Source organism: Humulus lupulus, chromosome 6 (genome assembly GCF_963169125.1).
Source record: "Humulus lupulus chromosome 6, drHumLupu1.1, whole genome shotgun sequence".
Classification (NCBI taxonomy): Eukaryota; Viridiplantae; Streptophyta; class Magnoliopsida; order Rosales; family Cannabaceae; genus Humulus; species Humulus lupulus.
The window spans coordinates 123,201,987-123,274,075 of NC_084798.1; positions in this window are offsets into that span (position 1 = coordinate 123,201,987).

The window sequence follows — 72,089 nt, forward strand, 5'->3', positions numbered from 1 at the left end:
GCACTCGCCTTTGTAGGCTTGGGGTTGTTGTTTTGTCCACCTTTCCTCTTGTTTCCAGCTTTCGAAGACGAAACTTGGTAAGCTTCAGCCTTAGCTAGATCAGAATCAACATCAGATGTCTTATTTTCACCTCCTTTACTAGGTTCAATAATCTAAAGCTCATTCAAGGGATGCGCGCAGACCATAGTTGAGTTCAACGTGCAGAAACGATGCCATTCGAGCATTTATGGTGTCTTCACGTATGTACGGAGATGGTATTATCCAAGCATTTACAATACCATTACGAGCGTGCGGACAAAGTGCTCATTCTGGGGATTCCTCAATCATGAAGAACTTGGATTTGTCACCAATCAACTTTATGTTGATATTCTGATTCTAATTAAGGAAGTTTTTTCTAGTAAGTTTCTCCATCGAAAGTTGAGAAAGGATGGGAGTATACACAGACACTACTTAACTTAAAACTACAAATTATCAATAAAATAGAAATCAATCACATTTTCCCAATAAAACTTCTATTCACACAAATTTCAAGAAATAGCACAACATATACCAAAAATATGTAAGATATGAGACAAAATACTGAAAACAATCATATCTCTATTTCTTTAGGTTTTTAACTAATCTATAATATCCTTGTCCCGGTTGATGAGAGTAAAAAATACCACTAATTAAATAGAGTTGTAAACTCATTTAATAATGGACACCACTATTAACAACCTACTATTCGATCAAAATAAGAAAAAAAATATCTTATTTTATGAGCTAGACCCATGGTTTCAATAATCATAGATTTAGTCCTAGTAGTCACCGTATGGGTGAGTCTAGTAGAATTTGACCTATAATTATCTATCTTTCGAAATCTAACATTGTTAAAATAACTAATGAACACCTTCCGTAGGGAGACGAATCAAAGCGCCTCGAGGCCCCATTAAGCTATTGACTATGATAAACCAATGGTGGAGATCGAATAAAATTCTTAAAATAAGCTCATTATAAAATTAAAAATAGTATTTTTATTATTTATTTTTAGAAAATTAATTACTATGGTTTTCCAAAAAAATAAACAAATTAAAACTTTTTAAAACCAAAGTCCTATAATTTCTTATTAATTCTAAAGTGTCACATTGAAACAAATTCAATTAATTTAGAATTAATTTGTTGCTAATCAATATTTAGATTTAACTAATATAATGAACCTATACAATTAAGTCCAACTCAGGTAAATGGGCCTTAACAATTGGGTTTGTATGGAGGAGGGCTGGGTCCAGTATGTCGTTCCCACTACAAAGGCCCCCTATCTTCCATACAAGGTCCAAAAGACGGAATTTAAACCTTCGTTTTATTAATTGTTATTGATTGATTAGGCCCACTATAGTCATGCAAAGAAAATGGGCCTTCACAAGTGGAATCACCCACAAGAGAGGAATTTAAACTTTACATTTTCTAATGGGCCCAAATAAAACCTATCATTTTATGAATATTTTATTTTACAAAATACCATATATCTAACAAACATATGGGTCACTATATGCATCTAAGCCCAATTGCAAAAATACCACATATAGTCCAAACAGACATGTTATAATTGGATGGGCCTATTCATGTTACTATATGAGCAATTCTATGAATTTATGCAAAAATACCACAATTAATTTCATTTGCAAAAATACCACAATTAATTATCTAGAATTTATCAAAAAATTCAAATTAATTAAATTTGTACAAAAAATAAGTCAATTTAAATTAAATTTATCAACAATAGTTAATTTAAATTTCATTTATCAACAATCAACTTAGTTTTAGGTTAATTTGAAAAAAAAATATTAATTTAATTTAAATAGGATTTATCAACAATTAACCAAAGTTAATTTAAATCCCATTTATTAAAAAAAATATTTTATTAATTGGCTGAAAAGATGATATTATTCAAAATTTAACCAATTTTAAAATCAATATCTTAACTATTTTCCAAAAATATCTTATGTTGTTACACCTATTAGCTAATATTTTAACCATTTTAAAAAAATAAAATATAAATAGTTATAACAACCCTAAATTATCTCAAAATAGTTAAACAAATTCAAATATCCATAAAAGTATCTAACTAACAATATTCAAATTTCAAATAATTTAAATATTAAAAACTATAGAATAAAAAGATATTTATATTTTCAAAAAAAGATTTAATAAAAAAAATCAAGAATTTAAATGAAAATATCTTAAATATCTGATATCATAATTATAATATTTTAATATATTAAAAGATTTAAAATTAAGTTGTTAGTTTATTTTTAAATTTGAATTTGAATATTTGTAGAAAATATCTAATTATTTAAATCTCAACTAACAAAAATATCTTATTTTTAAAAAAAAAAATTAAATACATAACAAATCTAATATTTTTGGCTATTTTAAAAAAAAAAATTGGATGAACAGTACCCATGGGTACTGTTCACTGAGGCTGGTGCGTGCGAGCGCTTGCGGGTGGCGCACGGGCGTGCGCTCACGCATGGGGAGCCAAGCCAAATTTTTTCCAAAAATTTTTTTTGAGCAATTTTTCAAACCAAAACTATTTTCTAATTAATTTTTAACATGTTTTACACAAAATAATTCATATATAAAAATTAATAGCATAGAAAACACAACAAAATAACCTAAAAATAGCTAAAATTCACATAAAATCAATATGCTTCATAAAAAACATGAAAACCATCCAATTATTCAAACATATCAAACAATCCAATTTTAAACATATTCATGCATCAAAATAAAGATTACTAATGGCTCTGAGGCCATTTATTGGATTAGCTCATACATGATCTTTATTTATTTTCACATATATCTAATATTAAACAAATTAATACAAGATAGCCTAAAACATGTTTCTAAAATTGAATTCAAAGAGAAACAAAGAATAGAATACTTACAGTATACGCAGCAGAATGAAACAGTCATTCCTTCAGTTTCTCTAACTCTTGTATCCTCTCTGTCACAGAGTATTATCAAGAAAATGAACCGATCCTCTATTTTCTTCACAATCTTTCATTGTATCCTTAGAACCACCTAAACTAGTGTGGGAAATTCTCAACACATGAGATAGATATAGAGAGACGAAGAGAAAATAACAAAGAGGCTTATAAAATGACTTGTGTTTAGAGAGAATCTAAAACTATTAGAAAACCAGTGATTAAACTTATGTGTCGTTTCATAAATCTTAACTTGTGACTTCTCTCTAAGCACTCTTTTTATATAATCAATTAGGTCCTTTTATTTAATTAAAAAATCAATAAAATAATAGCCATTTTAAAGCCCTAGGTCGAAATTATCATGGGCTTTTGGCCCGTGAAATTTCCCATTTGATTATAAGCCCATTGGACTTAAAATCAAGGCCTGTATTATTTTCTATTGATTTAATTAATTAAATAATTATTTAAATCCTTTATCAAATTAATTATTTATAATTTGAACCTTGATTTAAACTTATTTATTAATTTCGATACCAATTTATCTTAATTAATAAACTGCCATAATTTCTCTTTTCTTCTCAAAATTACACAACTCTGTGAAACTATCCAAAATTGACCTGGTCAACTTTGATAATTCTAATTGATGATTAAATAAATTAATTGAGACTATGTAGATGATTTTATCCAAGGTACAATGGGGACCATGGGCCTATGAAATAAAGCTCCAATAAGTTATCATAAATCTAACAAATAAATTTACTAACTTAATAATTCATCGTGGCTCCACTATAGACTCGGAATTGCACTCTTGAATTCATAGAATGCTCTATAACAAATATAGATATGCTATTAATTATCCATTGTTACAACCATAATTGTCACTCAATCCTCTATAGACAGTCTACAATGAGATAGGACTAAAATACCGTTTTACCCCTCATTGTATTTTATCCTTAAAACACTTAGTTCCTTGTAAATGATATTTCAGTAAACTAATTTAATTAATGAAATGAGATATCTATCATTTAACACCTTGAACCAAACTAAAAGGAAACCATCGTTTCACTTCTTCATCAAAAGCTATAGATGTTCATATCTATGATTAACACTCCTACTCAATTATACTACCGAGTTCCCAATATGTAACTATGGGCTAGTCCGTAGGGTAAGCTGGTACCGAACAAGTCAAAGAACTCAAATAATACAATCAGTTAGAATACTGACCACTCAGAATTGAGATTGAATTGACCTATGGTCTACTATATGATAAGACTAGAATAGATAATAACAGTATGTTTACTTATCTTATCAACTATCAATATCGGTCTTGTTCGATGTAACAAATACATCCGATCTTATCTACTTTGCTAATGTTCTGGAAAGAACATAACACTGTAATGTGTAAGTAGATCATATCATAGATTGGCAAGTCAGTGTAAATCCTGTGCACTGACTAATCTTAGGACTAACTTATTTTGAACATATAATCATATTTATATTCCACTGTGATTACGTCACTATAAATAAGATTAGCTATATGCTCGGGATGTAAGAGAAGTTTATATTAAACAATTAATCATGAAAATAAAATATGTGAGCAAAGTGATTGACCAAGTCAAAAAATGATTTCTATTCTTTTATTGATAATAAAATGAGATTACAAAGAATTTGTGTTTTAATTAGGGCATAAAACCCCAACATGCTGTTCCTGCTGTGACTGGGAGTGTGATCGACCCTATTGGTGCTAACTCTTCAATAAAAGAACCATAAATGGTTTGGTTGCTTAACTCTAAATCTTAGACTGAATTTTTCATTTCTAGTGAAGACTTGTACAAAATGTTTATCGAGCTTCCTGTATCCACCAACACTCATTTTACCATCACGTTGGCGATCTGAACATCCACGACTAGAGGATTTGAGTGGGGAAATTGAACATGTTGTGCGTCCAGCTCAGAGAAAGTTAGTAATTCCTCCTCTGTTTGAGCTATTTTGGGAGGTCACTCCTCGATGTTTAGCATTTCGATGTCCTGATCATGACATAAGGTTCTGGCATATCTCTCCCTCACCTTACCACTATCACCTGATATATGTGGTCCTCCGTAGATAGTAAACAATGTACGAGCAATAGGAGCTGGCTGTAGAGGAGGTGAGCATTGGCGTACAGGTGCCTACTCGTTGCCTCCATGAGCCTCCTGCTAAGAACTTCCTCATGCTCGTACATATCTCCTCAAATTTCCTTGTTGAATAAGGAACCCGATCTCATCCTTGAGCTGGTTACACTCCTTGGCATCATGGCCATAGTCGTTGTGAAAATGACAAAACTTAGTCGTATCCCTTTTGGATATGTCTTTCCTGATCGGGGCTGGTCACCTAAAAGGAACGGTGGTATGACTGGCCTGATACACTTCAACTCGGCTATCGACTAGAGCAGTGTAATTTGTGAACCTTGCTTCGTATCTGTTTTGTTTGGGGTGCTTGCTATCATACATCGCTTGTTCAGTGTTCACCCTTTTCCTCTCATTCTTATTGTTACCTTTGTTGTTGTCTTTGGGCTTACCAGACCCACTGGCGGCTTTGGTCAGGTCTTCCTTCTTATCCTAGTCATGTTCTGGGGACTTTCCTTCATTGGCAATGACCTCCTCGAGTTTAATATATTTGTCTGCTCGATCCAGAAATTCTTGAGTGCTTTTTACTCCATTCTTCTACAGACTACTCCAAAGGGGAGAATGGCGTCGCACTCCAGTTATGATTGCCATCATCTTTCCCTCGTATCCAAGAGTTTTGGCCCAAGCAACCACTCGCATAAACTTCTTTAAATACTCCTTGAGTGTTTCTCCTTCCTTCTATCGAATGTCGACTAGCTGATTAGCCTCTGTTGGATGTATTCGACCAGCATAAAACTGTTCGTAAAACTCCTTCACGAACATCTCCCGGGAAACTATACTGGCCGGAGGGAAATTGAAATACCATTCTTGAGCAGATTTAAACAAAGTGGCAGGAAAAATCCTACACCGAGCATCTTCAAACACTTTCTGGATGTCCATTTGTATCTTAAACTTGTTCACGTGAGATATTGGATCTTCTCCCGTGAAGTTAGGCAGAATTGGCATTTTGAATTTGCTTGGGATTTCTGCCACCACAATTCTATTAATAAATGGGATACCCCTTCTTCAATCATACTCTATGTGGGACATTTTATTTCCGACTAGCCGCTGCACGACCTAATTCAAGGCATCTATCTGAGCTTGAAAAACATCTGGTATTACTATAGCGACTGGGGCCGGGGGAAGTACTTGTCTTCTCTTTCCCTTCAGTTATTGAGTATATCCCTCAGATCGTCATCCCTACGTCTCTGCTCTCTTGCACCTAGTCGGTCAAAGACATTGGGTTGTTTAGGCTATCCCCCAAAATTTTGGTTCATTGGTCAGTTCTCTGTTGGCGGAGGATTTTGCTATCCGTCTCTCTCCTCCTGCTGCCAACCATTGTTCCTCCAACTAGAGTCTGCCTCATTGTAGTCATGGCCATCTTTGAATTATGACCTATGAGTGTGCAACCTGCTATACGCACTATTCCCTTCTCTTCTTCCTAGTCCATCTCGATAAACATGTGGGGGCCTGCGTTGATCGTTAGGTCCTCTGACATTACTATGTCGTTAAGGACCCCAAACCGTAGAGCCTGAGTCCAGTCTGATTTCTGAGGGACGTTGTCCTCTGCCAGGAAGGTTCTGTTTCCCAGCTATTTGTCGTCTAGGGCTTTTGGGACGTTGCTCGTCCCTATTCTGCCTGTGTTTTTGGGCGTTATCCCGACCAAAGCGAGAGGGTGGTTGCGGCTCATTGTTTATGTCAAGATTTTGGGTTGGTCTTTTCTGCAGAGTAGCAGGAGGTTGCTCTAGTCTTTGCAGACTCCTTCGGTGTGGTGGATTATGATGATACTGGGGATGGTCTGACTGCGGATTTTGGTGAGGGTGAGAGCTTGGTGGTTGATCTGGTTGAGAGGTTGGTGCAGGTTGTCCTCGAGCCAACTAAATGGCTGCTTCTAAAGTTATTGTGGCATCTCTCTACCAGCGATCCATGTCAGCCTGCAGCTCATTCAGTTCTCGGTGCTTCTGGTCAATCTCCATTGCTGCAGCACCACCATTTCAGCCACATTCTCTTGATTATCTTTCAGAGTAGCTAATTTCTCTTACAATACTATCAAAGTTATTCGCAAGGTTTCAACATCCATCTCTTCCTCTTCTAGCTGCACTTGCGGCTCGTCCTCCACTACATCTTGTGGATAAGGTTGATTTGGCATACTTTCAGATGTCTGCCCCGTCTGACCCACTTTTCTGGAGGTTTTTGCTATTGTTTATCCTAAAGTTCTTGAGTTTAACTTTTAATGAAAGCACTAAAATGTTGATTGGTTATTTGGCCAATGACACGAAGTCACTAAAAATGATAAGAATTAATAATTTGAATGCAAGAACTAAATGACACAAAGATTTTATAGTGGTTCGGCTCCAGAGATTGGTAATAACCTACGTCCACTTAGTGATTTTATTGATGTAAACTTTGAAACTTGCGATCAGAAAACTAGGGTTCACTAAGTTTTACAAGCTCTAAAGTGGAATACAAAAGTCGTGTATAAAAGCACTTGTTCTCTCTGAATATAAATTATCGCATATCCTTTAAATGAATCTCATGAGTCCTCTTTATAGGCTCAAGGATGTTCATATGGGTCGATGGGCCGTGTTCAATCTTTGTTACAAGCATATTTGAATAATAACAGAAATAATAATTGTTACACATGAAGAGGATCAAATATCTTTGAAATATCCTACTTATAATTGTGTTTAAATTCTTGCTTCGTTCCTATGATCAGACCTCATTGCATATGTCAGCACATCTTCTTCCTTAGTGTTCAACATATTTTTTGTGCCCATCGAGCAACTTACTGTTTCCTGGTCGTTGGTCGACCAGACTGTCATCAATAAATAGTCACGTGCTATCCTCGTGCCTCTCGATCATGCCACATCATCAAGCAAATATTTTTTGGGTGAACAGTTGTAATACCAAACATAGATGTTGCTTGTGCTCTTTCTCTGACTGAGAGTACACCAGTATGTCGTCAATAAATATGATCACAAACTTGTCCAAATAATCCTTAAAGACCATATTCATCAAGTCAATGAAGGCTGCTAGGGTGTTGGTTAATCCAAAGGAAATAACCAGGAATTCATAGTGTCCATACCTCGTGCGGAATGAAATCTTTGGTATGTCCTCTTTAATCCTTTAACTAGTGGTAACCTTACCGAAGATCGATCTTGGAGAACACTGTCTTCCCCTGTAACTTGTCAAACAAGTCGTCGATCCTAGGTAGTGGGTACTTGTTCCTAATGGTGAACTTGTTCAACTCTCTGTATTTAATACACATCCTTAAGGATCCACCCTTCTTCTTGACAAACAACACTGGAGCACCCCACGGTGAAAAACTCAGTCTGATGAATCCCAAATCTAGTAACTCCTGCAACTGAATCTTCTGTTCTTTCAACTCTGTCGGAGACATTCTATAAGGTGTCCTAGATACTGGCTCTGCTCTGGCACCAATTCTATGATGAACTCAATCTCTTGGTGTGGTGGCAACCCTAACAAATCAGTGGGGAACAAATCAGGAAACTCGTATACCAGTCTAGTCTCATCTGGTCCAACCAAAAAAACTCTGGAGGTATCCATAATGTTTGTTAGGAATCCTATGAAACCCTCTTACATTAGGTCCCTAGCCTTCACTGCCGAAAGCATAGGTACTCATGGTCCACTCGCCGTCCCCACGTATACAACGGGTACCTCCCCTTCCGACTCAAAGGTCACCATCCTACGCTTGCAGTCAATCGTCGTCCCATACCTCGATAACCAATCCATCCCTAGGATAATATCAAATTCATCCATTGTAAACTCAATCAGATCCATAGACAATTCTCTACTGTCTTTCTCTACTGACAATGCTCTAACTCATCTCCTAGAGACTACCAACTCCCCAATTGGCAACAAAGTCTGAAATCCCCTAGCATACAAATCACTAGGTCCACACATCTGATCAATCACTCTAGCAAACACAAATGAATGAGAAGCTCCTGAGTCAATCAATGCAATAAAAGTATAACCAACACTAGAAATCTAACCTGTCACGACCGAGGGGCTAGCCTCAGCCTCAGTCTGGGTCAAGGTAAATACTCTGGCAAGAGTGAGACTATCACTTTATTTCGGCTCTTCCTTCTTGGCCTGTGGGCAATCCTTCCTCAAATGACTGATGCTTCCACAAGTAAAGCAAGCCTTGATCCTACACTATCCCTGATGTCATTGTCTGCACCGAGGACACACTGGGGAGCTCCTCCAGTTGTCTCCCCCGCCCTGATGACCATTGAAATCACCCCGTGCCCTCCTATCCAAGCTAGGAGGAACAAAAGAGTATGGGGCCTTTCTCTTCTATTCACTAGGGCCACTACCCCGACTAGATCAAGTAAAAGGAGGGACCATCCTCTAAGCATTGCGTCTAGCAGCTCCCCATCTATAAGGGCCTTCTCCACTACCTGTGCATAAGTGGTAGTTCTCGGATCTAGATTTATCTTAACGTCACGGGCATACATAACATTCAATCCCTACACGAACCGATCTCTTCATGCGATGTCAGTTGGCACCTAATCCTGCGGGAACTTCCCTAATTGGTCAAACTTCAATGCATACTCAGTAACCGTCGTCCGGTTATGAGTCAGGTTTGTAAACTCATCCACCTTCGCAGCTTGGACTATGACACTATAACACTTCTCATTGAATATACTTATGAACTCTTCCCAAGTCATCACTGCAATATTCCTTCTCTGTGACATAACATCCCACCAGATGTTGACATCTTCTCTAAATATGTAGCAAGTGCAAGCTACTCTCTTATTCCCTTCAACTGTCATGAAATCTAGGATGGAATAAATCATGTTCATCCACTGCTTTGCCCGCAGTGGGTCTGGGCCACCCTCAAAGGTGGGAGGATGCTGCAACCTGAAACTCTCGTACAAAGGTTCCCACCTATTCTCCATAATAGGTTGGGTCGACACTGGTGCCATAGCCTGTGGAACCTATAACACAATGCCATGAGGAGGGACTTATTCCCTCAACTGTCGAAGCACTTCTTTTGTTCGATGAATTCTAGCTTCCAACTCGGCAAATAATTGTTGCCAATTCGGTGGGGCAAGTGGAGGGTCCTAACACTGGTTGTCATCCAAGGCCTTATAGTCGTGGAGTCTGATTGATCGCCGATGCATTACTGCAATATGCCTGCAATTACTGACGTCGCACATCAGGCATGATAACAACATCCAAAACCACCTCCCAATCTCATGAATCAACCACAACTAGCAAGTCCACAAGTCACACACATCATACAATAATCAAGGGGGGGCCATGCCCTAGCATCATGCATATATCAGCACATTCATCATGCTCTATCTACATATTCAAGAAAACAAGGCAACTTAAGCAAGCAATTAAACATATATTTCATTAAATACCAACCAACCCTGAGTCGAGCTTGTCACTGGCAACAAGCGTACATGTTCGGTCGATCTCCAAGAACCATAAACCTTGGCACGCTCTAATACCAAGTTGTAACGCTCTACTTCCTTAGAGTCGTTATTATGAGAGTAAAATGTGCAATTAGCTCGCTAATCGATGATTTAGGTTAAAAGTGTGACTAAACCAAAGTTAAACTCATTTAATGACAAAAATTATAAAATTTGGGCATTCATTGAAATTATAGAAAGTTATAGAGTTGGGATCCCAAAAGTACTGTTTAGAAAATTGTATTACAACTCAAAATATACACACGGTCGACCTAGGCGACAAAATATTCATTACAGTACAATTTCTTAAAAATAACTTTGGTTGTGGCAGCAAGGTAGGTCGAACATGTACCCGTCGCTTGACGCTCTCCGTACTCATGGTTGGTCGACCTTTCCATTACCCTTACCTGCACCATAGAGCACCCGTGAGCCGAAGCCCAGCAAGAAAACTCAACACAAAACATATAACATATGCATAACAATCCATAGTATACAGCAAAACAACCAACGGGTTAACCACATAGAGGCCAACGCCGTCCCAGGCGCTTTTTCAGGCCCTAGGTTTGCGGTCTTCAATAAGAGGGTGGCTCCAGCACTCTGGGAGGGTCTCGCCCTAGCGGCCTGCACTTCACATGCTCAATGTCAATCTCGGCCCCTTGTCGTACCCGGCTTCTTGCCGTTCTTAGCCTTCGCCATTCCCAGCCTTTGTCGTTTACTGAGAAACATGCATCACATAGATAATATTCACATATATTTAAACACATATTAAACATAAGCATTAGGGTCGCGCCCTGCAATACAAATAGTAGGGCCACACCCTGCTCTACGAGTACAACAGTTTTCTTACCTATGTCCTGAGCTATCCGAATACTGCGATCTCGGTCATAGTCCTCTAACCCAAGCCTCAATGAAAACCTAGTCACAACGCATTAATAATCACCATCCATCAAGTTCTAAATGAATAAATAACTTCAGAATTTTAATTTAGCCTCTGGGACCTTGGATTCTACTAAACCGGGTAGTAGAACCCTTTCCAAGTTTAAACATTTGGGTTCCCGAGCTTAAAACCCTCAAATATCCTTTATTTACATTTGAGTCGCAGCCCAGCCCCTTAAGGGTCGCGGGGCGCTCAACTCAGAGGCAAAATGCCTTTTTGCTGAGGGACACGGGCCGTGCGCTACACCTTGCGCTGCGGCACCTGGACAATTTTCTAAGGCCCCCTAGCCTAAATGTTTGTAATGACCCGACTAACTTAATGCCCTCTGACCATTAAAACTATCATGAAATAACTATTATTTTGAAATACATACATAAAATAATATAACTTTATTAGAAAATCCAAAATACGGGATCCCATTGTTATTACATAAAATCATAAGGTAAACAAAACCTTTAATTAATTGTTCAAATACTAAATGCGAAAAAACATAGATACATAATTAAAAAGACTTGAAACAAAACATCATCCTCGATCTATCCCATTAGTTCATTCATTTAGTCCTCTCCCAATACAAATGCCAAAGCTGCCACGAATCTGTCCCACCTTCCAAGTTCATTTTCCTGCACCATCTAAAATAAAAAAGAATAAGCCTAATGCCTAGTAAGGAAAAACTACTAAAACATTTCATAAATCATAAGACGTAAAACGTAAAATCATAAAACATAGGACTACAATATTAATGGCCATTAACTCATTACCGTAGTATGTGATAAAAACCTTCTAGGTCCTCTTGCTACTATTTAGAGGTAGGTTTAAGCACAAATATAGTATATGATAAACCATCTAGGTCCCTTTCTACTATTCGAGGTAGGTTTAGACATAACTCTAGTCTACGATAATGATAAAAATCTTGGGATTTTCTTATTTGCTATCTAAGCAACCATATTTACCAAGCAACTACAACATAAAACATACACATACATACATACATACATACATACATACATACATACATACATACATACACATAGCATATAAACATAATCATAACACATAAAATCTAACCTATTTTCCTTACCAAAACTAGGATATTGGAGACAAGAGCGGGATTGGAAAGTCCTAAAACCAAACAGTAAAAATCATAAGTTTCCTAAAGAAAATAAGATGAAGAGAAGTTCTAAACCATCAAGATGAGAACTTACCGAAAACCTTTACTTTCAAAGGAATCAAATACCTAACCAAAAGCCATTATAAAAAGTTAGGATTTTGAAGAAAATGAAAAGAATAAGAGGAACTATAATGAACTAAGCCTGAGGATAAGAGTACCTTAGATAGATTAGAACTTCAATCTACACCTCAATACCAAAATAACACTCTATCTTACTTCCCAAGTGTTTAGAAAAGCTTGGGTTTGAAAGTTTTTAACCCCAAAACCCTAGTGTTTTCTCTAGAACGAACTTAGCAGCTTGGAGGCTCTGAAAAGTGCTTGAATGATGAAGCAAATGGCTGAGTGAAGGGTCCTGTTTATAGAGTTCAGGGAGTGAAGCTAACTCCTTTTAAAATGAATTAAAATTGAAATTTCTACTCAACAGATGCCCAGAACTCGGTAAAAAATGTTCAAGAGCAAGTCCAAGTTGTTGAGGGCTTTTTCTAGCTCAAATTCCATGGATTTTCAAAAATGCCAAAGGGAGCCAATATATCGCCCCCTATAAGCGATATATCGCCTGCCCCATAGTCTCGAACCTCCGTGGTTTCATTTGTACGAAGTCGACGTGTTTTCCGTATCAATCATAGGCAATACATCGGCTCATATAGCTGCGATATATCTGCATACGCTGATATATCAAACACGTTTTTGCACACTTTCAGCACACTTGAATTTGTTTAAACCACTTTGGCTGAGTAAAACGTGAACCTAACAGCTGAGGGAAGGTTCTAGACTTCCTAGGTTTATCCTTGATTAATTTATTAATCTAAAATCCTTAAATCCTTAATAAACATACATGTGACAAGTGTCATGTTCCTAATTATTCTATCTAAACCTTAGGTTATAATAAATATCATTTCTAGGACCAACTATATTAATCAAACCTTATGTTAAAATTAATATTTCTAAACTATAGGCTAAACTTATAAAATCCATAACTTTCTCTATTTCCAACTAAATCTCGGCTTGAACCAATAACCACTAAAACTAAAATACTACAGCACAAGCTACTACTATCTACCTAAGTAAAATTTCAAGACGCTACAATTTTCCCTTACTTAAAAGAATTTCGTCCCCAAAATTTACTTACCAAACAATTCCGGATACCGTGCTCGGATGTCGCCCTCTAACTCCCACGTTGCCTCTCGTTCTGTACTATTACACCATAAGACCTTGACTATTGGAATACTCTTAGACCGTAATTCCTTCACCCCTTCTCTAGGATGCTAATTGGTCGTTCCTCATAACTCAGGTCTTTCTGAGGTGCTAACGTATCATACGTGAGAACGTGGTATGGGTCTGACACATATCTATGCAGCATCAAGATGTGAAACACATTGTGACTATCTCCTGGAACAGGCGGTAGGGCTAATCTGTAACGACCCAAATTTACTAACAAGGCTTAAGGGCCTTGATTAGTGTGTTGGGAGGGCATAACTAGAATATATGTGACTTAATGACTTAAATTATGTTATATGATTACTTGAATATTTGAGATGCATGACTATGCGTATTAGTATGCATGTAGGCCCTGATTAGGTTAAAAGGGCATAATCGTAATTTTGGCCCGTTGAGGGCATAAATGTACATATATGTGATAAATTGTTGAGACCACATTATTATGTGGATATATATTTGTGATCTATGATTCGAGACGATCCTAGTGAGCAGGTTAGCGAAAAAGTCACGGTGGGGATACCCGGCTCGGGGCGAGCCTAGGGATATAAATGGGAATTTTTGAGAGTATATTGGGGTCCATTTTGATAATGAGGAATATAATTGGTGATTAATTAGGTATCGGGAAGTAATCGAAAAATATTAGAGACACTCGAGGAATTAGCGGGAATTGGGTGAAATGACCAAAATGCCCTTAAGTGGATTAAAGGATTTAGAATTAAAGGGGAGGGTATTGTGATCATTTGGCTTATGAAGATAGGCATAACTGAGGCTTTATGCTTAGTCGATTTTGTAGAATGAAGTAGAAGTCTTAGAAAAGAAAGAAAAGGAAAGAAAGAAAAGAAGGGAAAGAAGAGCAAGCCATTTGGTAAAGGTCGGTCTAGGTTTTCTCCATCAATTCTTGAGGTATTTTGGAGCAGAAACCCAGGGGAAGCCAGGGTAAGCTTGAGGCAAGATTTCTTGGTCTGGCTTGAAGATTTGGTTGGGTTTAGCAAGAATAAGCCATTTAGTTGAGGTAAGACTTCAAAGTTTCTTCAGTTTTGGTTTTGGTATTGAACTATGGTGTCTAAGCAGTATTTGGTGGGAACTCTAGGGAATTCAAGCCAGGGGTTTAAGGAGGATTAAACCAAGGAGGTGTAGAAGCTGACTTAAGGTCGAATTCCCATTGAAGGTATGAAATTCTAAGCTTTAAATTCTAGGGTTTTGACTGTTGTGCTGAAGTTTCTGAGTTTGAGGTTCAACCATGGTGAATTTTGAGATTAGGGGTGCATGTGATTGGGTTTTATGTATTTGGGATGCTTGGGATGAGTGGAGTGTGTTGATAAGCTTGTTTTTTAGTTTAGTTGAAAATTGGAAAAGTTTTGACAAGGGTTGGTTCGGGGAAATTGCAGGAAGGGAAAATGTAGGGGTGCTGGTTCTATGACTAGCGCTACAGCGCTAGCCTTTGGGCGTTGTAGCGCTAGGCTTGGTTGTCTGGGGGATTTTGGTTCTGCTTGTAGCGTTGTAGCACCCTTCAAAGAGCGATGTAGCGCTACCCTGTCTCCAGAAGAGGGTTTTTGAGTTAATTTCAAGGGTTTTTTCCTGGGGATTCGGGGTTCGTTTGGTGGAATTGATGCTTCCCAAGGGCTCAGGATTAGTCCTGAGGTTAGGTTTTGGATTTGAGGTTTGGTGATGACTTTGATCTATGGTTGTGACTAGGTGTGCGCTAGGGCTCAAAGGGGATCGTGCTCGAGGATCAAAGTGGACAAAGCTAGTAAATCTAAAGGTAAGAAAACTGCACCCGGTTATATGTTTGTGATGGGACTAAGTGCTCCCGATATCTATATAATGTCAATGATGGTATTATGCCATGGGACATGTGGTAGACAGTCTAAGGGTGCCATACACAATAATTACGCACAGGGCGCGGCTTGGCCACTGGTAGCCAAGGACATCTTTATATTCACTGAGTTCTGTTTAAGCGGGCCGAAGTCAGTGGGATAACCAGAGGGTGCGGCATAAGGGTATTAACCCTACTTATCATTTTTAAATTGGTGATTGACTTGAGTTGACATGATTGGTATGTTGAATACTTGGTTATCGTGAATGCTTATATGGTTGAAATCATGCTTATGTGATATGAGATATTGGATTGCCTGTTGATTGCTTATGCTCAGTTATTATGTTTTCTTGCTGGGCCTTGGCTCACGGGTGCTACGTGGTGCAGGTAAAGGCAAAGGCAAGTTGGACCAACCCTGAGTTGGAGGGCTGCGGAGCAGAATGTACATAGTCAGTTGTTCGGTTGCCATGGCCGAGGAGTGGACAGGACATGGATTGTTTAACTGTTCATTTTGCCTTAGTATGGCTAATACTGTATTTAAATCTCGAATCTTTTGTAAATGGTTTTAATCCTATTATTTTTGGGATTCTGTGTAAATAAGAAATGTGACTTTTAAGACCAAAATCTTTTAACCCTAGTTCCATTATAGTTTTAGTAACACGTTTTTAATTAAATGACTTGATTAGCAAATCTAGCACTTTAATAAAGACACAGTGTAACGGTCTTGGCTATCCAGGGCGTTACAACTTGGTATCAGAGCATCCTAGGTTTATGGGTTCTTGAAGACTGGCTGGATATGTACATTCGCCACGAAAGCCAAGCTCGACTCAGGGTTTGGTAAATTTTATATACATGATTATGTGCTTAAATGATCTGAATGAGATATGATTGTTAATATCTGTTTGATTAATAGGGAGCATGAGATACTGATAGGGCCTGGCCCTTGACTATTGTATGATGTTATTGAGGCATGCTTATCAGCACTGCTATGCATGTGGATGAATACTTGGATAAATTGTCATAAATTGATTTCCTGTGAATGATTGGAGTTCTAGTGATGGATCATGAAAGGATTATTACCCTGTCATCATAGTCTGATTGCTGAGTCGTTGATTGCAGATTGACTTGGATAATTATGCGTCCAAGAAAATCTACGCGACTAGCCGGCAGGTCTGGGGCTAGAGATGATGATCAGGGCCAGACCCCTCTGCCAGTCCCTGAGAACTGGCAGCAGCTGATGGCAGATATGCAGGCTCGGCTACAGAGCCAAGAGGAACATATTCGAATTCTGCAGTAGCAGGCTCCGTCTGGGAGTGTTGCCCCTATTGTGCCACCTGTAGTGGTACCTGTTGTGCAGCCAGTTGAGGTTGGAAATAAGTGGGAACCGTTGTATGAGCGGTTCAGGAAGTAGCACCCCCCAATCTTTGAGGGTGGACCTGACCAACTGAAGGCTGAACAGTGGATGACTATGATTACTACCATTCTTGATTTTATGAGGGTAGAGGGGCATGACAGAGTGGCCTGTGCCACATATATGCTGAGAGAGGATGCCCAAATCTGGTGGGAAGTGGCATCATAGACCAGGGATGTTACTGCTTTGACTTGGGAAGGATTTAAGGACTTGTTCAGTCAGAAGTATTATAATGTTACCATCAAGGCAGCGAAGATAAATGAGTTCGTGGGGCTGGTTCAGGGCAGCATGACAGTTACAGAGTATGCCCTAAAGTTTGACAAACTTATGAAATTTGCACCAGATCTTGTGCCTACTGATGCAGCTAGGAAGGACAGATTCATTAGAGGGCTTAATGCCATGATTGCCCGTGATGTGAGGATTACAATAGTTCCTGGAGGGATAACTTATGCCCAGGCTGTAGAGAAGGCTCTTACTGCTGAGGAAGCAGAGAATAAGATATGGAGAGAGAGTTTAGTGAGGAGGGAGGGTCGTAGGGTGGTGCCTCCATATTCTGGTTCTGGTAGGGGCAGAGGCCCCAGTAATTTGAAGAGGAAGACTCCTGATGCTTCGATCGTCCTGGTCCTGATAGGAGAGGTCGGGGTACTCAGGGAGGCCGTCAGGGAGGCGAGGATACATGGAGGACTTATCTTGAGTGCACGAGGTGCAGAAGACGCCATCCAGGAAAATGTCGTGCTAAGGCCTGTTATGTATGTGGGGTGGTGGGACACCTCAAGAAAGATTGCCCGACAGTGAAGAAGGGAGATGTGGGGAAGGTGGACAGCTTGACAACAGCTCGAGTGTTCTCCCTGATGCAGGAGGAGGCTGAGGCTAGTCCCTCGGTAATGACAGGTCAGCTTTCTAGTGCTGGCACTCCTTTTACTGTATTGATTGACTCTGGTGCTACACACTCATTTGTTTCTAGTAAGGTGATTGATAGACTGTGTAGGCCTAGTGAGTATTGTGTTTCAGGGTTTGGGACTATTTTTCCTACAGGGGAACTGGTAGTATCTAGGAGGTGGGTTAGAGCACTGCCAGTGATAGTTGATGGTAGAGAGTTATCAGTAGACTTGATTGAATTGAGTATGGAGGACTTTGATATGATTCTAGGTATGGATTGGTTGGTTAGATATGGAGCTACCATTGACTGCAGGAAGAAGATGGTGACTTTTGAGCCAGAGGGTGAGGATCCCTTTATTTTTGTGGGAGCGATGCATGGACCCTGTGTGCCCAGGATATCGGCGTTGAGAGCCAGAGACTTGTTACGGGGTGGATGCATAGGCTTTCTAGCTAGTGTGGTGGATATCACCAGGGTTTCACCAGTAGGACCGGAGAAGACCAGACTGGTTTGCAAGTTCTTGGATTTGTTTCCTGAGGATGTGCCAGGGTTGCCGCCGCGTAGAGAGATTATGTTTGTTATTGAGTTGGCGCCAGGGACAGAGCCAGTGTCGAGGGCACCATATAGGATGGCACCGGCGGAGCTGAAAGAATCGAAGATACAGTTGCAGGAACTTCTGGATTTGGGGTTTATCAGGCTTATTTACTCACCATGGGGTGCTCCAGTTTTTTTTGTGAAGAAGAAGGACGTGAATTTGAGAATGTGCATAGACTACAGAGAATTGAACAAGTTGACTATCAAGAATAAGTATCCCCTACCGAGGATTGATGACTTGTTCGATCAGCTGCAGGGTAAGACGGTGTTCTCAAAGATTGATCTTCAATCTGGTTATAACCAGCTGAGGATCAAGGATGAGGACATATCGAAGACACCCTTTTGAATGAGGTATGGGCACTATGAGTTTCTAGTCATGTCATTTGGTTTGACCAATGCCCCGGGAGCTTTTATGGATTTAATGAACAGGGTGTTCAAGGATTTTCTGGATCAGTTCGTTATTTTCTTCATCGACGACATCTTAGTGTACTCCAGTTCAGTTGTAGAGCACGAGCTTCATCTTCGACAGGTTCTTCAGAGATTGAGGGAGCATTAGTTGTATGCCAAGTTTAAGAAGTGTGAATTTTGGTTACCAGAAGTAACATTCCTCGAACATATAGTGGGTGCAGATGGGATTAAGGTGGATCCATCTAAGGTAAAGGTAGTTAGGGATTGGCCAAGGCCAAGGAATGCCTCGGAGGTGCGGAGTTTTCTTGGTTTGGCAGGTTACTACAGACGGTTTGTAGAGGGTTTCTCGAAGATAGCAACACCGATGACAGAATTGACACGGAAGAATTTGAAGTTTATCTGGTCAGATAAGTGTGAAGACAGTTTTCAAGAGCTGAAGCGACGACTTATTACAGCGCCAGTGTTGAGTCTTCCTTCAGGGGAAGGGAAGTTTTTTGTTTACTGCGATGCATCGAGGTTGGGATTAGGCTGTGTGTTGATGCAGAATGAGAAGGTTATAGCATATGCATCACGACAGCTGAAGGAGTATGAGCAGCGGTATCCTACGCATGACTTGGAGTTAGCGGTAGTGGTATTCACACTGAAGATTTGGCGACATTATTTGTATGGGGAGAAGTGCGAGGTATACACTGAACATAAGAGTCTGATGTATTTCTTTACACAGAAGGACTTGAACATGAGACAGAGGCGTTGGTTGGAGTTGGTAAAGGACTATGATTGTGACATTCTTTACCATCTGGGGAAAGCCAATGTTGTGGCAAATGCATTAAGCTGGAGGGGTCCAGGTCAGTTATATAGTTCTATTCAGATCTCAAGGGAGTTAGCTGATGAGATGGTCAGAGCAGGGATAGAGTTGGTGGTAGGCCGGTTGGCCAATATTACTCTACAGTCGACCCTGCTAGAGCGGATTAGAGAAGGAAAGTTGGCAGATGCTCAGTTACAGAGGATTAGGGAGGATGTCTTAGCGGGAGTAGCTAAGGACTATTCTGTTTCTGAGGTTGGGTTACTTCGGTATCAGGGACAGATATGTGTTCCAGCTGATGAGGGGATCATACGAGAGATACTGGATGTGTCTCATATGACACCGTACTCACTTCATCTGGGTACCACAAAGATGTACCAAGATTTACGGACGTTGTATTAGTGGCCGAGGATGAAGAAGGATGTGGTGGAGTACATTTCCAGATGCTTAACCTGTTAGCAGGTGAAAGTTGAGCATCAACGACCAGCAGGGTTGCTTCAGCCTTTGGGTATTCCTGAGTGGAAATGGGAGGACATTACTATGGATTTTGTGGGAGGTTTACCCAGGACAGTGGGGCTTTATGACTCGGTGTGGGTGATAGTAGACAAGTACACCAAGTCATCCCATTTTCTTCCGGTGAGATCGACATATACTGTGGATCAGTATTCTGAGTTGTATGTGAGGGAGATTGTAACGACCCAAATTCGCTAATAAGGCTTAAGGGCCTTGATTAGCGTGCCAGGAGGGCATGATGGGATTTATGTGTGATTTTAATGATTTAAATGCATGGTTATTTAAAGCATGTTATATGACTATTTGTTTATCTAAGATGCATGACTATGTATGTTAGTATGCATGTAGGCCCGGATCGTGTTAGAAAGGCATAATTGTAATTTTGGCCATGATTGGGCGTAACTGTATTGATATGTGTTGATTGTTGAGGCCACAGTGGTATGTGGATGTATCTGTGCTTTGTGACTCGAGGCGATCCCAGTGAGCAGGCTAGCGGAAAGTGTTGACAGGAATTTATACCCAGCTCGGGGCGAGCCTGGGGGTATGAACAGGAATTCAGAGAAATAGATTGAGATTTATTTTTATGATGGGGGATAATTATTTGGTGATTTATCAGGTGTTGGAAAGCAACGGGAAAATATTAGAGACGCTTGAGGATTAGCGGGAATTGGGTAAAATGACTAAAATGGCCCTACTTGGACAAAAGGATTTAGAATTAATGGGAAGGGCATTTTGGTCATTTGGCTTTGAGATAGGTTAAATGAGGCTTTATACACTTAGTGGATTTTGTAGAAAAGAGTATAGGCTGAAAAGAAAGAAAGAAAAAGAAAGAAAGAAAGAGAGAAAAACAAATGGGTTTTGAAGGGATCGGTTTGGGGTTCTAGCACCTCTTCTCTTCAAATTTCTTGGGGCAAAGCTTAGTGGAGAGCAAGGATAGGCTGAGCATCAAGGATCTTGGGTTAGACTTGAAGATTTGGCAAGAACACATCAACTCTTGAGGTAAGTTCTTGAGGATTTCAGTTTTAGGGCTTTACTGGTTTTGAGCAGTGTTTTTGAGCTAAATGGATGGGACTTTTGGGGAAAAGCAGGTCAAGCTTTGATGATGATCAAGCTAAGGAGGCTTAGGTTTGAATCAAGGTCGAAATTTGCATTAATGGTATGATTTCTAAGACTCTATCTTTGTGGTTTACTTGAATTTCTGGTTTAGGGTTGTTCATGGTAGATTTTGAGTTGTTGGGTTGCTTGAGCTTGGGATTGAGTTCTTGGGATGCTTGGGATGAGTGTGAGGTGTGTATAAGTTTGTTTTTGGGCTTGGAAAAGGTTTGGGCAAGTTTGGGGTTGAATTGGTTGAAGGAAATCGCAAGATACGATTTTCGAGTTCTGCTGGGCTGCAACTAGCGCTACAGCGCTAGTCAGTGAGCGCTGTAGCGCTAGTCCCTGTTTCTGGAGGGGTGTTCTGTTTGTAGCGCTACAGCGCCCTCTTTAGAGCGCTGCACTGTTCACAGAGGTGAATTTTTGGGTTTTTGATGATGGATTTTGACCTAGGGTTCGGGGCTTTTTTCCGCCACTTTGTTTTGGGGATTTAGGACTTCCCGGGGGCTCGGGATTGGTCCCGAGGCTAGGTATTCGGACTTGGGGTTCGGTGTTGACTTTGACCTATGTTTGTGCCTAGGTGTGCGCTAAGGCTCGGGTGGGATCGTGCTCAAGGAGTCAGGTGATCTAAGCTATTGATTGGAAAGGTAAGAAAACTATAACACCCGTAGGATAGGGTGTGGGCCCATAGTGTGATTGTCGGGCATGGCCCTATATTGCATGTTGCATGATGAGATGATTGCAGGGCATGGCCCCAGATTGTGTTGTGTGCAAATGTTTAACCTTAAATGAATCATGATGTGTGTGAATGATTATTTTGAATGTACTATATGTGTGATTATGATGAAATGAACGGCAAGGGCCGAGTACGGCGTAGGCCGGGGCGGCCGTGGGCCGAAAGTAACACCTAGCACATGGGATGCTATATTCAGGGTGGGACCCAAGGGATACATGAGTTATCCTCGCGGTGAGAACCGATACCCCAGGCTTCGGTAAGGCTCTGGGGCGGCATGGCCGTGTTTGCTTAGTCTAATGGTTGACTTGTTTATTTGTGGATTATCTGATATGATTAACCATATATATTTGCATATGTTATGTTCTGCATGAGTTTTCTTGCTGGGCTTCGGCTCACGGGTGCTTTGTGTTGCAGGTAAGGGCAATGACTGAGTCAACCAACCATGAGTACGGAGAGCGTGAAACGACGTGTACATGTTCGGCCTGCCCGACTGCTTTGGTTGGGGGTTTATTCGAAAATGGCTGTAATAATCTATGATTTTATGATTTCTTAACTGTAACCTTATTTCAAAAATGTAATTAGCTTTCAAACCTTATTTTGGGATCCCAAATGTTTAATAATAGAAGTTTTAATGAAACGACGCATTTTCAAAGATTACAGCCTTAACTTTTAATTAGTCACACTTTTGTTTCAAAACCTCGGTTAGCGAGTTCATTGCACACTGTTTTCTCTTAAAAACTCACTTAGTAACGGCTCTAAGGAAGTAGGGCGTTACAGAGATCGTACGTCTCCATGGGGTCCCTAAGTCTATAGTGTCAGACCGGGATCCTATTTTCACTTCCAAATTTTGGGGTAGTCTGCAGAAGGCTTTGGGGACTCAGTTGAAGTTCAGTACAACCTTTCATCCTCAGACTGACGGACAGTCTGAGAGGACGATTCAGGTATTGGAGTATATGCTCAGAGCGTGTGTGATTGACTTTGAAGGTTCATGGAGTAAGTATCTTCCGTTGATTGAATTTTCATATAATAATAGTTATCAGTCAACGATTGGAGTGGCTCCCTATGAGATGTTGTACAGGAGGAAGTGTAGATCACCCATTCATTGGGATGAGATGGGTGAGAGGAAATATTTGGGACCAGACATGGTACAGAGAACAAGTGAAGCTATAGAGAAGATCCGAGCTAGAATGCTCATTTCTCAGAGTAGACAGAAAAGCTACGCTGATCCTAAGCATAGGGATGTGGAGTTCCAGGTTGGGGACCACGTGTTCCTTCGAGTTTCACCTCTGCGAGGGGTGAGGAGGTTTGGAAAGAAGGGCAAGCTAAGCCCTACATTCATTGGACCATTTGAGATCCTGGAAAGGATTGGTCAGGTAGAATTTAGCAATTAACAATGCAAACAAGCATGTTCTAGCAATATCAGTACTAATAATCACGTTCTTGCTTATCATGCAGCAGTCAAGGCTCAGCCTTATTCGTGTATCTCATGTAGGTTGGTAAAGCATTTATAATATATTTAAGCAATTAAACACATAACCACATAAATAGTTACCAAACCAAGAGTCAAGCTTGTCTTCAGTGGCGAGTGTACATGCCCAGCTAGTCTACAGGAACCCTAAACCTTGACACACTCTGATACCAAGTTTTAACGCCCTAGTTACTCCAAGACTGTTACTGTGGACTTTAAATAGTGCTTAACTCGCTAAATGAGTCATTAGGTTATAAATGTGCATCTAGGTGTCATTAATAGGCCAAGGTGAAAAATAAAATCTCGGTAAAAAAGAATGGATATATTTTATTTAAAACATTAAACTTTACATGGGCCCATAAAAGTGTTTACAAAGTTATTTACAATCCAAAATAGTCATTACAGTATAAAAATTACAACCTGCAGACCTAAGCGGCCAAATATAGGGTTAAACCTTAGTTCCTCTGAAAAATACCTTGGTCGTGGTGATCAAGCGGCCGCATATGTACACATCAGCACCTAAGCTCTCCACTCAAGGTTGGGTGAGCTTTTCTTTCCCTTTACATGTACCACATAGCACCTGTGAGCCAAGGCTCAGCCAGAAAACTTATTACTGCATGTATACAATATCAATAAATGATCATGTAACCATTCTGGGGCTTGCAGCCCTAATCAGATAGGAGACTAATGAGTCACTCCCTGGGTAGGTGACTAATGAGACACTCTCTGGATAGGTGACTAATGAGTCACACTCTGTATAGGTGACTAATGAGTCACACTCTGTACAGGTGACTAATGAGTCACACTCTGTATAGGTGACTAATGAGTCACACTCTGGGGCTTCGCACCCTAAGCCGTGTGACGTTTCAATCATCTGAGCCTTTTGGCCCTGGCTCTAAGTAACTAGCCTTTAGACTAGACCAGGGCTTTATTTTTCTTCGACCTTAGGGTCGCTCAAGCATTTAATGCTCATTTTGATTAAATCTAATCATTTCGGCCTGCATTAAACACATTAATGTCGTTCTTGACTCTTAAGCCAATACCATATGACCAGTGCTTAGTACTACTGTCATCATGACTAATAAGTCAAGACTTCATGACAAGTACTAACACCAATGTCGTTTCTAACTAATAAATCAGTACCATTCACAAATAAGCAAAGTTGCTAAGCATTTACAATGCAATCAATGTCCATATATACATCACTAAACATGCCTCATCAATAACCATGCATGTCACATACTGGGTGTAGTTTTCTTACCTCTTGTTCGAGCGTGAAATAATAAAAGAATGACCCTTGAGAACGATCAGTCCTTAAGTCCCTTAGCAGTCGCCTAGCCATAACCAAATATGAAATCCCATTAATAAAATAAATCATAAAAGGTTCATGGTCTAAAACCTTGCTCTCGGGACCTCGAATCCTACTAAAACAGTTAGTGGATTCGATCCCGAGCCATAAGAAATGAAACCCTGAGCCTAAAAACTCTTGAAACCCCTTCCAAGCACAAAAGGGAGCGGCAGGCCGCAATTTGACCCAGTGGGTCGCAGCACGCCCCCAAGACAGAGAGCCTCTATCTTGGGTACTAGGGGCGGGCCGTGACTTGACCGAGTGGATTGCGATGCACCTGTTAGCAGAGCCCAGGGAAGGCTCTGGAATGGGTCCAAGTCACGACTTGCATGAACTCGGTCGTGACTTGACCCTGCGTACCCAGCTCCCCTGCCTTTCTCTCAATTCAAAACCAGCCAAAACATCAACAAATCAATCCCACAATTAAAACCAAGCATCAACACAACATGTCCACCAGTTAAACAACAAAACCTAAGCCTTAAACCACTCAAAAAATCACACATACCCAATTCCATGATCAAAACCTCAAGCTTTAAACTAACCTTAAAAATGAGTAAAAACCTGAAACTTCAGTTGGGAACCTTACCTCAAACTTGAATTGAACCCTTTCCAATGGCTAAATCAAGATCCTAAGCTCACAAATCGTAATCCCCTAGCTTGAATGCTCAAGTTTCCTTCAAAATCTCAACCAGAGAGAGAGAAATGATCGTGAGTAAGGAAGAAAGCTAGTCTATTTTTACCTTAACCTCTATAACCATCTAACCTTAAACATATCCCATGGTCAAAAGACCAAAATGCCCCTAGGGTCAATTAATTCCTTTACGGCCACCCAGGGGCAAAACAGCCATTTCCCGTCTATCCCGTTAATTATAATTAACATCCTCCAATTCCTGTTACTCCCAATATTCTCAAATAATAATTAAATCATATCCCATTACCCGTTCATTCCCGGTAATGTACTAAGCATCAAATTACCCCTAGGCTCACCCCGAGCCCAACAATTGAACCCCGTTATGACCAAACCGCTAATCTTGCAACCTAAGATTGTCTCTTGCCGAATAGCTCAAATATATCCACATAACAATGTGTTCTCACCCATAAATCACTAACATGCACATAAATATACAGATATGCCCTCAATAGGGAAAATTACGAAAATGCCCTTATAATAAGAAGTGGACCCACATGCATGCAATTATCATCATATGATAATATAACTTACATAATCACGCATTTAATCACATAATTGAATAATAAATCAATCATGGCCCTCTTGGCCCCCTAATCCAGGGATTAAGCTACATTAGGGAATTTTGGACGTTACAATTATTTATAGTTGTGGAGATGGGAAGAGCTGACAGTGGCAACTTGTTTCCTGATCAAGCTAATTTTCGGTACACTTGGATGAGGGTAGGTTTCTATCTCACCAAAAATGGTAATTTTATTGGGTTTTATGCCCTTATAAAACCATGTTGGACATGTAATGCAATTTTATATTGTCAATAAAAGAAGTATAAATCATTTAGTATGACAACCGTGTTGCTTGTTTATTTTATTACATGATTATTATAATAATACAAACATTTATAAAATCCCAATCAAATAAATAATTACAATTATAAGGACTAGATCACAATGGATTATAATTGTAATTATATGTTCAAAAGAACGTGTCCTAAGATTAAGTCAATGCATTGGATTTTCACTGATCTGGTAATCTACGATATGTTCAACTTTCACATTCAGGGTGTGATGTCTTATCCAAGGAATTGACCAAATATATAAGATCAGATGTATATGGGTACATTGGACTAGAACCGATATTGATTATTGATAGATAAATAAGTATCGTTGTTAACGAATCTAATCAATGTCACAACGTTGACCATAGGTCAAGTTAATCTTAATTCTAAGTGGTAATATTATGCTAATTATATTATTTAAATCTTTTGAATTTTTCGTTACTAGCTTACCCTACAGTCTAGCCCATACTTACATCTTGGAGATTTAGTAGTGTAATTGAGTGGAAGTATTATTCTTAGATATGAAATCTATAGCTTATGTATTAGAGTTGAAAAGATGACTTCCTTAATAGCTTAGTCCAAATGGGTAAATGATTGAGCGTTCATATATATGTGATTAAGTTCACGGATTTATCATTTACAAGGGACTTAGTTGGAGTTAAGGATAAAATACAAATGAGGGGTAAGATGGTAATTTGCACTCGACTCATTAGTAAGTCATTGATATAGGATTAACTTACTGTAACGGTTATAACAATGGATGTATTTGTGGTTTGGTAAAATACGTTTTGTGAACTCAAGAATCAAATTCCAAGTCTATAGTGGAGTCACGAGGAACTTGGAATTAATAAGTTGTGAGATAATTTATTGTAATAAATAAACTCATGGGAACTTATTGCAGCTTGGGTTCATGGATCCATGGTCCCTATGTCGTCTTTTATCAAATCAATTTTAATAGTCCCAAACAATTGATTTAATTATCAATTAGAAATATTTAAATGTAATAAGAATTTGGGAATAAAAGATAATCTTTGGGAAAATTTATTAATATTGATAAATTGGTGTCAATATAAAAAATAATATTGAATCAAGTTTCAAATTATAATTAGTTAATTTGAATAAGGATTTAATTAATTAATTAATAGATAAATAAATAAAAAGATTTTGAATTTAGGTCAAATTGGGATTTAAATTCAAAACAAAGAGATTGGGCCCAAGTCCATTTGTGGGTGCCCAGGGCTTTGATTTTTTGTTTATTATTTTAATTAATTTAAATTTAAATAAAGCTCATTAAGGCGCCTATATAAGGAATGTGATGTCTAGGGTTTTATGAGTGAGTCTCAGTTGATTCATTGGGTAAGTGAAAACCTAGACAGTCTAATCATTTCTTGGTCGTTCATTCTCTTGTTCTTCCTTCTCTAATTTTATCTCATGTGTTAAGAACTTTCCCACTCTTTGTTATACTTGATTGAGAGATAGACTTCGAAGACTTTTGCACAATCTAGCAGTTTAGATTCTGGACAATACATTTCTACCTCTAGGAATCAAATGTTAGAGAATCTAAAGGAATGAGTCATTGTCTCGCTGCATATTTGTAAGTTTCTACATCTTTGTGTTTGTTTATAATTTACAAATATGATGTTCATATGTATGCCATGTTATTCTATGTTTCTATTATATTTTTGAAAAAATAATAGGGAGCGTACATCTAGATTTAAATTCCAAGATCCTACAAATATGATGTGTCTTGTTCATTTAAAGGTTGAAGGCGCACCCTAATGCGGGAGCATACTAGGTGGTGAGGGCCACTAGTGAGCGACAAGGATCCCTGGAAATTAGTGAGGGCCTCTGGTGACCGGCTAGGACTCCTAGCGACTAGCTGGGGCTTGTGGTGTGTGCTTGTTTGGCTAGCGCAACCGGCTAGGGCAGTTGGCTAGAACGATTGGCTAGGGAACTTTTCTCCTTATGATTGGTGCCAGCGTAGCCATCTTGGGATCATTTGGCTTCGCGCAATGGGAGAAGTAGGCCGGATCTCGCAAGACCCACCTCTTCCTAAGTGTTGGGAGAGTGGCAACTATTGTTTCTTGCCACTTTGTCTGGACACTTCATCGCTTTGTGGGTCGCCACGTGACAATGCCGAATTTTGGGTATAACAAAATTCAAATAATTTTTTTTATTATTATAATAATATTCACTACAAGGAAAAGGGGCTACAACTTTGGTTTTTAAGGTGGAACTACTTAAGTTTTCACATAAATTCGCAACTGAAATAGTTTGGGGCGAAGTAAAAGGTGGTGAAGAACCAAAGTGGAAAAGAGACTTTCCACTTCAGTTTTTATGTATTAACCGAAGTAGATTCGACCAAATTTATTCTATTTTTTTTAAATGGATTAATTCTGAATTTATATATACTTTTGCAATTGGAATTAATTATGATTTTTTTAATGAAAATAGGCTAACTTTCATTAATTAGAAATGTCATCTATAAGGATGGACACAAGTTCAGAAGAGGCATGAAAACAAGAAACTCTAGCATTTATGCAATGTTATAAGATTTTCAATATAATATACATTTATACATTGATATAAGTACTTAAGTAAGATAGTCTAAATATTAATACACTGACAAAAAAAACTAAACTTAGAACTAAACGAACTTATAAACAAAATAGGCTTACTACTAACTTTGACAACATATTATCCCAACCCTTAGCAACGATTTGGATACTACTAACTTTGTCATTTATTTCATTCAGCGAAACAAACCAATGATCGATTAAATTAGTAACTTATAACAACACTTACAATTCTTTCTTACTTTACTTTAAAACTGTAATGTCCCAAATTTCCTAATAAGGCTTAGGGCCTTGATTAGGGGGCCAGGATAGCAAATTATGGAAATTATGTGATTTCGTGATATATATATATATGTATGTGCTTTATTATGTGATTATGTGAGTTATATTATAATATGACTTGATATGCATGTGTTTGGGTGTATTAATAATGCATGTGGGCCCATTTTTTATTAAAAGGGAAATTATTGTAATTTGACACATTATGGTATATTTGGCATATATGTGATATATGTGTGGGACCACATTATTATGTGAGTATGTTGGGTTACTCGGCACGAGACGGTTCTAGGGAGCAAGCTAGTGGGAAAGTTACAACGGGATCAAGACTTGAGTCGAGTGAGTCAAGGGGTATACTGGGTATTTAGCACATTATCAGGATATTGGGTAATGGGAATAATTATTTGAGGATATTGGAAATAATAGGAATTACGAGGCGTTGATTATGATTATCAAGGTATGCGACAAATGACAAAACTGCCCTTGAAGGGATTTGGGAGAGTGTTTTGACCCTAAGGACATGGTGGTAATTTTGAGCCAAAATCAGTGACTTAGTAACCTTTCCCCTCTGCTGAAGTAATCACAAAACAGAGCATCATCTCTCTCTCTCTTTCTCTTTCTCTCGGTTTCTCTCTTCCTCTCCCTATTTTGGTTTGAATTTTTTAGGAAATTAATGGAAACCTTAAGCTTGGAATGAAGGCTTGCTTTCGTGCTTGATTAGTTGCAAATAGGAGGGCATAATCACCATTGAGGTAGGCTTCAAACTCTATTCTTGATTGAGTTCTATTTTAGATTTTGTGTTCTTGAGCGTTGAAGCTCAAGGTCTTGGATTGAGTTGTTGGTAGGTGTTTTTATTGAAGTTAAACTTGGGTTTTGATGGTGTTAGTGTGTTGTTAATTGTTGGGGGTTTGAATTAGGGTTCTGGGTATTGATTGGGTTGATTTTGGTAAGCTTTTGGTTGAGGAAAAACAGAGATCTCTGGGTTCGCGGGGTCATGTTGCGACTTTGTTCTCTGGCGACGCGACCTATGTGAACCCAGGGCACTGGGGCGGTTTCGACTGAGGAGCATGCCACGACCAGTGCCCTGAAATTCAGACAGGGGAGTTCTCTCTGGGGAGCATGCCACGACCCTTAAAGGCAAGTCGCAGCATGCTTGGGCAGCTTTTGCCAAAAGTGGGTTTTAGTCATGGGAATTCAAACCTGAGGGCTCGAGATCGATCCTACTACTCGGTTTAGTAGAGTTTGATGTCCCAGAGTCTAGGACTTGGTTCGGGAGCCTTTATTCGCTCATTATTGATGGGATTCTATATTATGGTTGTGACTAGGTGATCTCCAGGGGTTCAAAATCAAGATCGTGCTCGAGGGTCGTTCATTGGTAACATGTGCTTGGACCATAGGTAAGAAAACTACACCCAATATGCGATGCATGTGATGCATATGATTATGGCATGGCCTAAATGTTGCCTAAATTTTGAATATGGAATTGATCAGAGCTTGAGTCTCTATAAATGTGCATGATTATGATTATGTTTGTGATTATTGATTAAGCATGCTAAATGTCATATATCTGGATATTTGACATATGATATATGCATGTTTGCATTACCTCATTGAGGACGCACTGACATATCAATCGGGAACAACAATAGTGCTAGGCGCTAATCGTATTGGTTAGGCAAACCAGAAGCGTCAAGTACTCTTATACAGAGGATATGGCTAAGAGACCTGAGGTGACTTAATAGTCACATATCCTAGCATTGACTTATTATCCAAGAACGACCTTAGCACGTGGAGTGCTGGTCAGCGACAGGTACGCTTATACAGAGGATATGGCTAAGAGACCTGAGGTGACTTAATAGTCAGTTATCCTAGCATTGACTCGTTAGTCAAGATAGACCTTAGCACGTGGAGTGCTGGTCAGCTCCAGGTACGCTTATACAGAGGATATGGCTAAGAGACCTAAGGTGACTTAATAGTCACATATCCTAGCAATGTCTTATTAGTCAAGAATGTCTTAGCACGTGATCGTGAAAATATATATATATATATATGCAAGTGCACGCAATTGGTTCAAGTAATATAAATGATAAATAGTGTATTGGTCCCACAAAGACTATTTTCCATTTACCAATAATTGTTCTTTTAATTTCTATTTGGAAACCAAAATTTAGATGAATGATTTTACTTTTAAAATTATAAATAACTAAGAACAAAAATAACTAATTACCAGATGAAAATCACTATTAAAAATACCTAGGTGTTAATTTCATCAACTTTTCATTCTACTAATTTTATTAATCAGATCTAACTTTCTTTCCTTCTATTCTAATAGCTGATTAACATAAATCGATTCCTATTCTTTTTCAAGATATAAGATTTCATCCTATATGCAGGTTTTCTACATCTCTGTGATAAACTTAAACATATAGCAGGCATTAAGCATGGAAACCTAATTACTACACAAGTCATACAGATACTTTTGTCCAATATGTAACCTATGTTTATATAATGATAGCATATTCAATTCTCATCTTTCGAATTTTGAATCAAAATCATAAATCAAGAAAATATTGATCAAGTATTTACTAGCACTAAACACACATTATATAGATTAGAATAGGGAAGAAAAATCAATAGAACATCATAATTGAATTAGATAGAAATCCAAGTGACTACATTAAACCCTAGATAAAAATGTTTAGTTCCTATCAGACATGACTAAATCAACAAAATAGTAATTCATAAACATAAGGTTTACAAACTCAAAGAAGAAAGAAAAATATAAAAATTGCGGAACACTAGTCTAAGAATAAAAATTAATCTCTAAAAAACGTAATTAAAAACTGACCTAATGACCTAATTAAACCCTAAGTATGAATTTATAGTAAAAAAAAATTATAAAGATTATGTTTTTCATATGCGGGCCGTGACTTGGCCTTCTCTAGGTTGCTGCCCGTGTCAATTTTTTAAGCCTCCCGAATCTGCACAAGTCCTCAAGTGCTGCGATTCAACTATATCATGTCTTGGCCCGTGTCCAGAATTTCCCTTTGCCAATTCTCTGAGTTTTTCTTGTGACGCGACTTATAAGGTCAAGTCACGGCACTAATTGCCTCCAGCAGCCATATGTTTTTGACTTGCTTAGAGTCGCGACTTATAAGCTCAAGTCGTGGCTCTAATTCCATTTTTTCTCAAATTAGGTCTTTCAACTCGTCTCTTCATCAAAAACTGACTTTTAATTGTCCTTAGCATCATTTTGAGTCCAACAACCACCAAGAGCATCGTTTTTCCACCATTTTCTCTTCTTTTTACGTTTTTCTCATGATTCACTGCACCAACCTACAACAAAGACAAACAAAAGTGTAATCTTCCACAAAACACACTTAAAGACTCAAGATTACCACAAAAACACATTCTAAAATGAAACTAAAATGAAGTTATCAAACTCCCCCAAACTTACTCTTTGTTTGCCCTCGAACAAAGGACTCAAACAAACCTAGACTCTAACAACATGAATTATACAAACAAGAAAAATTATGCTTCAAAATCATTAATGTTAATCATATAATTCTCATATAACTACTCAACAGTTTATTCAATCTAGAATTTTGATCAAAACACTCCATCAACAGGCCTTATTCTACTAACATTTTGGATTATTAAATCATGATCATTAAATAAACGTATTTGAAATCAATTATGCTAACCAAATTTCTTTATGATCGATCCATTCAAACCCAATAATTCCATAAGCTCACTTACTTGCTATTCTCCACAAATATAAATTATGATATGCATAAGAATCAATAGGACTTATATAGGCTTGTAATGATGGCTTAGGTAAAGGTAGATGAAAAAGTCATTTTTAAGCTCACTTTACGATAAGCACATGACCAAAAATCACAAACTGTACTTCCATAATAATATAATCCCATATTCCCCTTTCTTGTTTTTTTCTTTAGAGAGATGTAAAATATATAATTTTTTTTTCAATAATAATTACACTCCCCCAAACTTGATTTTTCTATATATTCATATTGGGAGTGTATTGAATGTTTTTTTTCAATAATAACTACGCTCTCTAATTTTTTCACTTTGCATTTTCTAAACCACTAAAATCACAATTAAACCCCATAACACATCAATCCCCATAATTTTTTCTCAATCATATGCTCATAGTATATTAGGGACAGATATATAACCAAGTTTAAAGTAGTAAGCTTAAATGATGGTTTAGAACAAAAAGAAACAAAGTTAGGCTCAAAAGGGGTAAACAAAGGATCAAGTAATTTAAGGTTGGCAAGAAAATCTCAAACGATCCAAATGATAGCCTAAATCATATTCCTAAGCATACATGATATACTATTTCGCCTCAAATAACAAGTAAGCAAGTTCTAGAATCGTAGAAAATAATTTCCACTTTCCATTCATCATTCCACTAACTAATTTAGTAAGCATAATCAATATCTAAACACATAAATTTAACATCATGACAAGATATTCAACAAATGTTATCTAAACTAAAATGAACTAACAGAGTGTTAAATCAAGCACACAGATTTTGTTTTTAGATTTCATTTTCTTTGAATTATACTCATAACATTCACTTTATTCTCATCGGCACTTGTTGTCAATCATTATTCATGTTGGTAATTAACACACTAAAACAAAACTCCAAACACTAACAAAAACTAAACAAATCAGACAAAACAAAACTAACAGAAAAATAAGCTCCCTCCCTCAAACATAAACTAAACATTGTCCCCAATGTTTAAAAATAAGTAAAGAAAGAAAACTTACCTGGTGCGAATCACTTCTAAAAAGGTGGTGGATCTGGAAAAGGATGCCAAGGAGGTGGATGAGGAAAATACTAGCGGTCCACCTCCTAGTTTGACTATCGGTAAACCAACTCATTATGTCTGTCAATCTGAGCTCTATGATAATCATTAAGCTCTCCCAAATAATTATGAGTATGCTGGTTCTGCCGAATGATATAATCTAATTTGGTCAAGTACGGATCCAGTGAGGCCTCAAGTGCCAAATATTGAGGATATTATCCTCTCCTTTCTTGCTCAGCTGACCTTGAATCAGCTAGTTGAGCATTGGTAGGTGTGGGTTCCTCAGCCGCATCTCTTTCCTCTTCAACTCTCACCTGCCTAGGTTGTGGTACCGGTGCCTCCAAGGATGGGTTATTGAACTTATACATTGTACCATGAGAAATAGGCCCCATTGCCTTCCTATAAATATCACTAGGATATTTAGGTACCTCCCACACTTAACATAGATCAATAATCATTGATCCATGCCCCAAACCGGCAGTAGTAGTCAGTTGACATAAATCCCTGATGCTTTGGCGAATAACTCGTCCAATATCGACAGAGAGCCCCTTCATAATAGCATAAACCAGAAGACACCTATCAGTTCCCACTTCAAACAAGTGAATGTTGGGCATAAGTCGCGCACTCACAAAGAGAGTCCAGGATTTGGCCACAAATTTCATTTGATATCTTCGTAAATGCTTCGATTTTCCACTCTGTATGACAAAAAAATCACCAGGAATGCCTAAAGTTTCTGCCACCTCAACCCAATCAATTTCACTATTATACGCCAATTGATAATATTCATCGTCTTCTTGAGAAAACATTTGTAATCTATATAGAGCATCAATATTATCAATGGCACACTCAACCGAAACCCCTCACACAAACACCTTTTTATTAATAGCCCCAGGAAAATTGGCATAGAACTCATAAACCATTGAACAGTTGGCCTTCGGCATCTTCTCATCAACAAAATGTTGCCAACCTTGGCGTTGAATCTCAGCCCTAATAATATTATAAGTTTCTTGAGGGTACGAATCTTCTTGATATTCCATTCCGCTCTCTTGAATTACCGGAGGCTAAGATAGCCTTTGATAGTGATCAAAGGCATCCTTCTTAATAAATCGTGTTGGATCAAACTCTTGAATTGGTTGAGGTGTTGGCGGGATTGGCTGAGTTTGGGGTGGTTGGGTGCGGGATGTTGAAAGGAGATTAGCGTTCTTAGAAGATGCAGCCCTAGTAGGTTGTTTTCTTGGACCCATACTTACACAATTGATCAAATTTGACAACACAAAAATTTGGCAACACTTCCCCTAATTTACTATAATTTCCTCCACTAAATAATTCCAAAAATATCACTCAAAGACACTAAATATAATAACAAGGTAGTTTAACAACACAATTCAATCCCTTAGCATAAAAGTACTTCAATTCAAACTTCAAAAAGAGAAAACTTACAAGCCCTTGATTCTTGAAGACTGCCCACTCCTCAATGCTCCTTTCAGTCTTCACTTCTTACCAATAGAAAACAATTAGGGTTAGAGGAAAAGCAAAGAAGAAAGAGATCAATATGGATTAGGAATATGGCTTGAGGGTATTTGAAATAGAAGGTAAAGGGAAGAAAAACTAATTTGGGAGGAAAGGAAGTGAAAAGTGAGAGGTATGGCTGAGAAAAAGATTCTTAAACCACTATTCTTCTGTCTGACACAGGCATGCCGAGACCTAGATAGGGCAAGTCATGGCCCGCATCAAATTTTCCAAGTTTTCTTCTTCCTAGGCACCGCGACTCATCCTCATCAAGTCGCGGCCCACTTCTATTATTAAAATGCCAATGCTCTCTGTTTTGTCCAAAGATCGCGACTTATAAGCCCAAATCGCAACCCGCCCCTCCTTCAATTTCCATGCACTCTCTGACTTGTGCTAATGTCACGACTTACAAGTTCAAGTCGTGACTTGGCATGAAGACTAATTGAAAAACAACCTTTTCACTATTTGCACGATTTTTTTATAGACTTTATACTAAAAATAAATTAAAATAAATAAACTTTACAAATCCAAAATAAAATTAAATAAAATTGTCCACTAATTAAAAATAAAAACTAAAACTAAAATAAAATATAGGAATGTCTCCTATAGCACTGTCATTAACGTCATATAGTTGAACGCTAAATACCCCATTTAAAGGGGTTCCAAAACCATCACTGATTTGCACTTTTCCACCGGTCCTTCCAAATAATGCTTTAACCTCTGACCATTTAGTTTAAAATGTCATGTTTTCTCACTATGAATTTGAACCACTCCATAAGGTAATGAGACCACAACTGTGAAGGGTCCCGACCATCTAAACTTTAGTTGTCCTGGAAACAACTTCAATCTAGAATTAAATAAAAGAACTTTATCTCCTGGTTGGAAATCCTTTCTAATTATCCTTTTATCATGAAAAGCCTTAGACTTTTCTTCAAAAATATTTGCGTCTTGATAAGCCTCATTTCGAAATACATCGATCTCATTCAACTCTAGAAGCCTATTCTGCCCCGCCATAAATAAATCAACATTTAACTTTTTCACCGCCCAATAAGCTCGATGCTAAAGTTCAACTGGTAAATGACATGCCTTCCCGAACACCAACCGATGTGGTGACATACCAATTGGAGTCTTAAAGGCTGTTCGATATGCCCACAGTGAATCATCAAGTTTTTTCAACCAATCTTTCCTTGATGTGTTTACAATTTTTTCTAAAATACTTTTAATTTCCCAGTTTGACACTTCAGCATGACCATTAGCAAGTGGATGATAAACACATGGCCTTTCGGTGATGAACTCCGTAATGAGCGCATAGAGCTATGAATGATTTATTACAGAAATGACTGCCTCTGTCACTAATAATGGCTCTTGGAGTACCAAACCGAGCAAAAATATTCTTATGAAAAAATTTAAGTACCTTCTTTCCATCACAAGTAGGAGTTGTTGCAGCTTCAACCAATTTAGAAACATAATCTACTGGCAGCAAAATATACTTATTATTATAGGATGATGGGAAAGGTCCCATAAAATCTATTCCCCGCACATCAAATAGCTCAACTTCCAGAATTCCAATCATTGGCATTTGATCTCTTCTAGATATATTATTGGTCCTTTGGCAACGATCATAACTCTTAACAAAGGCATTAGCATCTTTAAATAACGCAGGCCAATAAAACCCACATTGAAAAAAATTTGTTGTTGTCCTTGTTCCTGCAAAGTGACCACCACAATGTAAAGTATGGCAGTGAGTAAGTATGGAAATCATTTCCTCTCCTGGAACACATCTTCTAATCACTTGATCAGCACAATGACGAAAAATAATGGGCTAATCCCAATAATAATGCTTAACTTCCGAATAGAACTTTTTTAGTCGTTGCCTTGACATATCCGGAGGCACAACTTTAGCTACCAAATAGTTGACATAATCTGCAAACCATGGTATCTTCTCTTCACATTCAATCGAAAATAATTGTTCATCTGGAAAATTTTCATTAATTGGCTCCTCTTTCGCATTATGCTCTTCTTCTTTTTCCAATCTAGATAAATGATCAACAACTAGATTTTCTGTCCCATTCTTATCACGAATTTTCATATTAAACTCTTGCAATAATAGGACCCATTGAATCAGACGAGGTTTAGCATCCTTTTTGGTCATAAGATACTTAATAGCTAAATGATCTGTGTAAACAATCACCTTATTACCAATTAAATATGGCATGAACTTGTCAAATGCAAAGACTATTGCAAGTAATTCCTTTTCAGTAGTTTCATAATTTAATTGAGCATCATTCAAGGTTCGACTAGCACAATAAATCGTTCGAAATACCTTGTCAACTCGCTATCCAAGAACTGCTCCTACTGCATAATCACTAGCATCACACATTAATTCAAAAGGAATTTCCCGATTTGGTGATACAACAATTGGAGGAGAGACCAATTTCTTCTTCAGTGTGTTAAATGCCCTTCAACAACCAGAATGAAAGTTGAATACCACACCATTCATAAGTAAAGTAGATAAGGGCTTCAAAATATTTGAAAAGTCCTTAATGAACCTCTTATAAAATCCAGCATGGCCTAGAAAACTTTGAACCCCTTTAACAGGCACTGGAGGAAGTAAGTTGTCTATTGTCGAAATCTTGGCCCTGTCTACCTTAATTCCATGGCGTGAAATCTTGTGGCCCAAGACTATTCCTTTTCTCACCATAAAGTAACATTTCTCCCATTATAATATTAAATTTGACTCCTCACATCTTTTCAGAACCCTTTCCAAATTAGCTAAACGTCCATCAAAAAATGGTCCAAAGATTGAAAAGTCATCCCTTATAAAAATTTAAATAGCTCTTTCCACCATGTTTGGCACCAAAAAACTTGATTGTGAAAATATATATATGCAAGTACAAACAATCGATTCAAGTAATATAAATGATAAAAAGAGTATCGTTCCCACAAATACTATTTTCCAATTACCAATAATTGTTCTTTTAATTTCTATTTGGTAACCAAAATTTAGATGAATGATTTTAATTTTAAAATTATAAATAACTAATTACCATATGAAGATCACTATTAAAAAGACCTAGGTATTAATTTCATCAACTTTTTCATTCTACTAAATTTATTAATCAGTTCTAACTTTCTTTCCTTCTATTCTAATAGCAGGTTAACATAAATCGATTCCTATTCTTATTCAAGATATAAGATCTCATCATATATACAGGTTTTCTACATCTCTGTGATAAACTTAAACATATAACAGGCATTAAACATGGAAACCTAATTACTACACAAGTCATATAGGTACTTTCGTCCAATATGTAACATATGTATATATAATGATAGCATATTCAATTCTCATCTTTCGAATTTTGAATCAAAATCATAAATCAAGCAAATATTGATCAAGTGTTTACTAGCATTAAACACACATTATATTGATTAGAATATAGAAGAAAAATCAATAGAACATCATAATTAAATTAGATAGAAATCCAAGTGACTACATTAAACCCTAGATAAACATGTTTAGTTCATATTAGACATGACTAAAACAACAAAATAGTAATTCATAAACATAAGGTTTACAAACTCAAAGAAGAAAGAAAAATATAAAAATTGCATAACACTAGTCTAACAATCAAAATTAATCTCTAAAAAACGTAATTAAAAACTTACCTAATGACCTAATTAAACCCTAAGTAGGAATTTATAGTAAAAAAAATTATAAAGGTTGTATTTTTCATATGCGAGCCACGACTTGGCCTTCTCTAGGTCGCGTCTTGTGTCAATTTTTGAAGCCTCCCGAATCTTCACAAGTCCTCAGGCATCGCGACTCAAGGATATCAAGTCTCGGCCCGTATCCAGAATTTCCCTTGTCCCGCGACTTATAAGGTCAAGTAGCGGCACTAATTGCCTCCAGCAGCCATATGTTTCTGACTTGCTTAGAGTCGCAAGTTATAAGCTTAAGTCGCGACTCTAATTCCATTTTTGCTCAAATTAGGTCTTTCAACTCGTCTCTTCATCAAAAACTGACTTTTAATCGTCCTTAGCATCATTTTGAGTCCAACAACCGCCAAGAGCATTGTTTTTCCACCGTTTTCTCTTCTTTTTACATTTTTCTCATGATTTATCGCACCAACCTACAACAAAGACAAACAAAAGCATAATCTTGCACAAAACGCACATAAAGACTCAATATTACAACAAAAACACATTCTAAAATGACACTAAAATGAAGTTATCAGCACGTTGAGTGCTGGTTGGCGTCAGGTACGCTTATACAAAGGATATGGCTAAGGGACCTAAGGTTACTTAATAGTCACATATCCTAGCATTGACTTATTAGTCAAGAGCGACAATAGCGCTAAGCGCTGGTCGAAAGGCACTCACTTATTAGTCAAGGATTACATTAGCATGGTGAGTGTTGGTCGCAAGGCACTGACTTATTAGTCAAGGATGGAAAATACACTGAATGTTGGTCGTAAGGCATTGAATTATTAGTCATGCAGGGCAATAGCGCTTTAAGCGCCGGTCCATACGATCTAGCCTAACCTGAAGATCATCATACACTTGACCGATCTATTGATCGAAGACAACCTAGCGTCGAGTACGCTAGATCAACTCGAAAGTTTGTTATACAGAGGACAGGGCATAGGGCCCCAGGGTGACTTATTAGTCTCATGTCCTAGGGCATCGAGCCAGAATGATTCCCTAATCATTTATTAGTACTTGCTTTCATGCATGAGTAGGGTTATTACTGCTAGGCATGCTTATTATGATTTGGTGACATGTTATTAACTGATTATGAGCATGTTTAAGTTTTCTTGCTGAGCCTCGACTTACGGGTGCTATGTGGTGCACGTAAAGGTAAAAGAAAGCTGGACCATCCTTGAGTTGGAGAGCTTAGGTGACGATGTGTACATATGCGGTTGCTCGACCACCACGGCCAAGGGTTTAAAGAGGAACTAGGATTAAACCCTATTTTTCTGCTTAAGTTGGCTGGTTGTAACTCTTTTATTGTAATTAACCTTTTAAATGTATTTTGGGATCCCAATGTATACAGGAAACATTTTGGAGAAACGTTTGTATCTTTGACTAAAAAATTTAACCCTAAACTATTAATCACATATAGTTACACGACTATAGCCAAATGAATCGTTTAGCGAGTTTATCACTATTTAAAATACACAGTGTAACGGTCCCTTGGTAGTAGGGCGTTACAACTTGGTATCAGAGCCTTGACCCAGCCGGAAGTGTGGCCAACGAGGACATCGGACCCCCCTAAGGGTGGGTGATTGTGACAGTCAGAATCTCGTGATCCGTAAGGGGAAAGACCAGGTAAAATTTGTGTAATCCCGCATCGCCTGGGGAAGATCAAGTTTGAAGATTCTGAGACTGTGTAGGTATGTGACTACACAGTTGAAAATGGCTTAAATGGATTGATAGGTACTTCCTATGCCAACAAGATGCATCTTCTTTTTGGTAGCCCATCACTTTTGAACTCCAAAGTTAAGTGTGCTTGACCTGGAGTAGTCTCATGATGGGTGACCTCTTGGGAAATTTTCCCAAGAAGAGTGCGAGTGAGGACAAAGGATGCTGAAAAGACTTGTTTTGGTTTGTAGGGCCAGTCGTCATTCCAAGAAGCAACCATAGTGACGTGGGGCGTTACAAAAAACACTTACAATTCTTTCTTCAATTTGTCTATCCAAATCAGTGACAAGAGTCTTCTTCATTTTTCATGCTCTTATCCAAATTTCATATCCCTCTACATCTTCCACTCCTAGTTCTTTTTTCTAAGACATCCATCATAATAGATGTTTAATTATTAAACTTTCCTAAGTCTAACAAAATTTGGGCAACACAACAACTGCATTTTAACATGTCTCAAAATCTTAAAACTTGTAAATAACACATATAATATCCAAACATAGTGTGCAAATCTAAAAAGGAAAAAAATTAATAAAATCTAAAAAATTGGCAGAGTTTCCTCTGTTTTTATAGCATATCTTACTTTCATAATTACCTATAAATTCAATACAAACAAACACAAAAATCAACACACATAGTTCCATCCTTATATCACCGCCAACACAAAAATTTCTCACAACTTACTGTTAGGAACGAGTTTCCTAATACGCAGCGGAATGGTGGTGGGGTTGGCCTAGTGTACAACAAAATTTTGTAACGTGTTTAAACTTCCTTTAAATATGCGAATCCATTAATATACATACATTAATCATAAGCAAGTTAAGGATAGAATTCATACCTCTTGAAGCCTATCAAGGGTCCTTGCTATCTTTTCTTATTTAGAACGATCTACCTATCCAAGCTGCTCCCACGTACTCACACCAAGATCTTCCAAAGCGTTCTCTCCACCTCAAGAAATGTGTGGGGACTTAGAGAATGAAAGATAGTTTATTTATGATTCTACTTGATGTACTTAACACATGAGACCAAGAGAATAAGACTGAGAATTGGTTCTTTATTTTTTAGGGAGAGAAAACTATCGTTCTATTTTTCACAGAGCGAATAGATTGAGTTGTCTCACTTATCTGAATATTTTTCTGATTAGTCATACTTAAAAGAAAATATTCAAGTTTTAAAAAATAAATCTGTAACCATTTTACAATTTACTTTTTAATTAATTAATGAAAAAAACCAAAAACCAATTTTTGAATTATCCATTAATTAATTAAATAAATAAGAATGAAAATCCTATCCCTGAGAATTGCCCTACAAGCCACACAGTCCATGGACTGTGTGTGCACGTGTAGCCTCCTTAATTTTAGGGATGTTGATTTTTCAATTTTTATTTAATTATTTATTCAAACTACTTTGTCAGATAAGATTTAATAACCTGATAACTAATTCAAATTTGAATTCAAATTTAAATTAATTATCAAATATAAATAATTATTTGAATAAATATTAATCTTTTAAATTCAAATCCAATTTGAACTTATTAGATTATTATCTCCCACTCAAATAAAGATATTTAATTAATTCTTCCAATTAATTAAATCTAATATTTTCGAAAATAAATATTTAATTTATTATAATTTCAAAAATTATAATTATTTAATTAAATTTTGAAATTAATTTAATTATTTAATATAATTTCGAAAATTATACAATAATTAAATATTAATGAATTTTGTTAATTACAACTAATTTGTAATTAATTAATTAATCACTATTATCATATAATTGTATATTTGGCCTGAAGAACAATTTCTTCTTAAATATGTCTTTAAACTATTTTTCCCTTCATATCAACTCTTACCTTGAACAGTGTTGATAGAGCCGCTATGGGGACCTATGGACCTATAATTCCAAGCTCCAATAAATTTGATATTATTAATTAAACTCTTTGATTAAATAATCTTAATTTATTAATCTCATGATTATTCCACTATAAATATGAGACTGCACTCTTGTAATTATAGACATTTTATTTACTGAGTACTTTATAATCATAAAGCGTCCATTGATAAAATCATTGCATACAACTTGGCCCTCTAATAATGGTTCATAATCAATTGGGAATAAAATTACCGTTTTACCCTTTTAATTATCTCTTGTTTCCTTAAGTACCATTGACTTTACTAGTGAAGGTTAATTCACAACTAAATTATGAATTTGAGCTCAATAACCTTTCAGTCCCAAAAGTCAACCCTTAAGAGAACCATTATTCAATCTCTTGCGAGAAGGCAAAGATTCCATATATGTATACTATGTCCCCAGCCAGCTACATTAATGAGTTCCCAAAACAAAAGTTTCTAGCCTTATCATTCTAACAGACCCTAACAAGTGAATCAAAGAACTCATATAACATAAACAGGAGTTCATAGTAACTTCAGGATTAAGATCTATTTGTATATGAACATCAGTTGATATATTTAATTAATACTTTGAAACGGTATTTAACTAAGTATTAATAAACATATCTGGTCCAGTTCTATATATTCTCTAATATATAAAGCACCTCCACTAAAGTTTCCTACCACACCAGTGATCCGGATCTAGATCACATGTATTCATAATACTAGTGGACCGTACTTGCAGTAATTAATCTAAAGATTCCATAACTTTATTTTACTGCGAACTATTCAAGTTCATTTATCTCAAACACAGTCCTCCCGTACCAATACGTGTTTGAGATCACATATATGAACTTAGAAATTTTCCTGATATTTACAAAATATTATCACAGAATAATATAGCCCATAAAATATATTCATAACAAATTCAATTTATTTATTTATTTCATTAAAACAATGTCTACTACATATGCTTTCAGGGCACATTTCCAACAATCTCCCACTTTCCCTAAAGCAAATGATGCATGTCTCTCATTCCCATGTTTCTTACATGCTCCTTAAAAGATTTTATGGATAAAGTCTTTATGAAAGGATCTGCAAGATTATGCTCTGAAGCTATCTTCATAACAACAATTCTCCTTGATGAACTATCTCTTTTAGCAAGTGATACTTCCTCTCGATGTGCTTTCCCCTCTTGTGACTCCGTGGTTCCTTTAAGTTAGCTACTGCCCCGCTGTTGATAACTCTACAAAATAGAGTTATTTTACCATATTTTATATGCTAATTATTGCTTAGTTCTTGAGTTTTTAATTAACTTATTAAGTTTTTATGTAATTTTTAATTTATTAGTCTTTTTGTAGTTTTCTAGATTCTTATATGTTTTTATAGTTATTATATTGTAATATGTTGTAATTTAATTATTTGAATTATTGTTGTGTGTTTAGTGGTAAAAATAAATGCATATTTATTCAACTTAAGTGTCAAAACAAATTAAGTTTAAATTGATATTTTCTTTAAATTAATGAGATGTATTTGTATGTTGAAAATATTTATTTGAAGTTAATTTATACTATTTTATAGAAATTAATTTGCATTTTTTTTGCATTTTTATTCAAAGGAGATCAATGATGGAAGTGGCATTTGTGAAAAGAAGGCAAAGAAATTGGCACAAGGCCATATACTCCATTCAGCCGCACGGCCCAGGCCCGTTGGCCTTCTTCACGCCTGATGCAACATCACACCTCCAGCACCGAAAGCTTCTCCTGCCGCCACCTGTCTCCCATTTTACCTCCATTACCTCCTTGCTTCATCAAGCTTCTCCTGCCGCATCTCCTCCCAGCAACAAATCCATTTGGGCCAGCTCTCCACAACATAGCACATGGCCCAAGCCATCTCACAGGCCCACGCCTGCCATCTCAACATTCAGCCTCTCCAGCACTCAGCGCCTGGCAAACCACCCAGCGCCTGCCTTCAATCTGCCTCCAAAGCAGCAAGCAACAAGTCACCTAGAAGCCGTACGGACCAGCTTTTGGGCCACCTGCCACATGCCTGGCCCAGCTTGTCCTCAGCCCACAAGGCCACCTGCCACCAGCAGCCTAAATGCTGCATTTTGTCACTTTTTAGCCTAAAAATGTCTAAGTGTACCAATTGTCCCCTAGGTTCAAAATGCCACTTTTTACCCATTTTCAAAACACTTTTTACCCCACAATCATCATCACTCCTGCAATTTACCCCTATTTACCACATTATTATTAATTTAATCAATTTACTTAATTTAAATTGATTATTTTAATAATCTCATTTTGGCTATAAATAAGGGTTTTGAAGACCATTTTGGTGTGCTTAATGTTTTTGGTTACCATCTTTTTCTCTCATTTTCTCTCTACCATTCTATTTTCCATTTGGGTTTTTCAAGAGCATTTTGCAAGTATGTATGTTTTCTATTTTGTAATTTCTACTCTAGTTATGTGCTTCTAATCTTTTTCATAAGATTATTAAGATCATGATGAAGCAACTTGTAACTAGGTAATATTTATGTTGTATGTTGATTTCCCTTGTAATGCAACAAAGTCTATGGATTTTTCTTCTTCATATATTTCTTTCGTCTGAAATATCTTGTATTTTAGATTGTTAGAACATATTTACACTTTGTTCTTCATTAGTGCATAAACATAATATTCTTTGTGTAAGATGTGTCATTAAATTGTACACATCCATGCTTAGAACAAAAATATTATGTTTTGCCTTATAAATAATGTTCATTGATTTATTTGTTATTTCATTAGATTGATTTACACTAAATGCTTTGAAATTATAATTTTGAAAAGTGAAGAAAAATCCTATCTTTTTATAAGAAATTTGTGTTTAAAATTATAAATCTTTTTGAAAAAGGATAGTTTAAATTATTTTAACTATCACTAACACTTGGGAATCAATATACTAATAAATATTATTAAACTTACATTTTGTGGATTCTAGTATCTTAATAATCTTTTCTTTTAACACTTATTTTCAACTCATTATTGGTTTATTTTCATTATCTTAAATAGCTTTATTTTTCAATCTTTTATTTTATGTTCATAATATTAAAACTTATCAATCTTTGGAACTAGGTTAGAATTTATTACTTTTGATTTAAAATAGTTTCATTTTCGATTTTAGACAACTCCTTTGGGTTCGACATCCTTGCTTACGATCACTATTCTATATGGACGATTCGTGCGCTTGCGATATATAAATATTTAAACATACCCGTTTTGGGTCCATCAACTGTTGTCACAGTATAGGACTAGCGGCTTATCCACATCTGGCACAACTTCCAGATCGGAATAGAACTTTTGAGCCACACAGCCTCCTTAGCTACTTCACAAGCTGCTATATACTCGGCTTCCATGGTGGAGTCTGAAATGCTGGTTTGTTTAATACTTCGCCAGACTACCGCTCCTCCTCCAAGAGTAAACACTGATCCAGAAGTCGAATTCCGACTATCTCTGTCTGATTGAAAATCAGAATCAGTGTAACCAGTGGGGTTCAGGTCTCCACCTGAATATATAATCATATAATCTCTAGTATTTCTAAGATACTTGAGAATATTCTTTACTGCAGTCCAATGACTCAATCTAGGATTGGATTGATAACAGCTGACTATCCCTACTGCATAACAAATGTCAGGTGTTGTACACAACATGGCGTACATTAGACTGCCTACTGCTGAGGCATAGGGATATTGTCTCATGTCTTCTTCTTCCTGAGGTGTTTTAGGACACTGCTCCTTGGAAAGGAATACTCCAGAACGGGTTGGCATATCACCCTTTTTGGAGTTTTGCATATTAAAGCGTTCTAGCACCTTATCAATATAAGTTGCTTGAGACAATGCCAAAGTTTTGTTCTGTCTATCTCTAAGAATCATAATGCCCATAACATACTTGGCTTCTCCCAAATCTTTCTTTTGGAATTGTTCAGCTAACCAGTTCTTTACTTTTGATAATGATGTTACATCATTTCCAATTAGTAATATATCATCAACATAAAGAGCGAGGAATACTACTACACCATCTTTGATTTGTTTATAGACACAAGGTTCGTCAACGTTTTGTTCAAAACCAAACGTCTTAATTGTGTCATCAAATCTAATATTCCGAGATCTAGAAGCTTGTTTGAGTCCATAAATGGACCTAAGAAGCTTGCAAACCTTTTCCTCTTGACCTTTTAACTGGAACCCTTCTGGTTGAGACATGTAAATGGTTTCGTCAAGGTAGCCATTCAGATATGGACGTGTGGGGACTTAGAGAATGAAAGATAGTTTATTTATGATTCTACTTGATGTACTTAACACATGAGACCAAGAGAATAAGACTGAGAATTGGTTCTTTATTTTTTAGGGAGAGAAAACTATCGTTCTATTTTTCACAGAGCGAATAGATTGAGTTGTCTCACTTATCTAAATATTTTTCTGATTAGTCATACTTAAAATAAAATATTCAAGTTTTAAAAAATAAATCTGTAACCATTTTACAATTTACTTTTTAATTAATTAATGAAAAAAAAACCAAAAACCAATTTTTGAATTATCCATTAATTAATTAAATAAATAAGAATGAAAATCCTATCCGTGAGAATTGCCCTACAAGCCACACAGTCCATGGACTGTGTGTGCATGTGTAGCCTCCTTAATTTTAGGGATGTTGATTTTTCAATTTTTATTTAATTATTTATTCAAACTACTTTGTCAGATAAGATTTAATAACCTGATAACTAATTCAAATTTGAATTCAAATTTAAATTAATTATCTTTTTAATTAATTATCAAATATAATTAATTATTTGAAATAATATTAATCTTTTAAATTCAAATCCAATTTCAACTTATCAGATTATTATCTCCCACTCAAATAAAAATATTTAATTAATTCTTCCAATATTTTTGAAAATAAATATTTAATTTATTATAATTTCAAAAATTATAATTAATTAATTATTTAATTAAATTTCAAAATTAATTTAATTATTTAATATAATTTCAAAAATCATACAATAATTAAATATTAATTAATTTTGTTAATTACAACTAATTTGTAATTAATTAATTAATCACTATTATCATATAATTGCATATTTGGCCTGAAGAACAATTTCTTAAATATATCTTTAAACTATTTTTCCCTTCATATCAACTCTTACCTTGAACAGTGTTGATAGACCCGCTATAGGGACCTATGGACCTATAATTCCAAGCTCCAATAAATTTGAGATTATTAATTAAACTCTTTAATTAAATAATCTTAATTTATTAATCTCATGATTATTCCACTATAAATATGAGACTGTACTCTTGTAATTATAGACATTTCATTTACTGAGTACTTTATAATCATAAAGTGTCCATTGATATAATCATTGCATACAACTTAACCCTCTAATAATGGTTCATAATCAATCGGGAATAAAATTACCATTTTACCCTTTTAATTATCTCTTGTTTCCTTAAGTACCATTGACTTTACTAGTGAAGGTTAATTCACAACTAAATTATGAATTTGAGCTCGATAACCTTTCAGTCCCAAAAGTCAACCCTTAAGAGAACCATCATTCAATCTCTTGCGAGAAGGCATAGATTCCATATCTTTATACAATGTTCCCAGCCAGCTACATTAATGAGTTCCCAAAACAAAAGTTTCTAGCCTTATCATTCTGATAGACCCTAACAAGTGAATCAAAGAACTCATATAACATAAACAGGAGTTCATAGTAACTTCAGGATTAAGATCTATTTGTATATGATCATCAGTTGATATATTTAATTAATACTTCGAACGGTATTTAACTATGTATTAATAAACATATCTGGTCCATTTTTATATATTCACTAATATATAAAGCACCTCCACTAAAGTGTCCTACCACACCAGTTATCCGGATCTAGATCACATGTATTCATAATACTAGTGGACCGTACTTGCAGTAATTAATCTAAAGATTCCATAACTTTATTTTACTGTGAACTATTCAAGTTCATTTATCTCAAACACAATCCTCCCGTACCAATACGTGTTTGAGATCACATATATGAACTTAGAAATTTTCCTGATATTTACATAATATTATCACATAATAATATAGTTCATAAAATATATGCATAACAAATTCAATTTATTTATTTATTTCATTAAAACAATGTCTACTACATATGCTTTCAAGGCACATTTCCAACACTTACTTCACTATATTTAATATGCATGATTTAACTTTAATTTTATAAATAAATGTTGCAATAGTAATAAATTAAATTTAAAGATTACTCATCTCTAATATTACTCTTGAAGTCACCCGAAATCAACACCAAATTGGACACTAAATCAACAAACCCTAAATCACAAAATTATCATTTATATTTAGAAGAAAAAAAATGTGTCATTTTTTTATTACTTAATCAAACTTATATAAATATATATTCATTTTTTTGCAGCAATGAAATAAATTCATTAAAAATAATCATAATTTCTTACACCCTATAAATCTAAATCACTAGATAGAAAAGGAGGGAATTCATCTAGCCAAACAAGTTCATCATCCACCCAAAGAGTATACACTGCTAATCCATGAACAACCTTAATTGTTGTACGACGACCATGAATCAAGGATACATTTGGAAAATTGGACAACAAAATTGCGATATACTCTAACAAAAATCCTAAGTCATTGAAAAAGGATAATCTCTTAGATAAAGTAGTCACAGCTGCCAAATAATCCATCTCGACATGTACATAGAAAGACCAAGAGAAATACTTCAATTCAATACTAGTCCTAAGGGCAAACATTCGACTTGTATAACTGTAAAGCAACCTACAAAACAGATCAACAAGCAAACACTACATTAAAAAAAACTAAAAACTAAATTTTATCATTGCAATAAAATGAAATATAATAAAAGAGAGAACTTATCTGTTGTAATTGCTGTACTCAAGCAAAGAGGTCCACCGTTATCCGAAAAAACACACAATATTGAAATCAGCCAACACAAGAGGAACTTTCCTCTTCTCATTGTCGTCCCCTACGATTTCGGAAAACATACAATTATACATCTACCATTATCAACCTTAAATCAATAACTAAATGGAAGAAATTAAAAAATTAGGTAAAAAAACTTATCTGTAATGGTAACTTCTATTTCGTGGATGATCCATCAGAATAACCATGTAACTTAGTTATAACACAATAACATCAAATAACAAATAACTAAGAAATTATATAAACTCGCTCATAATGTTAATCATAATTGATATTGTTGTACCCTGATTTTAGCACGAGTTCATTCACTCAGCTCGGGTACAGCTGGCAGATAAATACACGGAGAAATGACTAAGGGAAATAATATCTTCTTTTTATCCATGTGGACAACTCGAGATTCATAGTGATCATACGAGGTGTTAGGCGGCCTAAGTTTATCCCGAACTAAGGATACAATGGCTGTGAAGCGCAAGCTCGATATATTAAATTGCTGTCGAAGCACGGGCTTGGAGGAGATATCCAGCTCGTGATAATTCTAGTATATTGCATACTCAGAGATTCCCAGAGATTTGGAATCCCCTTTGTAGGTTTATTTATGACCAGGTTGTCGTATTTATTATCCGAGATAACAGGAACCTGTTATCTTGTAATCAAATAATATCCCAATATAAATGGGAATTGTTTGTATTAAATGTAGACATTATTTAAATATGTGATTGACTCATGCGGTTACCCAAACCTGTCCATGGAATTCTCCTATAAATACTGGGAATATTGGACAGGGAAAGGGACCCATTATTCAGTAATACCAAAACTCTGCCAAAATAGAGAGAGAAACAACAATAATATTGACTCGTGGACTAGGTGGACTTTAAACACTGAACCACGTAAAAGTTATGTGTTCTTGAGTAATTCTGTTTTTTTTTTCATTACAGTTTATCATTAAGCACTAACCTGGCTTATTATTTTTTAATACACTATTGGCGAAAAACCGCGTCAACAAATATAATTTTGCTCCATCAAAGTCTTCCTTTTTCATACTTCACTTATTCTCTTTTTTTCTGATTGTTCTTATGATAATGTTATTTTTGAAAAGTGGTTGATAACGAAAAATTTACAAATTTGAAAAACTAATATGTTCTTATATATATATTTACATATTTACAAATACATGCAAATATATATCTGACAATTTCTCTGAATAAACTTGAAATATTCTTAAACAAATGTTAGAATTTAAAAGCATACTCGATTGTTGGCATGATATCGAGTTGGCAGCGATGGTCTTCGCATTGAAAATCTGGCGCCACTATCTTTATGGAGAACGGTGTGAGATTTTTACGGACCACAAGAGCTTAAAGTATTTCTTCACACAGAAGGATCTCAACATGAGGCAGCAAAGGTGGTTAGAACTAGTAAAGGATTATGACTGGGAAATCCTATACCACCCAGGAAAAGCAAACGTAGTTGCTTATGCGCTAAGCAGGAAGAGTGACGGAAATCTAGCAACATTATATGGAATAGAAAAGTCACTTCAGGAAAAGCTGATCAATGCCGGAATAGAAGTAGTCATTGGTAAACTGGCTAACTTGTCCATCCAGTCAAATCTATTAGAAGATATACGGATCGGGCAAGGGCATGATGACACATTAGTGGCACATATGGCTGCAGTCAAAGAAGGAAAGGGAACATATTTCTCTATATTAGGACAGGGGTTCTTGAGATATAAGGGTCGGGTATGCGTGCTGAATGACCATTGAATTAAGATGAAGACTTTAGAAGAGGCACACAATACCCCATACTCAGTCCACCCACAATCGACCAAGATGACTCACGACCTTAAGGCACTATATTGGTCCTATGGTCTAAGAGTATTCCAATAGTCAAGGTCCTATGGAGTAATAGTTCTAAACAAGAGGCAATGTGGGAGTTGGAGGAAGACATCTTAGCTCGGTATCTGGAATTGTTTGGTAACTAAATTTCGGGGATGAAATTATTTTTAGCGTCTCAGAATTTTACTTAGTAGTAGCTTGTAGTATGTTAGTTTCCGTGGATTTTGGTTCAAGCCGAGACTTAGTTGGAAACTCATAGCAACAGTTATGGATTTTTTAAGTTTAACCTATAGTTTAGAAATATTAATTATAACATAATGTTTGATTAATATTGCTGGTCCTAGAAATATTGTTTATTATAACCTAAGGTTGAGATAGAATTATTAAGAGCATGACACTTGTCACAAACTTGTTTATTAAGGAATTAAGTATCTTTGATGAATAGTTTAATTAAAAGAAAGATCTAGAAGCTCTCGAACCTTCCACCAACTGTTAGGATCACATTTTTACTCAGCCAAAGCTGTTTAATCAATTCAAAATATGCTGAAAAAGTGCAAATACATGTTTGATATATCAATATATGTTGATATATCACAGCTATAGGGGCCGATATATCGCCTACGAAAGATACGGAAAACATGTCGACTTCGCATGAACAAAAGCACAAAGGCTCGGGGTATAGGTCCAGGCGATATATCGGCCTCTAGGAGATATTTTTGAATACTTGAGGATTTTAAATTTAAAAACAGCCTTAACCACTTGGACTTGCTCTTGAACGATTTTGACCGAGTTATGGGCATCTGTTGAACGAAAATTCAAATCTTTTTCATTTTATATTCATTTTAAAAGGGGTTAGTTTCACTCCTTGAACTCTATAAATAGGACCTACTACTTAGCCATTTCCTTCATTCCTCAAGCATTCTTCAGAGCCTCCAAGCTGCTAAGATTATTATAGAGAGAAACACTTGGGTATTGGGTTAAAAGTTTTTCCAATCTAAGTTTTTGTAAACACTTGGGAAGTAAGATAGAGTGTTATTTTGGTACCGAGGTGTAGATCAAGGTTCTAGATCATCCAAGGTATTCTTATCCTTAAGTTCAGTTCTTCATGGTTCTTTAGTTTTCTTTTGTTTTTATTCAAATCCTAACTATTTGTTATGATTCTTAGTTAGGTGTTTAAGTTCTTTGAAACTTAAGGTTTTTCGGTAAGTTTCTATCTTGATGGTTTAGTTCTCTTTTTCATCTACATTTCTTTAGAAAACTCATGGTTTTTATTGTTGGTTTTAGGAGTGTTCCAATCCCGTTCTTGTCTCCATATCCTGGTTTTTGGTAAGGAAAATAGGTTAGTTTATATGTGTTTATATGTTTATGTTATGATATGTTTTATGCTATGATATGATATGTGATATGATATATGTTTTGTAGTCGATTGGGCATATGACTTTCTTAGATTGCAAGCCCCAAGAATTTTTATCATTTTCGTGGTTTAGAGTTATGATTTACCTTACCTCGATTAGTAGACAGAGGACTTAGATGAGTTATCATATACTATAGTTGTGATCTAACCTACCTCGATTAGTAGACTGAGGACCTAGATGGTTTTATCACATACCACGTTAATGAGTTAATGGCCATTAATATTGTAGTCCTATATGATATATGTTTTTATAGTCATGTGTTTTATAGTATATGATTTATGATATAGTCTTCTGTTTTATGAATTATGACATATATGCTTTTAGTAGATTTTCCTTGTTGGGCATTAGGCTCATTCCTTTCTTTTTAGATGATGCAGGAAAATGAGCATGGAAGGTGGGAAGGATTTGTGGCAGCTTGGCATGTGTGTTGAGGATGAATGAATTGAATGGACTGTTGGAAGATCGAGGATGACGTTGTTTTTAAGTCTTTTGATTTATGTTTTATGTATTTTCGCACTTAGTATTAAACAATTGATTAAAGTTATGTTTTTATGTTTTATGTACTTAACAAATGGGTGCCCATACTTTATTTTGTATTTAGTACAAATTTTTCAGGTTTTAAATAAATTTATTTTATTTCTTATGTATGTATTCTGAAATAGTAGCTATGTTTAGTAGTTTTTAATGGCCCGAGGTCTAGAATTAGTCGGGGTATTACAGCCTTATTATTTCTTAATACACTGTTGGCGAAAAACAACGTCAACAGTTTGGTGCTTTCATTGAAAGAAAATTACTGCTTCATCAAACTCCCAGTCGATTCTCATCATGGTGCTCACTTGCTCAATGCATGACAATGAGATTGAACAGCCTGGTGGGTAGGAGGTCCATCATACCGCTGTTTCAAACGAACATGGCCCTGAGATCCAGCAACGTCCGGGAAAACAACCGGCGGGACAAGGCAACACTCAGAGTTCGGCGTCATTGCCACCGAATCCAAATCCAAATTACCTAACTGTCGTTGAGTTGGAAAACATGCAATTGAGAAGCCATCTCGCTAAGGCAAATAGGAAGATTGAGGAGGTTTTGGCCTGGTTATCCCCTCTTGCAACCGACGTTAATGTCAGAAAGAGGCAAAGTGGGTCTCATAAGTCCCATAGGAATAATCAATCTAAACCAAGTCGATCAGTCAGAACCGCCACTCCAAGTTTTGTACCTGCGGAGCGAGATCACCAAAATGCTCAACCCAACGACCATCATAGGGGTCGCCAGCATGTCAGTTGGTCGGTTAGGACTGCAATCCCAATTTCGGTGCCTTCTTCACAGGTCCCCATGAATGCCCATGGCAATCCATGAGGAGGGGCTAGGATAGGCTCACAAAGACCTAATGTTCCAACCAACCCTCCTACCTCGCAATCGGATTGCTAGGCATAGAGAATCAGAGACTTTGGAGTAAAACATAGGCGAGCTAATTTAGTCTGCCCTGATGGAACGAGGATAGCCTCACCAATAAGGCATCCCCCGTCACCTATAAGACATCTGACACCATCTCGTCCTCAACGAGACATTCTAGCTTATGGAGACAGTTGGAAGAATCCTCCCCCATCTGCCAATACTTACATCCCATGAACACATGTCGAAAATCCAGATCCTCGGTCACAACCACGAGCTGTAAGTTTCACAAACGGGAGTTACTGGACTGAAAGTCATCGTATCGATAGGTCCAAGGGTGACCTAAGAAATTAGTTGAGATCAGCACATAGCCCTCGGTACGATCCACAACCCGATTTACACGATCTTCTGAATTCACAGAGAAGAAATCCAGCTCGGAATGAAGGTATTAGCTATACTCAACAAGAAGGAGGTCCATCCATAGTACGCGATAATGGGAATGCCCCACAAAACCAAGCTCGAGCTTGGAGAGACAATAACCCATCAAACGCATTCGATAGGATGGGAGTTGTTGAACAGCCACCAGGTAACCTAGGGACTAGGGACCAAACCCTCAAAAGGCTAGCTTTGATGGGAGAGCAAATAAAGAGGCTTTTATCTGGAAAAGAAAAAGACAATTGCGAATCAAAAGACGAGCTCAAGCCTTTCGCTCCAAATATTGCGGCGGCCACATATCTGGTAGGCTTTAGAATGCCACACTTGTCAAAATTTGATGGAGATGGAGATCTGTCAGATCACCTCGGAATGTTTAACACCATGATGATGTCTCACAATGTCGGGCACAATCTAAGATGTATTTTTTTCCCTGCAACTCTGGTCAGGCCAACCAGGCAGTGGTTTAAGCAATATAAGAGGCATTCCATAAGCTCGTGGAAGAAGTTTTCTTTTGAGTTCAAAAAAGCATTTCGACCTTCACAGGAAACTCAGGCTGATACCAATTCATTGGCCAATGTAAAGTAGCAACCTGGAGAGACGTTGAAGGCATATCTGAGTAGGTTTGCCAATGTCGCTACATGATCTAGAGATATTGATGACAGCTCCAAACTCATGGGAATAAGGACGAGAATCCTTGTTGGGGGTGGCATGTGGCAGGAACTCCAAAGAAAAGGAGTTAAGAGTGTGGACGAATTCTTGGCCTAAGCACAAGAGTGGATTAACCTAGAGGAGGTGTGAGCTTTCATCATAGGAACCAGTCAGACCCCTGTCCAGCCCGTTGGATCGGTAACAGATGTTGCAGCTATGGCTCAAACCGTCTCCCAGAATAACCAAGGGGGGGAATAACAAAAGGAAGGGAAATGGCGAGGGCGACCAGAGCGGGACGAAGAAAAATAAATCTATGGAGAAGTTCAAACCTGTTTACGCTACTTATAACAACCTAACAAACACCAGGGAGCATATCTTCTTGGCAAATGCTACTCGCCCTCCATGGAAGAAGCCATAACTGTTGAAGAACCAAAGGGAGAATAGAGATTCTTCAAAGTTCTGCCGATTCCATAACGACATGGGTCATAACACTGATGACTGTCGACAAATGAAGGATGATGTAACACCCTGGATAGCCAAGACCGTTATACTGTGTATTTATAAAGGTGCAGGACTTGCTAATCAAGTCATTTAGTTAAAACGTGTTTGCTAAGGTCATTAATGCGCTAGGTTAAAAGGTTTTGGTCTCAAAAGAAACTTTTCATATAATTAAACATTTAAGACATGGGATCACAAAAGAGATAGCATTCAAAAGTCTGTTTACAAAATTTCCAGTGTACAGACAACCACTAGCCATTCTAAAGGCAAAACATATGTTTATGGTTCTCCTGTCACTTTCTCCCCTCAACCGTGGCGACTGAGCAGCTATTCATGTACATTCTGCTCCCAGAGCTCTCTAAATCAGGGCTGATCAATCTTGCCCTTGCCTTTACCTGCACCACGAAGCACCCGTGAGCCAAGGCCCACCAAGAAAACGTAATATCACAACACAAGTGCTGATAATAATCATAAACCCTTTAAGCATGTTTAAACATTTAGCAATCCCTAATTAACATATAACTTACTGACATAAGCATGAGTTCATAAGCTAACAGTTAGCCAATCAGCATATCATATTCAACAATAAACCACAACAACCAAATTACACGATAATTAGGGTCGACACCCTCTGTTTACCCCACTAACTCTGGTCCGCTTAAACCGAGCTCAGTGCATAATAAGTTGTCCTCAGCTACTAGTGGTCGAGCTGCGCCCTGTGCGCTAATGTAAACTCCAGCACTCTTAGGCCGTTTGTCTACTATTTACATGGCATAATACCATCCTCTATAAAGCATGCAAAGCAGGGAACCCTTAGTCCCATTATGAATCCACATCCGAGTGTAGTTTTCTTACCTTTAATTTCCAAACGCTTCGATTACGAGAAATTCCCCTTCAGCACGATCCATCTCCCGAGCCCTAGCTTTTACCTATTCACAACCATGATAAGGGATTCCATTAATATTCGAATAAAGGTTTCTGGGTGAAGTTCTAGCTTTTGAGACATCGAATTCGACCAAGCACAGTGGTGGAATCGATCCAGAGCACCCTAGGTTAGGCTCCCGTGCTTAAAACCTTCAAATAACCAAAAATTCCCTTAAGGATCACGGCCCTAAAGACCTGTGCCACGGCCCACCCCCTAAAACAGAGGCTAGGCCTCTCTGACCACAGACACACGCTGCGGCCCTGCCCTGTGGCGCCGCAGCGCTTCCCTACCACAAAGCCTCCTTGGCTCTTCTTTGCTTCGCAAGGCCGCGGCACTCTAGAATAGAGTTGCGGCACAGCCTCTCGTGCCCAGAAAATCCACCATTTTTTACATCCCAACCTTGCTTAAAACCACCCCAAAGCATCCTAATTTCCAAACCCATTGATCATAAGACTTCTAACATGATTCTAGCAACATAATCCAGCAAAAACCTAGCTTTAAAACTCATTAAAATCCCATTTTAATTTCTGAAACCCAGAAGCTCAAGAACATAAAAACCAGCAATGGAACACCAGAATTCATCCATTAGTTCATAGATTCAAGCTTACCTCCACTGCAGAACCACTTCTCTAAGCAAATTCTGAGCTAACTCCCAAGCAATCTGCCTTAATTAAACCTTGAAATTAAGAACCTAGGAACCCTTAGATTTCAACCCATAAACCTCATAATCAACTAATCAAAAACAAAATTCAATGCTTACCTTAGTTTCTGGTTGAATTCCTTTGCTAAAACTGAGCTATTCCCTCAAAAATCTAGCTCAAATCACAAAGTTTCCAGCTGAGTTTCTTAGATTCTAGTGGTTTTTCTTGAAAAAGAAGAAGAGATAAGGAAAGAGAGAGAGGAGAGTCGGTTCCTCTATTTCCACCAAGTTCTGAGGTTTTTACTTAGTCTATCCTTAGGTAATTAAGTTAATCCCAGGGCTCGGGGTGCTAGAAACGTCCCCGAGGGCAAAATGGTAAAACTCCCCAGTATTCCCACCTAGACTTCCTAACCCCAAATATATCTCCAATTATTTATTTCCATAACCCGATAACTTAAATAACCATCCAATACCTGAAATACCCCTTGACTTTCCCAAAGTCAAGTATTAAGTCCCGTTGTAACTTTCCCGCTAACTAGCTCCCTAGGATCGCCTCAAGTCGCATGCTGCAGATCTACCCACATGATAATGTGGTCCTCACAGTTATTGCATGTAATCACATTTACACTCATATAACCATACAAGCATGCTTATCATATAATCATGCATTAAACTAATAAATTCACACACAAACCAATTATGCCCTCCCGATACATTAATCAAGGCCCTTAAGCCTTATTAGTGATTTTGGGTCGTTACAGATGAGATTGAAACTCTCATCAGAGCCGGACCGTTGTCCCAGTACGCCCAAAATCGAGTTGTCCCTAATCAGCCCGCTGGACCAAACCCTCAATCAGTTCCCAAAGCTCCAGTAAGTCAAACCGGAGCTCAAACAAATCAGGTCGACCCTCCTCCGATAGTAGTGGGAGATATAACCACCATTTCGGGAGGACCTCATTTGGCAGGCACGAGCAGCGAGGCCCAGAAGAGGTACATTAACGAACTGAAGTCCCATAATGGGGTGGAGTTCATCCTGGAACAGTGGTTATCGAAACAACAACGATTGGAAAAGCAACCAATCATTTTCACATAAGAGGATTCTAGCCACGTCCAATTCCCACATATAGATCTGTTGGTCATAACCATTCAGCTCGGCAACCGGAGGGTCTAGAGAACACTAGTAGATAACGGAAGTTCTATGAATCTACTTTTCATGTCCACCTTGGAAAAAATGGAGTTACTTGTAACCGATTTGAAGGCGACCTCAATGAATCTGTACGGGTTTTCTGGTGAAGAGTCGGAGCCATCAGGATGATCAGATTGGTGGTGACCTTGGGAGAAGACTCGCGAACTATTTCCAAGTTACTTGAGTTCGTAGTAATCAATTGTCCAGCTGCGTACATTGTGATTCCAAGTTCTGGTTTGTCAAAATGATCAAGCTAAGAACTATTGTTTTGGGGACTCAATGGTGTATAAGGTTGGGAACATAGCTCAATAGATATGGAATCTATACCTTCTTATAAATGGAATGATGGTTCCCCATTGGGTTGGCTTTTGAAACTGAAAATGTTATTGACGTCAAATTCATAATCAGATTATGAATTAACATTCACTAGTAAAGTTAATGGTACACTAGGAATCAAGACATAATTAAAATGGTAAAATGGTAATTTTATTCCCACTTAATTATGAATCATCAATAAATGATTAATTTGTATGTAATGACTATATCAATGGACATTTTATGGTTACAATATAGTACTCAGTAAATATATTTCTGTAATTCTCAAGATTGCAATCTTATATTTGTAGTGGAGTAATCATGAGATTAATAAATATGATTATTGAATCAAAGAGTTTTGGTTAATAATTTTTTATTTATTGGAGCTTGGAATTATTGGTTCATAGGTCCCCGGGGCGGCTCTATCAACATTATTCAAGGTAAGAGTTCATACGAGTGTCAAACTGTGAATGGGCTATTTGAGAAAATATTTATTCTTCGGGATAAAATATGCAATTATGTGATAATTGAAGTGACACAATTTATTATTGCATTAGTGCAATTTTTGAAATTGTGTAGAAATAAAAAAGAAATTGATTTTAATCAATTATTTTATTTAAGTGTGAAAGGATAAATATGGATAGTCAAAATTGGTTTTGATTATTATATTTATTTAATTAATAATAAGATGATACTAGAAATTCAAATTTTGAATTTTGAATTTTGAAATTTAAGTTGTTATCTTTTCCTTAAAAAGGTGATACCTTATTTGAATTTCTAATTATTAATTAATTAAAATAAAAATGCATGAAAAATCAAATCTTATTTTCAGGGAAGTGTTACACGTATAGGGCTTCTTGAACTTCCCTATGCGTGTACCACTACTGATGGTGATCAGTTATTGGTTTTTTATTTTATTTAATTAATTAATTAAATATTTTGAAAAGTGTTTTAAAATGGAATGTAAGACTTTGCCTTTAATCATTTATTTTATTATTATTAAAGATGATCAATTTTATTATTATTATTATTATATATTCTATATGATAGAAAATAGGAGAAGAATTTTTTCAGAGAAGAAAAACGGATCATCTTTTTCACACAAAAAGAAAAATCTCTCTCTAGCCTATAATCAAGAGTCTCATGTGTTGAGAATATTTTTTATTCACAAATATTGATTTTTGTTCTCTATGTGCCCACCCATATCTTCAGGTGTAGAGAATGTCTTGGAAGATCTAGCTGTGAGTACTCTAGGGATGATAAGAAGATCGAAATATATACGAAAAGATACAATGATTCTTGATAGGCTACAAGAGGTAAATCATTTCGTATTATTTTTACATATAAATATTATATTGATTAACATATTTCATATTAAAGGATCCTCATATAAAGTTGTTTATATGAAGAAAATTTTGGTGTATACAATACTAGCATTACTATAATTTCCACTATGCACTAAGAACTGTTCCTAACAATTGGTACCAGAGCCATCTTTTATCCCTACATATGTTAATTACTGTGTGGGTATCATATGCATTTTTTATATTATGTGTAATATATGAATGGATTGATGTTTATGTTCTTAATGGTTGGTTTTCATGGTGTTTTTGAGTTATGAAAAGTTCTTAAATTTTCTAGATATACAAAAATTGTAAGCCATTTTGGGGCATAGGAATTTTGTAATTTATTTTGTAAATTTTGTATAAAATTTTTGTTGTGGGCCGAGCCCCGAGCTCGAACCCCGAGGCCAGAGCCTACACCTTAAACGCCCAAGCCTGCACCCCGCGTCATGCGCGCCTGCACCCCGCGCCCATGTGCCCCTCGCTGCCTGCGCACCCGCGCCCATGCCGAGCCAGCTGCACTGTGCCCCTGCGCTGAGCGTCCCGCACGCCCCACGCCGTGTCGTGCTCTTGCCAGCCACCCACGGCCCGCAAGCTACTGCCCACCATTAACACACCCATTAGGGTTTGTGTCATGCAAACCCTAATGGATGTGTAATTATCCATTTGGGCCATTTTAAGCCCAATATATTTAAAAGTGTTTTAAATATAATTTTTTAATTAATTATGGTAAGTCCAAATTCCAATTGGGCCACAATAACTTGTTGGGTATTATAACCCAAAGTTTGATTATTTTAAAGTTGTTTAAAATAATTTAAATGTTATTTCATTCATAATGGATAATTAAAATATTAATGGCCCAAAGGCTACAAGAGAAGGTCCAAGATCAAAGGAGTTGCTCTTCATTAGGCCTTAGTTAATTTAATTATATTTGTGTATTTTTTTTGCAAGTGTTGTAATTTTCTAGAAATACCTAAAGCACTCACCCGCATTTATTTATTTATTTTCTTGAACATGATTAAATCGTTTAATACTTTATCATGCATTATAACGTGCCATACATATTGCCCACACGATACATATTAAACATGCATTTTATTTAGAAACATGCTTAGGATTGATTATATGTTTTTATTTGATAACTCATATAATTAATTTAGTCTTAATTAGTTAAGATGGTAAAAAGAATTTAATGTTGTTTATTTTCTTATTTAATAAAATTATTTTATCAAATTAAACGGTATTATATTTAAAAAGGCAAAATAAAATCTAGGGCATGCTTATTTATTTTGTATAATTGGATTAGTATTTATTAGAATATCATTTGGTAAAATTAATTTAATTAGTTTTACAACCAAATTGAAAAATATTGATTTTGAGAAAAACACAATTTTTTTAAAATAGTGAGTTGGAGAGGGAATTATGACAATAAGTCTCATGGTCTCCATTATTGGTTGAACACCGAAAGGCATAGGAAGGGCCTCGTGTCGCCTTCGTTTGCAGCCTCCCTAAGGAAAGGCTTCCGAATATGTTTATTTTATCTCAAGGCTTAGTTCTCATAAGAGAATAAGATCAATGGTGTATTTCAAGTTTGACTAACCCTAAGGCACACTCTTGAGTTAAGTCATTAATCGAAAAATAATGGGTTACATTCCGAAGATGTATCTAGGCTTTCGAGCATGACTAGTGCATCTTGACCAAACTAACAGTAATTCATAAGTCAAAAGAGAAAAATGAGTTTTTAAGTTTTCACTTATGGAGTTGAGATCTTGTCTCAAGATTAATTTTTGATTAGTCTGACCTACCCCAAGGTTGGTCCATTAATTTTCAAATTAATCTATCGTGGACTAGTAACTATTTTTGTGTGTTATTTTATGTGCTGCATTCATGAATCATGTTTACTATTCCAAATATAAAATGATATTTATTATATGCATTAATTCATTATATTTTATTTATTTATTTTTTAGCAATATGTCCAACCCAAACCTTGTAACTGCTTTACTTGCTAATGAGAAATTGACTTGTGATAACTACATGAAATGGAAATCGAACATGAACATTGTTTTGATATGTGAAAACCATATGTTTGTCCTAAATGAGGAATGTGTTGAGGTTCCTACTCTCACTGCTGCCAAAACTGCTAGAGAAAAGTATGACAATTGGATCTTATCTAACAATAAGGTCAAATGTTATATGCTTGCTAGTATGAGCGATGTGCTCAAAAAGAAGTTTGAAACTATTGAAACAGCCTATGAGATTTGGGAATCTCTACAAGGCATGTTTGGCTAGCAATCTGATAAGTGCAGACATGATGTTACTAGAAGCTTCATGAATTTGAAAATGAAGAAAAATGTTTCTGTCAAAGAACATGTCAAAGACATGATCAACATATGGCACGATGCAGAAATTCATGGTGTGACCATTGATGAGAGAACTCAAGTAAGTATGATACTTGAATCTCTCACACCAGATTTTGCGGCATTCACTACCAACTATGTTATGAACAAGTTGGAGTACAACATGACCCAACTGCTGAATGAGTTGTAAACTTTTGAGTCTCTAAACAAAAATTTCACCAAGGTTGATGAGGCAATGTTGCTGAAACCAATCCTCCCACTTCAAATGGTAATTCAAAAGAAAAGGAAGGGTGGCCAAGGAAAGGTCAAGAAAAAGGACAAACAACCAGAGAAGACCAACAAGTCTTCCAAGAAGAATAAATCTACAAAGAACTCCAAAAAGAAGATACCGAAAGGATCATGCTTTCATTGTGGAGTTGATGGTCATTGGAAAATAAATTGTCCTAAGTACCTGGCTGAACTAAAAGACAAAAAGAATGGTAAATTTGATTTGCTTGTTTTAGAATCTTGTTTAGTGGAAGGTGATTTTTCATCTTGGATACTTGATTCCGAAGACACTAATCATGTTTTTTTTTCTTCTCAGGGTATTAGTACTTCAAGGAAGCTGGCTCATGGAGAGGTGACCATGACAGTTGGAAGTGGATAGGAAGTCTCGGAAGTTGAAGTTGGAAAAGCTCGCCTAGTTTTTAATAATAATAAATTTATTGTGTTGGACAATGTTTATTTTATTCCTGGATTTTCTAGAAATTTGACCTCCTTATAAAAAATGCATGAACAAGTTTTTAATATTTCCTTTAATAATAATTTGATTGTTATTTCGAAATATGGTTTTGACATTTATTCTACAAAGTTTGAAGGTAGACTTTACAAGTTAGAGTCCAATGTCGAGCATGTTTATAATTCTGAATTATTTAAAACTGCAAATCTCAGATCTATTAAAAGACAAAAGACAGATTCCAATAGTGAAACATATCTGTGGCATTTGAGATTGAGACATATTGGTCTAGATAGAATTAACAGACTAATAAAGGGTGACCCTTTAAGAGAACTATCTATTGGTTCTCTCCCAGTTCGTGAATCCTGCCTAGAAGGCAAAATGACCAAGAGACATTTGTCTGCTAAAGGTTCAAGAGCCACAGAACCACTTCAACTTGTACATATGGACATTTGTGGTCCACTAAATGTCCAAGCTAGAGGAGGTTATGAATATTTCGTCATTTTCATTGACGATTATTCAAGATATGGATACCTATACTTAATGCAAAGGAAATTCGAAACCTATGGTAAGTTTAAAGAATTCTGAGCAGAAGCTGAAAAATAATTAGGTAAATCACTAAAAGTGCTTCAATCAGATCAAGGTGGAGTGTACTTAGATTATGAATTTGTGGACCATTTGCATGAGAATGGAATTCAATCCCAACTCACTACACTTGGAATGCCACAACAAAATGGTGTTTCAGAAAGGCGGAACAGAACCTTATTAGATATGGTTAGATTGATGATTAATTTCTCATCATTGCCTTCGACATTCTGTGGTTATGCAATAAAATGTGCTCTATACATACTCGATGTTGTTCCATATAAGTCTATTCGGAAAACATCATTGAAATTATGGAATGGTACTAAACCTAGTTTACGCCATTTCCGTATATGGGGTTGTCCTACACACGTGCTTAAAGGAAAGACTGGGAAGTTAGAATCATGCATTGAAGTGTGCATGTTTGTAGGATATTCCAAAGAAACAAAAGGTGGTATATTTTATAGTCCTTAAGATAACAAAACGTTTGTATCTACAAATGCTACTTTTCTGGACCATGACTATATAAATAACCACAAACCTCAAAATAAAGTCATACTTGAGGAAATGGTCTCAAGTAAACCAAACCAATCACCAGCAGTGGCAAATGAAAAACGACCACAGGATATCGCTAGTTCTAGTCAGAACAATAGAGAGCTTCGTCGTAGTGGGAGGATTGGTAAACAACCAGTACGCTATGAACATGAAGTTCAGATGCTTGTGTCTGACACAAACAAAGATGATCCATTGACATATAGAGATGCAATGGAAGACTCTGACAAAGAAAAATGGCTAAACTCCATGGACCTTGAAATGGAATCGATGTATTCCAATTCTGTCTATACTCTTGAAGATCCACCTGAAAATGTTAAACATATTGATTGCAAATGGATATTCAAGAAGAAGAGAGGAGTAGATGGGAAAGTAAAGACTTTCAAAACAAGGCTAGTGGAAAAAGGCTACACATAGAAAGAAGGAGTTGATTATGAAGAAACTTTTTCACCTGTGACCATGCTTAAATCTATCTGCATACTCTTATCTATAGCTACTTGCATGGATTATGAGATTTGGAAAATGGACGTTAAAACAACTTTTCTGAATGGCTATCTTGATGAAACCATTTACATGTCTCAACCAGAAGGGTTTGAAGTTATAGGTCAGGAGCAAAAAGTTTACGAGCTTCTTAAGTCTATTTATGGACTTAAACAAGCTTCAAGATCTTGGAATCTTAGATTTGATGAAACAATCAAAACGTTTGATTTTGAAAAAAATGTTGAGGAACCTTATGTTTCCAAACAAATCAAAGATAAGATTGTGGTATTCCTCATTCTTTACGGTGATGATATTCTACTCATTGAGAATGACATAGAAACATTATCAAAAGTAAAGAAATGGTTAGCTGAGAAATTCCAAATGAAGGATTTGGGAGAAGCTAAATATGTTTTGGGAATTCAGATTTGTAGAAATCAAAAGAACAAAATTTTGGAACTGTCTCAAGCAACTATATTGATAAAGTGGTAGAATGTTTTGGCATGCAAAACTTCAAGAAAGGCACTATGCCTACCCGGTCAGGAGTTAAATTGTCTAAAGAACAATGTCCACAAACACCTCAGGAAGAGGAGGACATGAGACATTATCCCTATGCCTCTGCAATAGGCAGTCTAATGTATGCAATGTTATGCACAAGACCTGACATCTGTTATGCAGTGGGGATAGTCATTCGTTATTAATCTAATCCTGGATTGAGTCATTGGACATCAGTAAAGAATATTCTCAAGTATCCCAGTCATACTAGAAATTACATGCTTATGTATACAGGTGGAGACTTGAACCCCACTAGATATACTGGTTCTGATTTTCAATCAGACAAAGATAGTCGAAAGTCAACATCTGGATCAGTTTTCACACTTGGAGGAGGTGTTGTAATTTGGAGAAGTATTAAACAATTAAGTATTGCAGAATCCACCATGGAAGCCGAATACATAGCAGCTTGTGAAGCAGCTAAAGAGGTTGTGTGGCTCAAGAAGTTCTATATTGATCTGGAAGTTGTTCCAGACATGGATCAGACACTTGTTCTGTACTGTGATAACAGTGTGGTAGTAGCTAATTCAAAGGAACCTATAAGTCACAAGAAGGGAAAGCACATCGAGAGGAAATATCACTTGATCCGAGAGATAGTCAACTGAGGAGAAGTTACTGTCTTGAAGATTGCCTCTGAAGATAATCTTGCAGATCTGTTCACAAAAACTTTATCTATTAAATCTTTTCAGGGTCATGTAAGAAGCATGGGGTTAAGGGAAATGCCTCATTTGCTTTAGGGCAAGTGGGATTTTGTTGGAAATTATGTCCTTAAAGCAATTGTAGTTGACAATGGTTTTAATAAAATAAATGAATGAATTAAATTATTGTATATATGTAGCTTATGTACTATATTATAATATTAAGTAAATATTAGAAAATTCTCAAGTTCATCTATGTGGTCTCAATCTCATATTGGTATGAGAGGATCCAGATTGAGATAATGGACTTAAATAGTTCGCAATAAAATATAGTTATGGAATCTTTAGATTAATTACTGCTAGTATGGTCCACTAGTATTATGAATACATGTGACCTAGATCCGGGTTACTAGTGTAGTAGGACACTTTAGTGGAGGTATTTTCCATACTAAGAGTATGTAGAACTGGACCAGATGTGATTTGATAATATTTGTTTGAATATTGTTTTGTAGTATTATAAAACACATCAATTGATGATCATATACAAACTGATCTTAATCCTAAAATCACTATGAACTCCTGTATATGTCATTTGATTATTTGATTCATGCGTTACAGTTTGTCAAAATGATCAGAATAAGAACTATTGTTTTTGGAACTCAATGATGTATATGGCAGGGGACATAGCTTAACAGATATGGAATCTATACCTTCTTATAGATTGAATGATTGTTCCCTATTGGGTTGGCTTTTGGAACTGAAAAGGTTAATAACGTCAAATTCATAATCAGAATATGAATTAACCTTCACTAGTAAAGTCAATGGTACACTAGGAATTAAGACATAATTAAAAGGGTAAAACGGTAATTTTATTCCCACTTAATTATGAATCATAAATAGATGATTAATTTTATGTAATGATTATATCAATTGATACTTTGTGGTTATAATAAATTACTCGGTAAATATATGTCTTTAATTCTCAAGAGGGTAGTCTCATATTTATAGTGGAGTAATCATGAAATTAATAAATATGATTATTGAATCAAAGAGTTTTGGTTAATAAATTTTTATTTATCAGAGCTTGGAATTATTGGTCCATAAGTCCCCAAGGCGGTTCTATCAACACTATTCAAGGTAAGAGTTGATACAAGGGTCAAACTGTAAATGAGCTATTTGAGAGAATATTTATTCTTCAAGATAAAATATGCAGTTATGTGATAATTGAAGTTGCACAATTTATTATTGCATTAGTGCAATTTTCGAAATTGTGTAGAAATAAAAGAAATTGATTTTAATCAATTATTTTATTTAAGTATAAATTGATAAATATGGATAGTCAAAATTAGTTTTCAATTTTGAATTTTGAAATTTAAGTTTTTATCTTTTTCTTAAAAAGATGATACCTTATTTGAATTTCTAATTATTAATTAATTAAAATAAAAATACATGAAAAATAAAATCTCATTTTTCAAGGAAGTTCTATATGCATAGGGCGTCTTGGACTGCCCTATGCGTGTACCACTATTGATGGTAATTAGTTATTGATATTTTATTTTATTTAATTAATTAATAAAACATTTTGAACAGGATTTTAAAATGAAACGTAAGACTTTGTCTTTAATCATTTATTTAATTATTATTAAAGATGATCAATTTTATTATTATTATTATTATTATGATAATAATGTTTATATATTCTATATGATAGAAAATATGAGAAGAATTTTTTTAAAGAAAAATTGATCATCTTTTTCACACAAAAAGAAAAACATTTCTCTCTAGCCTGAGAATACTATAATCAAGAGTCTCATGTGCTGAGAATACTTTTGATTCACAAATATTGATTCTTGTTCTCTATGTGCCCTCCCACATCTTGAGGTGTAGAGAACGTCTTGGAAGATCCAAGTGTGAGTACTCTAGGGAGGATAAGAATATCGAAATATATACTAACAGATTCAATGATTCTTGACAGACTAAAGAGGTAAATCATTTCGTATTATTTTTACATATAAATATTATATTGATTAACATATTGCATATTAAAGGAACCTCATATAAAGTTGTTTATATGAAGAAAAAAATTGTTGTATACAATACTACCATTACCGCAATTTCCACTGTACGCTAGGAACTGTTCCTAATACATGGGCCTATGAAATCAAGCTCCAATAAATTATCATAAATTTAACAAATAAATTCACTAACTTACTGATTCATCGCGACTCCACTAAAGACTCAGAATTGCACTCTTGAATTCATAGAACTCTCTATAAGCAATATAGATACGTTATTAATTATCCATAGTTACAACTATAGACGGTCTACAATGAGATGGGACTAAAATACCGTTTTACCTCTCATTGTATTTTATCCTTAAAACAATTAGTTCATTGTAAATGATATTTCAGTAAACTAATATTAATTACTAAAATGCGATCTCTATCATTTAGCACCTTGAACCAAACTAAAAAAAAACCATCGTTTTACTATTTCATCAGAAGCTATAGATGTTCATATCTATGATTAACATTCCCACTCAATTATACTGTCGAGTTCCCAAGATGTAAGCATGGGCTAGTCCACAGGGTAAGCTAGAAATGAACAAGTCAAAGAACTCAAATAATACAATTAGTTAGAATACTAACTACTTAGAATTGAGATTGAATTGACCTATAGTCAACTATATGATATGACTAGAATAGATAATAACGGTATGTTTACTTATCCTATCTACTATTGTTTACCGAATTTTTCAGAAACTAGAATTATAAAATATAAGAGAGCTTAAGAAGAAAGGATTATAAATAATCACACAATGGATTTTACATGGTTAGGGCATTAAAGGCTCTTAGTCCATGAGTCAATTGTATTAGAGCTTGAGGAGCTTTAGTAATTGAGTTTTTCTCTGAATTTGAGCAGAGTGTATGCTTACAAGAGAAAAATCGGATCATTTCCACATTGTACAACTGTTCATATTTATAGGCAGTTGAGTGCTCGAGGTTTGGGCCGGACTAATCCAGGCCCAATAAGGGTATAAACACTATTTGCTAACTGATGGAGGCTTAATACAAAGGATTTTAATAAATAAAATGCACTAATCAGGGCCCATTAGGCCGCCCTAAGTGTAACCACGCTATAAGACTGACAACAGTACGCAGCTTCAATTTGATTCGCATGGACTTCTAAGGAGATCCGGGGGACAGGATCTGTCAGAGTGGTGGCACTACGGCTCTGAAATAACGACATACATTCCGTATGTAACCTCTTCTGCAGGTTAGTTATTGGGACAAAACTTTGTATTTCTCGGGGCGATGTCAGCATCGGGGACAACTCATCACGCCCAACATGGTCGCCCGGTTTGGGTTCGTTTACTAACATCCCTCTTCATTTACCAAGGCCCTAGTTTGTTTACCAGATCCCAGGTTCATCTGCTACCGTCCCGACCCACTTTTAGATTTGGAGCAAACAGTTTCCTTATCGCACCTCGGACAACACCATACGAGGGGTCGGGAAGATGAATCATGCCAAGTTCATGGTCCCGGCTTTCATTCCGGGATAACGTTTGGGCTTTACTAATATTTGGACCATCGGGACTCACTCATTCCTCGTCTATTGGGCTTGATCTGGGCCTTAAGTCCCTTCAGGGTGGCCCATGGACTCAAAGTGCGGAGCCGCGAATGGAGGGAGGAAACGGGGATAACATTTACCCCCCAAGCCTTTATATGTGCTTGCGTAGTGAAGGCTTGCTTCCTTTCCCGGATCAATTCTCGATATCCCAGTTCGTTCCCCAAGAGACGAGTCCATTTTTGTGGGGGAATGATTGCTGGAATCTTGTATACAAAGCCTTTGTGTCAACATCCCTGATCAAATCCCAAAGGCCCAGTCCATTCTAACATCCCGGTCCATTTACCAGGACCCTGGTTCGGTTACTAGAGCCCAGGTTCATTTACTTCAAGGTCGTTTGGGTGACCCTCAACCTTTCAACTTCATCATGCCATATGCACGTGTTTCCCCATAATTGGTGCATCAATGGTACTCGCGTCTGACAGGTTTGGATACATTCTCTTGGTTATCATGTTGGCAACCAAACTTCAGTGCAAATTCTGAGGCATCCTATCTATATGGATTGATTCTTTAATATTTTTGCATTATTGGGGACCGTTGGATGGGATAAATTTTGAAAAATCTTTCCTCTGGACCCTTAGATTGGGATGGCGCGAATCACGTCTTGGGGAACTTGCGATTTGATACTCGAGTGGGCTAATTAAAGCCCTTGCGTAATCTGGGACCGTCGAATGTGGGAAATCGTCCTGAACCGTCGAATCAAAAACATGCTTTTGATTCTTATAAATACCCCCCCCCCCCCCCCAAATTTTCATTTGCAAGTTTTATGCATTTTGAACAATCAAACCTCTAAAGAGACCATTTTATGTCCGAGCTCAGCGACGAAATTCTCCGTCGACTTCTCTATTTCCGTCGCCGTCTCTTTCCGACGCGTCTCATTTTTGTGCCCTCACCTGAAAGTGTGACCTCGACTCGACCAGTAAACGAACTTCTATGTCGTCTTCGCCTATTCAAGACCGTGATTTTGCCGACCCTGTCATCGGAAACACTACACCCTCCATGATCTTTAGGGTGGATCTAACGTATTAGGTTAGTAGACCAAACTGTCTGGGTCATCCCGGATCATCTCAGGTTCGGGTTGTCCCCGAACAAACGGTAATAGGCCGACTAGGGAAAACTTAGAAAAAATTCTTCCTCTTATTTGTTCCTGATCAGGGTTCTGGGGATCTTCAATGATCCCGGATCTGATCCAGAGGGGACTCCTCCAAGCAGTTCGTAGGAGAGCCCTCGTAACTTAACCAACCTTTTTGGGTTTTGGTGCTAACTTCTTCGTTATCTGCTTCTTTTTCTTTTGTTCCCAGATCACCAGTCATAAGTCTCGGCGTTACTCTCCACCTGGAAGAATACGTCCAGTCGACCCCCTTCATCCTGAAAGGACACAAACCCCTCAATGGAAACACATGGGAGATGGACGGGGAGAAGAATTTATTCTGGAACTACCAGATGCTAGACATTTTGGAGAGGAATTTGGGAGTAGAGTCGACTCTCGGACTCTTTTATAACCGCCTAGCCAAGGAGGAAAAGGCTCACACCAACGTGGGAGAATTCAGGGCTTGGAGCATGGGACACATCAGTACGTGAGCCACTCTCCCGCTCCACAACTATTTCACGTAGTTCCTGAAGTTTGTGGGGATCACACCCTTTTAGTTCCGGCACCAAGCTAACAGACTTCTTGAGGGATGGCGCATCTTTTGCGTGGCAAAGGAGATTCCGAAGCTGACCCCAGCGGATGTGCTGTATTTCTATAAGTTGGAGCCGCATCTTAATTCCACGGATAAGACCTGGGATAGCTTCTACAGATTGAAGCCTTGCGATAATTATCCTGCTCCTACCAACTCCTAGAAGCACCCCCTGGATGTCTTACATTATTGGTTTATGACATCCGAGTTCCTTTTGGATAAGAACCCCACGTTGGTGCTGGACTTCCAGCGAGTGGGTAAGTAGTCTTTTCTCTTAACCCTGTTCGTTCTTT